The sequence below is a fragment of the Glycine soja genome, chromosome 3 (assembly GCF_004193775.1).
Source record: "Glycine soja cultivar W05 chromosome 3, ASM419377v2, whole genome shotgun sequence".
NCBI lineage: Eukaryota > Viridiplantae > Streptophyta > Magnoliopsida > Fabales > Fabaceae > Glycine > Glycine soja.
The window spans coordinates 47,517,800-47,573,009 of record NC_041004.1 but is presented as its reverse complement, the minus strand read 5'-3'; the positions used below and the strand labels follow the sequence as shown (position 1 = coordinate 47,573,009).

The following is a 55,210-nucleotide window of genomic DNA, read 5'->3' as shown; positions in this document are numbered from 1 at the left end:
AGAACCAGAGAAAGCTTGGATCTTCAGGTCATTATCAACAGGATAAAAAAAGACCTAAGCCTGGAGCACCCTTCAAATATCTTAGAATTCTTAAGGCAGCTTGTAAGTGAGGAGGTCTAGGCTTGGAAACGAACTGACTGACTTGTTGCACAGCAAAAGAAATGTCTGGTCGGGTATTGGTTAAGTAAAGAAGTCTTCCAATAAACCTCATGAAAGAAATGACATCCTCTAGAAGATCTCCCTCATCAGAGTTCAATCTAATAGAAGCATTGGCAGGAGAATTGGCTGGTTTGCAACTAGTAAAGGCCAAATTCAGAAAGTATTTTAAGTAATACTTTCTCTGATTCAAAATCAAGCCAGTCTTAGATCGTGCAACCTCAAAGCCCAAGAGAAACTTTAAATCACCCAAATCTTTGATGTGAAACTAATCATGAAGTTGCTGTTTGACTACATTGATTTCAACTAGACTATTTCCAGTAAAGACAACATCATCAACATAAACTAATAATGCTGTAAAAGAAGAAGGAGTTTGCTTGACAAACAAGGAATAATTTGAAGTGCTTTGAACATAGCAAAGTTTAAAAAGTGCAGAAGTCAACTTCTGATTCCATTGTCTACTAGCTTGTTTGAGGCCATACAATGATTTCTGCAGCTTACATACAAGACTAGGATCAGAAATGGGCATACCAGGGGAGGCTTCATGTAAACCTCCTCATGAAGGTCTCCATGTAAAAAGGCATTATCCACATCAAGCTGCTGAAGAAACCAATTATTTGCAACAGCAACAGATAAAAGAAATCATACAGTGGTCAATTTGGCAACTCGGGAAAAAGTTTCAAAGAAATCAACCCCTTCTATTTGAGTGAAACCCTGAGCTACCAACCTAGCTTTATATCTTTCCAAGGTACCATCTGCTTTGTACTTAACTTTGTAAACCCATCTACAACCCACAATAGGTTTGCCTAAAAGAAGTTGAACCAAAGACCAAGTGTTGTTAGCCTGAAGAGCATGTAGTTTTGCCATCATAGCTTTTTTCTTGCAATCAAGTTTGTTGGCCTCTTTGAAGGAATGAGGCTCAGAATGAGCAGATATAGACATGCAAAAAGAAGTATGATTAGCAGAACATTTAGAATAAGAAAGAACAGATTGCAAAGGGTAAGGAGTTGTAGAATGAGAAGAAATATTGTCACAGTGGTAATCAAACAAATAATTAGGAGGTTTCTTGAGTCTAGTAGAAAATCTTACAGGACCTACAGTGATTGGAAGTGTATCATTGTGAGAAACAGATTCAATAGAAGAAATGGACAAAGGGTCTATTACATGATTCTGATTAGATAAATGTTGATGAAAATCTAGAGTTTGAGTAGAAATATCAACATTAACAAGAGAATCAAAATTAGACAAATCAGTAGAAACACCATTGAAAGTTCCATGATCAGTGTTGTCAACAACAAAAGGAAAAACTTTCTCATAGAAAATCACATTTCTTGAAACAAGAAAGGAATGAGAATGATGATTAAAGAGAAGATAACATTTTGTACCAGCCTTGTACCCAATGAAAATGCATTTGGAAGCCCTTTTATCAAACTTAGTTCTGCCTGAATCCAAAGTGTGGGCAAAAGCCAAGCAACCAAAAGTTCTAAGGTTTGAGAAATAAGGTTTAGAACCAAAAACAAGTTCAAAATGAGTTTTATTATGAAGTAAAAAAAAGGATGGTAACCGGTTGATAATATAGACAACATGTCTAATAGCATAAGACCAAAAATGAATAGGGAGTTTAGATTGAAATAACAAAGCACGACCAACATTTAAAAGATGTTGGTGTTTTCTCTAAGCAATACCATTTTGCTGAGGAGTCTCAGGGCAAGAGGTCTCATGAAAGATGTCATGGGAGTTGAGAAAATCTGTTAAGAAAAATTCCCTACCATTATTTGATCTCAATTTCTTCAATTTAACTGCAAACTGATTTTGAATGAAAAGTATAAAATTTGGAAGAACAGTTTTAACCTCAACTCTAGTCTTTAATAAATAGATTGTTCGACTGATTGACAAGTGCACCAATTTATCCAAGTAATAATTAAAATGGTAAGACCGAATATCGTATCCATAAGGAATTTGTTTCACTTAGAAACAGTACATTCAGTATGTAAACATTGGTATATGACTAAAAGCAAGATAAATATCAGGTTGAATTTTTGTGCTAAAATCTAGTTAAATATAAACTGAATATCTAAAATTTGAGAAGTAAAAACAGTTCAGTAAAAAGCGTTGGATCGTTCTATTGAATTTTCCTTGATGTTGTTATGTATTTTTCTCTATTTAATGCTACCCTAGTTTTCTTATGCTGAGAAATTACCCAAACCAAGATCCCTTTAGTGAATGAGCCTAACTCTTTTTAAACCTCGTCATTGATCCCTCAACAAACTCAGCCTAAAAGAGTTGCATTAAGTCTACAACATAATATGGACTAGATCACTGCACTCCATTCCTAGACATACAATTTTCTAGCTTGCTCCACCAAGTTCTAAGGCTTTAAAACACTTTCCAATGCTAAAAATCCTAACTATACATACAAATGAGTGATCAAGCCACAAGCATGTAAAAATAAGCTAGATAAAAGCAATGAACACATAAAAACAACATTAAATAGATAATAAAAAAGTATTACATCAAGGGTTCAGCAAAACTTTCCAACCAAGAGGCTTAGCCTTCCATTACAATAAATAGACTCTCAATACAAGGAAGACCAGAGTTTAAAGAAAAAAAATGGCAAAGAAGGGTTGAGAATATCTCCTTCAACCTATAAAACCCTAATCTCACTCACTTTTCTAACCTAAGCTCTCTTAACAGCTTGATTTCTGTTGCTTTGGCTTCTCCCCAGGCTCTGTTTTTCGACTCGTCTTTTTTCTTGTTTACACCAACTTAGTGTTTTAAAGGCTCCTTGGATGTTTTAGCTTCTGAAGACTCGCTAAACGAGAGTAAGTCAATTTTGGCTTAGCGAGCTGGCCGCGCTAAGCGCGAGAAGAGACAACCAACTCGTTGGGCGAGCTGGCGGCGCGTTGGGCAAACACATTTCTAACTGATCATCTTCTAAGGTTTCCCAACCCACTAAGCGAGTTGTATGTCTCGCTTAGCGGATACCACTCGCTAAGCAGATTTGCCTCGCTTAGCGAGACATCAGCTACTTGAACTTTCTCTTCTTTTGGCCTGAAACTGAAGTGGTTTCAATATTAATTCACAAAATGGGAGTATCTACTATATAAAATCACACTAAACATGAAAATATGTACAATTCCTACAAAAAGAACTATAGGTAAAACGCTAATTTCGTGCAAATATTCAATACAAAACTTAATCGTGAATAACGACTAACATAGATCCAAGTGAATATATTGAAGTCATCAACAACAGTCAAAAAATATCTATGACCTTCAAAGGAAGGAACATAATAGGGACCCCAAATATCAACATGAATTAAGTAAAAAAACTTTGAACTAACAGTAGTACTAAGTGAAAAAGGCAACTTCTTTTGTTTAGCATAATGGCAAGTATCACAAGGCTTAATAGAATCAAATGAAATTTCATTGTATTGCGAACATAGCCGTTGCAAAACTTTATTTGAGGTATGGCCTAGCCTAGAATGTCATAACATGGAACTGTCAGTAGCATTTACAATAGAATCTGTAGTAGAATTTTTGTCCAAAACAATACAAAAATCTCTAAAAAAAGAAAAAGACTTCAAATCACTGGGATCCTACAGATGAAAAAGACCATGGTGATCTCGGGTTGAACTATCCTCCAGAGCCTCATTTATATATTTTAATCTGGCTTTATTTTTAGTCGATGTGGGACTTGGGTTTTTCCCAGCACACCCCTTCACGCCCAACACTTCTTGGGCTTGGTGCGTGAACAACAATGGTGGATGACCCTTTTTTTTATTAATCTTGAACATGAGACTTGGGTTTTTTCCAATGCAACCTCTCACGCCCACCACTTCTTGGACTTTTTGGTGCGTGAATAACAAATGGTAGGTGGTCCTTTGGATTAATTTTTAATATGCTCTGATACCATGAAAAAACATGAATAGAATTTGGAGAAAAAATAGTTTCTGGAAAATTCTCCTTATGCAATATTGTGTATTGATCAATCAATCAAAACAGATTACAAGAGTTGCTATATATACAAGCAAAACTATGGTTAGGAAGATAACTAACTAACTAACTAAGAAAGTAAGTCAATAACTAACTAACAGAATTAGTTATTAACTAAAAGAAGATAACTAACTAGGGGTGGGAATAGGCCAGGCCAGACCAGACTTTAAAAGGCCTGAGTCTAGCCTACGATGAATTTTTGAGGCCTGAGCCTGGTCTATAGCCTATCAAAATCAAAGGCTTTTATTTTGGCTCGGCCTGACTTTTTTAAAAGTCTAGCCTGATAGCCTTTTTATATTTGTTTGCTTTGGGGTAGGAATGTAATAGGAAAATTAATGAAAAAAGAAACGTTAATAAGCCAGAATAGGAAAGCCAATAAAAATAATAAGTAATATAAAGGACATATGACTCACACCTAAATTATAATTAAAGTCTTACTTGATTATAGGGATGAAAGTTATAGAGCAGTAATGTGTAATCAACTGCTGGTTTTAAAAAAAAATTAATTGTAGCCAAAAAATAATATAAATATAAATTGGTACCAAAAAATAATATAAATATACATATATAGGCCGACCTATCAAGCTTATAAGACTTTTTAACAAGTCTAAGTCTGATCTATTTAATTTAATAGACTTTTAAAAAAGCCTGAGTCTAACCTTTTAATTAAATAGGTCAGTTCAGGTCAGACTTTATGTTGTCAGGTCGTAGGTCCCTGTAGGCCGGTCTGACCTATTCCCACCCTTATAACTAACTAACTAAGAAGGTAAATAACTCACTAACACAATTAGTTATTAACTAAAACACTAAAAAAAATACAAATGACAAAGAAATAATCTAATTCTAATCGAATAATAAATTAATAATGTTGTACACATTCATTTGTCGTTTATTATTCTCTCCCTGCCCAATTTCAAAATGAAATCAAGCACTTTATGAGGAAGTGTATTATATTTGGGGGAGGTAAAGAACGCAACATAACATGTTGTCATCAACTTAACCTTAGCATAGTCAAGAAATGAGTTCAATCTAGTCCAGTCCATGTGGATGGTGAAATGTTTAGTTGTTTATTAGTTTTTTGAAATTCAATTCTGCAAATGATTTTTTAGTTAACTCAGGAAGGTCACATAGCCGCCAATGTAATGTAAGAAAGTCTTCCTATAGTTTTTTTTAAGATTATTTATATTTTTTTCTTTAATCAAAAGTCATGCACGGCTGATAGTCTTCAAATCTAATTTGAGTGTGGCCTTTGCATATTATCAACAACATTCAAATTACTACTGCGTATTTCCAATGCAACTACTATATTCAAATTTCTGCTGGCAAATAGCGGTGAGACAAAATCCCATATTATATCATTTTCACTTCACAAGGAACTAAAATTGTTTGGTCATGCTGATTGCAAATAAAGGTCCAATTAAAACATCTCCAATAAAAAAGAAAGAGGATCATTCTATTGCATTACTTGAAAGAAACCTATACTTTATACAACAAAGACAATGAAACAATGAATCTGCTAAGGCATTATATGCACAAGTATCGGAAAGACAATAATAGCACATCTATGAGAGCTGGAGGAGCTCTGACCTCTGAAGAACAGAAAAATTAAACACCCTCATGGTGTACTTGCAAACATTAGATACAATCTTCAGTCACCTGAATGCGCAATATGTGCACATGAAAGAAAAGAAAAAAAGAAAAAATAATGAATATGATTGGGAAATAATTCCTAACTCAGCTCCCTGATCCTGGTTGTTGTACATCTGGAGAAGAAGTAGGACTGGAAGGATTAAACCTTTTGTCCCTGCTCAAAAGCCTCTTCAATGACCTGAGTCTTCCCGTCATAGGCGATTTGACGTCATCTTCAGGCGACAGAGAGGTTGAAGTCATCTCACTTGGTATATCAATCACCAACATTCCATGATCATCACAAGTAGAAGCGGAAGAGGATGAGGATGAACCTTCCTCCAAAGAAGCACCACCACCACCAGTAGAACTTATTTGAGCTTGATTCCCCCAAACCAAGACGTTTGTGGGAAAAGTGGGAGATTCTGAAGATTCTTCTGAGGATGCAACAGGGTTCCTGCAAAGAGGGCAAGTAGAATGGGATTGGAACCACATGTCAATACAAGCAACGTGAAACCCATGATTGCATTTAGGCAAAAGCCTGGCCTTTTCTCCTTCGACAACCTCGGAGAGGCAAACCGCACATTCCAAACCATCCTTAAACTCTTGGGCATGGCCTTCGAATACCAACACCGGTAGGGAGCTCAGCACCGCGGGATCCAGTCCGCTTCCACCGTCTGGACCGGACGAGAAAACAAAGCGGCGGCGGCGGTGGCTGCGAGATTGGGGAGCAGGGCTGCGCCACCAGAAGTTTCTGGCGAAGAGATGAAGGCAGAGAGCAATTACAATAACGAAGAACATGATAATAATAACCACAATCATTATCTTTCCGGTTAACTCAACGGCCGGGGATTCACCCAAATGGTCATTAGCCGCGGAAGAGTCACCCATGATGATGCTATGAATATTGAAAGAAAGGGTCTTTTGGGTTGGATTGATTGAAGAATGAGAGTGGGAAGGTTGTATAAAAAGAAACCAAGTTGGAGAGGACTAGTCTGGTTGGAGAACCTCCAGAATGGACTGGTCTAACTTGGCCTTGACCCATAATAGTAACAGAGTATTCAACAACATCTTTTGCTTTGCTTTCCCTTCCTTCCACGTCTCCGGGATCCAATCTTTCTTCTTTATTCATAAATTTCAATTACCCGCAGCCTCTCTATCTCTACTATTCACTGTCAACTAGCCTTTTACTTTTCACCCTTCTAATCATTTAGATTTAACACAACACGCTCCAGTTCAACGAACAAAATGTTAGAAAATGATATATAAACTCCTACTTTTCAACTAAGCTCTTTTTTTTTTTTTAAAGTCCAACAAGTAAGAAATTTAGACTGAATTGCCCACAAGTTGCTTGTAAATTGCTATTCGAGGCCCTCTCAAAATCAACTCCCAACTTCCAACCAATTTCCTGTGATTATCATGTGTTCATAAGTCTTTTAATGTAATATATAAGAGATGTTAATTTATGCTATAGGAACCGTGTCTCTAAGGCTTTTAGTAAAAAAAAAAAAATGTTTGTTTCCATTTAATATAATCATGTTATATTATTTAATAATACGAGAGTATTTAAATTTCTAAAATATAAATATGTATTTTTGGCAATATTAATCATAATTTATTAGAAGAAAATGAGTGAAAAGTCATTCGCGAAATTTGGATTGGTTGTAACCAATGAATGATGGAATTTGGACTAGAAAAGTCTACAAGCACGAACCCGTCAAAGTATATAACTGACGAGAGAGACGACAAAGCTTTTTGGTTATGGTCTCTTCCAGTGGGAGGGGGGTTGACAATGATTCCTTACCTTGTTAACTTTTGTGAGTCTGGTATGCCAAAAACCACTACATATATGATTTTATAGGCAGATAATCATCCAGTACTTTTCTTTTAGGATAAAATAGTATTTTAGCCTCTGTATAAATATTTACGTTCTATAATTAAATTTTATAATGTTATAATAAATAGATATTATTAAATATATAAATTATATTATAATTAAAAATACGATTTCTGACAATAAAAAACTGTAAAAAATAAGTAAAATAAAAAATCATATAGTTTTGTTTATTAATAGGATTTTAATCTTTTTTTGTTTATTTATTCGGGTAAATTTTGACCGTCGAAAATAATATTTAAAAATTTAAAATTAAAAAAATTGAAAACTAAAATATACCATATTTATTTTTCACATGGCACATACTTATGTGAGAGATTAAAAAACAATTTCAAAATTCAAGTATTAAAATAATAAATTTAATAATTTACGCCTTAAGTAAATTATTTTATTCGTTATTTTCATCACTTGATAATTGATTATTAATTATAATAATTAGATAAAATCCCTATTTTTTTAAATAGTAATTTATGAGAAAAGATTTTTAACTGACCTAGGCAGAACAAAAAGAGATGGATGTTGCTATTCTTACCTCATCTTTTGCTATTAACACCCCTGATGCGCTTTAAAAATTTGTTATTTAAAAATTTTTCTTTTCATGAAAACACGATTTCATTGTTAAAATATCCAAAAAAATCATTTAAAAAAAGAATGTGTATATTAAATAAAAAGGCAACGTGTATCATCATTAAGATGATTTGTATCATAATTAATTTAATAATAATTAAAAAATAATTTTTTATACTTAATAACAATTTTTTTCAAAAAGAATTAACAATACCTACAAATACGTATTTCTGTTAAATAATATTGGATGAAAAAATACACAAATGAAAACGTTATGTAAATTACAGAATGAAAATATATTTATGTTGTGTATTATTTCACACCACTTCTTAGGCACCAGAAACGTGTTTTAAAAATGGTATTTTGCGAACAATTTTTTTTTTAGCGCATGAGGATGTAAACAGAAAAATTAGAGATAAGAATGGTGACTCCCTAATAGAAAGAAGAAAAAGAAGAAGATTGCTTGAAGAACACGAAACAAAACGAAACTCCCTCTGGTAAAGTTAGAATATATGAAAAATATGATATATATATATATATATAATAACTATAACAAGCAAATTATAATTTTATATAGAAGTAATTCACGGGCTTTATCCTCAGTCTTTCTTCCCTCTGGTAAAATCTCATTCTCTAAAAGAAAAAATAATTTTTTTTTACAAGTCTTGTATTTTAGTCTTAGATTTTCCTTGAAATCTAAGCAGGCAGGCATCAAAGTGGTGGGACATCAGGTGCTCGAACGATTTCCATGGATGACTCCGCCTGATGCAATTCTGGAACTTTCCAGGAAGGATCTCCCCCTTTGCTTAGTGCTTTAGTTGTCTTTTTTATTTATTCCAATGTACCAAAAACTAAAACGAAGATAATTAAAGGAAAATATGGTAATGGTCACAACCAATGTCTCGGTAATTAGTTGAAATCGTTTATTTTTTTTTTGGAGAATAAAACATAAGTTTTTTTTTTATGTTTTTTCTTCAAAAAAATTAGAAGATAAGTTATATATTTCAGAAAATTACAATTCCCGAATGTAAAAATTTATATTTCAGAAAATTATTCTAGAATATAATTTTATATTTCAGATTAAGTGTTCTGAAAGTTAAAAAAGATATCGGAGGTGCAGGAAGCAACTGAGCCACAAGCAAGATTTTCTACCGCGAGACATTTTGCTTTCAGAATAACTTATAACGCCGATCAATGAAGGGAGGTTACAGAAAATTGTAAAGAACCTTGAAAGAAATGATTGCTAATCGTTGACGTCAAATTTCAACAACCATGAGTGTTAAGTGTACTGCGTTCGGTATTAACCATGAGTAAAACAAAATAATAAGAAGTAAACCTAAAAAAAGAATTTTACAAGAAATATAAAATTTGATGAAGACGAGAAATAATTAATAACAAATTTTACTTGTGATGGTGGGTGATTGGCCTGGGCAAGCGATGAGCTGACAGGAAAAAGCAAAAGCAATGGGAGGTACAGATAACAAAAATATGTTTATAGCGTCCATTCAAAAGGAGGAGGGCTTATAAGTAAAAAGGATGTGAGGCCCAATAAGAAGGATGAAACTGGTTACATTATCCTATTTGCTTCGGCTTTGTGGTGTGCGTGCGAACAAGCAGCAAGCTTCCTTCTTCCGATGCACTTGACGTTTTGCTGAATTGCACCCACTCTCTTACCTGAGCTGACCTGAGCTCCCATGCCTTTGTTTGGTAACTACTCTCTCTCTCTCTCTCTCTCTCTCTCTCTCTCTGCTCCTAATTTTATCTTCTACTCATTCTCATTCATTCTGTTGTGAGCAGAGATAACAAATGCGCAACTATCCTTCCGATATTCTCTGACTCTGAGGAGCCCAATCCCAATGCCATATCATGCTAAAGGAGGACCTTCTTGGATTTCATTCCACACCCTTAAAATTAGAAACTTGAATGTCATTAAGGCTGTTGCAGCCACTTTGGATGCAAAACCGCACTTGGATGTTCCTCACCCTCCCGGTTTTCTGCTCGAATTCTCCGAGCCTCCTGATGATAGGGAGAAGTTGAGAAGAATGCGGATTTCCAAAGCTAATAAAGGAAACATCCCTTGGAACAAAGGAAGAAAGCACACTCCCGGTACTATTACTATTTACCATCCTTTCTTTTCTTTTCTTTTCTTTTTTCTCTTCTAATTTTCAGTATCTATCTATCCATCCAGAGACTTTGCAGAAAATCAAAGAAAGAACAAGGCTCGCAATGCAGAATCCTAAGGTGATGTCATGTAAGAATATTCTTATGTCTTTGTTCAACAACATCCTATCCATCTTAATTCAATACCATTTTCACCTTTTCCTTCTCACTATTTCGAAACACTCTATATCTCTTCGAAATTTATTCTCCCTTTCTTATAACTCAGCATGTATCTATGATTAATTAGTTGTAAATGAGGACATGGACTGGTTCTTGGGTTTTTCAATTTTGGTTTCTATAGATTTCTTAACAACATTTGGTAATTCAGGTCAAAATGAAGCTCGTTAATCTTGGGCATGCACAAACGTAAGTATATGCCTTTCCATGTTACTACTAAATACTGCTCCTTTGTTGCTGATAAGTATATGCCTTCTTTATTGATTGCACAGTTCAGAAACAAGAAAGAAGATTGGCGCTGGAGTGAGAAGACGATGGGAAAAGAGGCGTGGAAAGAAGATGGTGCAGGAATCTTGCTGCTTTGAGTGGCAGAATTTAATTGCAGAAGCTTCTAGGCAAGGCTATGTTGGTCAGGAAGAGCTGCAGTGGAATTCTTATGAGACATTGGATGAACAGCTGAAGCAGGACTGGTTGATGAGTGTTGAACAAAGGAAACAAGTGGCAAGGACACCATCTAGCAAAAGAGCACCCAAGTCCCCTGAACAGAGAAGGAAAATTGCAGAAGCCATTGCTGCCAAATGGGCTGATCCTGTAAGTCTATATGTTATATACATTCAACACTTGAAATTTGGTGATTTATGGCTTTACTGCTACTAAGTGTTTCCTAGATTTTTCTACATAATTTTTTTACTTTTAATGCTCAACTTTGTCCCTTCCATGTATTAACTAGAAAACATGGTATTTCTGGTATCAAATTTTTTAGACTTGTATGCTCAATGAATTTGTCATGTATTCGATTGTTTGATACCAGTACACCAATCTTTTCGTATAAGCTCCTTAAGTCTTAAGCAGTTGCTTGTTGTAAGACAAAGCTCTAGTAACTGATTTCTGTAAGCTACCTGGATTAATTAGAATATGAGGCTTAGTGGTAGAGGTGTTATTCTCCTGTTGGAAACTTTAAATTTACTTTTGTTTCAGCTGTAAAACCTGTCTATGTTGAGCTGTTTCACAAATTGTCTTCCAAATTTCAATAAATGCTGATTATTGCTAAAAAGTTAGGTCAAAGGCTGCCCATGGTGCAAATTCTCTATTATACAAAAGTTGGAAGGGGAAGGAAGAACTGTAGTCAGAATAGTCAAAGGTCCAAATCATAAGCTCCGTGTTTTAGATGGAGATGTTGTTGCTTAATTACTCATTATTTTTGTGTCTATCATTGTTAACCTATCTAAAGTGGATGTTGATATGTATATGTTTGGCCCATCCTTGCTGTGGAATTTGACTTGCAGTCTTACATGTGTTGAAACAACTTGTTACACCAAATGTGGTAGATAAGTTTTGTCAAAATAGTGTACCCTAACAAATAAAGTTTTGTCAAAGTACTCCTATTAAGAACCATAGCAGATTTGGTGGCAAAATCTTTCTGTTACTATTTTTCACTCTTGAAGACCAATTTATTTTTCTGCTAAATCAGGAATACCGCGAAAGAGTTTGTTCTGCATTGGCCAAGTATCATGGCAGTGAAGTTGGAGCTGAAAGGAAACCTAGAAGAAGGCCAAGTGATGGTACCCAACCTACCAAGAAGAAACCTGCAAAAAAAAGAGATACTGATACTAGCACTCATTTTAAGAGTGACTCCAAAACCTGTAAGCCTATCCTGTTGAAAAAAAGCAAATCCCCAGCCTATAAGGATCCTTTGGTGAATTCTAAACTTGAAATGATAAAGAATATCAGAGCACAGAGAGCTTCCGCGGAAACCACACAGACTCATGCCATTGAACGAGCAAGGTAAACCCATTTTCTACTGACAAACAGGGATTAGTGCAGAACATTATACTATTTTATTTCAATTATAAGTATATACCCCCACCCCGACTGTTTTTTCCTTTTCTGAAGTTATTGGCCTCTTTGTTTCTATGGTCATGGTGGATGCACTAAACATTGGGTAATTGTGTTTGGTTTGGGAGATTAGGTCATAAAAAAATACAGGTTTTGATTTATTTGATCTCTATTGTAGTAGTTATCCTGTATACATTCATGAAATGATATGTTATGCGCAGAGTATTGATTGCTGAAGCTGAGAAAGCTGCCAAGGCACTTGAGGTTGCTGCGACAAAGAGTCCTATTGCACAATTTTCTTTGATAGAAACCAGAAAGCTAATAGCTGAAGCTATTCAATCACTTGAATCCATTGATACACAAGCTATAACTGACAGTAATGTTCCTTTGGTTGGTTTGAACGATGTCAATGAGGAAAAAGGATCAGCTTTTGAAGTTCTAAACCAATTACAAATGGCCCAAGTAAATGGACACACAACGTTATCATCAAGTGACTACAAGTTCACTGAAGATTTTGGCAAATTTTCCTTGGAGAAGCCAGTAAATGGTAATCCTGAATTTCTGCTAAGCAATGGTTGCACATCTTTACCTTTTAGTTTGAATAGTCAGATAAATGAATCTAATCCATCAAATCAGCAAAGGGAAGCAGAGCAGGATCAGAGAAGTGAATACGAAACAGATCCTTCTCCAACAGTGATGGAAATTCACTCCCTTGAAAATGAGACAATGTCTAGTTCACCTGTATCAACTAAAAAGTGGGTTCGCGGAAGGCTCGTTGAAGTGGCTGAAGAGAAACAATAAAAGGGGTAAAGCTTAGCTCAGATTTCAAACATTAATACAAAGCAATGTCATATTGTTTGTTGCATGTTATATAGATCATAAATGCACGAATATTTTCTGCTTTAAGAGTGTGGTCATCACCCATTCAGTCCTTGAAATCAAGAGGTTAGTTGTACCGGCCCCGCAACAGCCAACTACGTGTAGTAGACAGATCGAGGAAGACTAAGGAAAGGTTGCACTTCTATTAGTTCACAGGATACTTGTACTTGTTTTAGTCATGTTACATTAAATTGAGTTAATCGTATAATTATTGTTACATTACAGCGTATGAGTTGATTTTATGAGTAGTTTATGTTGTAGTTTTGTAGTCACTTCACCCAAGCAGTCAGCTTGGAGAATCTACTATACTCTTGATCGCACCCGAATTATGAAGAGTAGGGTAGTGTTGATCAAGGGTCTACGAATTTTTGGTCAAATATCTGGATCTGGACTTCTTAATTGGCCCTTCAAATACTGTATGACAATTGATCAAACTTTTTGGCTTCTTTCTCTTGTATGGCTTTTTGAAGCTCCTTTTTCTACTTGTTCTTTCTGCAAAATGACATAGCAAAACAGAATATTCTATTAAAAAAAGGTATGTAAATGAAAGCCTTAGTTAGATGTGAGAGGCTTCCAATAGCCAGGAATGCACCTCCCAATCATCAATACAACTCTTGTCTTCTCCATATGAACTCTACACTCTCAAATTCAACCCACTCAGCCAGCAATTATATTATGTTTCAATCATGTATTGGTGTAACACGTGGCAGCAATGTGTCCTAACCACGCGTTTACGTGTTAGAAGCATCGTTTCACTCTTGAACCATATATACTCAACGTAAATATACCAGCAAACTTCTACGCTTTGACTCAGACTTGCTTGCAGGTGTAAAAATAAAATATAACAACTAACAAGGATTCGAAAAGAAAATTAATTGTTAATGTAGATCGAAATGCATCAATGTCGTTGTCAAGTTTAAAATAACGCGTGTACAAAGTGCAAACTTTAATTAGCTGTAGACTGTACTAGGGTTATTTTGTTTGTGTTCGTTACTAGATGGTGAAAGCTATAGAATATTGCAAAATGTTATAGTGAAAATGAGAACCTCCGGTGACTATATTTGCACCTTGCCCTGGCTGGGGTTCTGACATTTCACATTCATGAGAATGCCCCTACATCTCGCGAATCAGTTCCAATCGGTTGATTTAGTGTATATATGTTTATGACTATATCAAATTATGTCAATAAAACTTTGTTATTTTTTTATTCGGATATCCGTTGTATAATTTAGATATTCCATTCCATACTCAAACTAATCAACCTAAACTCCCCCTCCCTCCTCTCTTTGCATGTAGCCATGTAGGCACAATATAACTTCGTGTCAACAAAAAGTGGATGGTTCTTGAAATTTCTCTTTAATTTTACTTTATCCTTACTTACACGTATAATACAATGTTGTTCTCGTTTTCACGATTAAAATGGATGATTGTCTAAACTAATTAGCCCAAATTTTCTCTTTATATATATTATTTTAAAATGTAAGAATTACAAATTCAAATTATACAATTATTTAAAATTTTAAAATGTTAAATACTCAAAAAAAATTATTGTTTATAAAATTTTTATTCAAATTGAGCACGAATCTCTCCCATGAAATGGGTATTTAAACTAAATTAATTTAACTAGTTTTAGATTTTGTTTTTCGTAAAAATTAAATTAAACCAAACAAATCATAAATACTAGGGTAGTATTTTGAACACTCTTATTTGATCTAAAGAATTGAATAAATAATGGCTAAGGAGTATTATTTGATTAATAAAAAAGAATTGACTCTTATGTTGGGAAGAAACAGACAGAAAATAGTGAAAGATTAGATAGAAAAGAAAGGAAAAAAGAGGTTGTGAAGGTGGAGCATTTCACTGCGTTATATAAAAAGGCGTGGCTTTGGTCGGAAGTAAAGGGCAGAAAGGTGTATATATAATATCATATCAAAGCATCAATCAAATAAATGGCAACTGAACATGAAGACGATTTCAAGGATGAGAAGAATCCCCGCCCCCTCGACGAGGATGACATCGCCCTTCTCAAAACCTATGTATGTATCCTCCCTTTCATTCCATTACCAAATTAGGGTTTCTTTTCACCACTCTATTATTGGCTTTCAGCTCTGAATTATATGTAATTGAGGTTCTGTTGCTGCCTGCCTAGTTATTCAAATTCCAATCACACATTGACCTTTTTCTGCCATCACTTCTCCTTGTACTTGATGGATCAAAATATACACTTTTTTTTATGACTGCTCATCTGTACTGTCTGTTTAATTAACAAAATCCTTTTATGATAGACTTAGACTTTGGTTTATGCAATGCAGGGTTTGGGGCCTTATTCCACCAGCATAAAAAAAGCCGAGAAGGAAATCAAAGAAATGGCAAAAAAGGTCAATGATTTATGTGGTATGTGTGAAATTGCCGTTCTGTCTCTCTCTCTCTCTAATCCCAACCGTAACATCTGATACAATTGTATTCACTTATTGAAATCCTGTTGGAAGTTTTTCTGGCTTCGTCTGCCATAAGTGGTTCTGCTTTGCCTTGCTTCTCACTTCTGTTCTTTATTTCAAGCATATTCTTCTGCGGTCTTGCCTCTCATTCTCTGTAATAAAGAAAATCTCTATTTTGGACTTTGATTTGTCAAGTTTTAGCTCATGTATGAGCTAGTTATAAAATACTAGCCTTGTTTCTAAAATATAAGCCAACTTTCCTAGATAATATGTTATGTACACTAATTTGACTTATATTAAAATACTTGGATTATGTAATTTAATATCATATATTTATGGCTTCTAGAATTAATGTATAGTTATCAACAATTCCTAAAAATGTAGTTATCATATATCCTATGCAGTATTTATTTTAACTTATAATAACAAAATATCTATAATAACTTATCATGTGTAAATTTTTCAGTTTAAGTTTAGTTCAATGTTATCATTTAGAAGATATTTTTCTTATCCGTCATATTTATCACATGTATATCTTTTGTGTATAATTTTGCATTTTTGTAGGATCTTACGATCCATGTTATGATCCTTCAATTTGTGATCTTTCATCCCTCTCCTGATCCTGTGTAACATCTCAATTTTTTACGACATTGGCCATTATTACTGATATTGTCAAATGATATTAATAATTCTCCATTTATTCCTTTTCTGTGTTAGATTTATTCTTGGTAGCTTTAGTTTATTGTCGTCAATCATCAACCATGACAAATGACCAAATAACTTGATAATTGGTATTTTGGGGATTTGCTGATTATCTTAATTGTATAAACTGCATACTGTCTTGTGTACTTTTGTAAATGTTAGATTTCTTTTGTTGTTGTAGGTATCAAGGAGTCTGATACTGGTTTGGCTGCACCAAGCCAGTGGGATCTTGTTTCTGATAAACAAATGATGCAGGAGGAGCAGCCTCTTCAGGTCATATTTTTGTAGATTTTGTTTGAATTGCTTTTAATATTTATGGATGTTGCTAATGATGATTTTAACAGGTAGCAAGGTGCACAAAGATCATAAACCCGAACTCAGAAGATGCCAAATATGTAATCAACGTGAAGCAGATTGCAAAGGTAATCTATATTTTCAACAATGTGAAGATGCCAAACTGTCCCATTGTTTTTCACCACATCTATCCCGTGTTCTTGTTTTGAAGATGTTAGACTTCACTTACTGTTATGAAATTATCAATGGGTTGGCAAAGCTGTTGATTCTTTGATTATGCTGTCAGGACTAGTAATCCTTCTGCTTTTTTTTAATGACAGTTTGTCGTTGGGCTGGGCGACAAAGTTTCACCCACCGACATTGAGGAAGGGATGCGTGTTGGGTATGTTCCAATCAGTAACTTTTGATGTTAAAATATTCCATGTTGAGAGAAGAAGGGGTATTCTAGTGTTATGTTGTCTGCTTGTCTGACTGAACTTCATTCCATCATTTCAGGGTTGATAGAAACAAATATCAGATTCAAATTCCACTGCCTCCAAAAATTGACCCAAGTGTTACCATGATGACAGTTGAAGAGAAGCCTGATGTGACATATAATGATGTTGGTGGTTGTAAGGAGCAGATTGAAAAGATGCGAGAAGTTAGTGATTGGAAGTTCCCTTGATTTTTAATCTGTTATAATTGCGGATGTAAGTTACATGGTGCTAATTTTATTTATTTATATTTTATCTGCTAGGTTGTTGAGCTTCCCATGCTCCACCCTGAGAAATTCGTTAAGCTAGGAATTGATCCTCCAAAGGGTGTTCTTTGCTATGGTCCACCAGGGACTGGCAAAACACTTTTAGCTAGGGCTGTGGCTAATAGGACTGATGCTTGTTTTATAAGAGTTATTGGAAGTGAGCTAGTTCAGAAATATGTTGGTGAGGGTGCTCGAATGGTTCGTGAACTATTTCAGGTGAATGGCTAAGATGCACCTTCTATTTATTTTATATTTTTCGTTGTTTCCATGACATGATTTCATCTGACTAAAATTTGATGTCCTCTAGATGGCCCGCTCTAAGAAGGCATGCATTGTGTTTTTTGATGAAGTTGATGCAATTGGGGGTGCACGGTTTGATGATGGTGTTGGTGGTGATAATGAGGTTCAGCGCACTATGCTTGAAATTGTGAATCAGCTTGATGGGTTTGATGCTCGTGGAAACATCAAAGTCTTGATGGCAACTAACAGGTTTTCTGATTTGGCTATTATATGATTTTCACTTTAGTTCATACTCAGTTTTACTGCAGATGTTAAGTCAAGAAAGTATCTCACTTTAGTTCATCAAGTGTGCACTGTGCCATTATAGTCATTAATTAGAATGCAGTTAAAATGATGTTTGTAGCAGACACCATTTATGACATTCACTTTAGGTGCTATAATTTGTTTACTTTGGGGTGTTATGCTTTATATAACAAATTTTAGCTTTGGAATTTTACACAAAAAAATTTGTTTATATATCAAATTTACTGTTTGTAAGAAGTATCTTACAAAATACAAATCTAGTTTTGTTTTTATTTTATGGCTAAGGTTTCCCCCCCCCCCTCCCCATATGGAATTTATTGCTGCTGGAGGGGCTGATCATTTATGGTATTTTGTTCACAATTTCCAGGCCTGACACTCTGGATCCAGCACTACTACGACCTGGACGATTGGACCGTAAAGTTGAATTTGGCCTTCCTGATTTAGAGAGTAGGACTCAGATATTCAAGATACACACAAGAACCATGAACTGTGAAAGGGATATCCGCTTTGAACTTTTAGCTCGGCTTTGCCCAAATTCTACCGGTAAGAACACCTAAACTTGGCATTTTGTACTTTTCCTTGATATATTCGTGTACTTTGTATGTTGCTTTATATTTTGACCATCAAATTTTTTAGTTTCTTTTAGCATTTGGTGTAGTATGCTTTCTGCCGAAATCTTGGTTCTTATTTTGTGGGATTTCTGCCACTCCCTTTCTTCCCTATGACCCACGATTGAACATTGGGTAGTTTATAGAGATTGGTTTTTTTGACTTAGATACTTTTTGGTTCTCTCCAGGAGCCGATATAAGGAGCGTTTGCACTGAAGCTGGTATGTATGCTATTCGAGCCAGAAGGAAGACCGTGACAGAGAAAGACTTCCTTGACGCAGTTAATAAAGTCATCAAAGGATACCAGAAGTTCAGTGCAACTCCCAAGTATATGGTTTATAACTGAGTAATTCTTTCCTCTATTTCCCAGAAACTATATTAGCGGTTACCAGTGAAAATTTAAGGGCGCATGTTTCTTTCAATTAGCAGTTTCTGAAATTCGTTTGTTTGAATGTTGACCCCAAAATATCTACCAAACGTCTTCAAATTGTTACATCCAAAGTGTGTCTCATTGCTTTTATTAACAATACCAAGAGTAACGTTTAAGCAGTTGCGTTCTTTGAAAGAAAAAAAAAAGTGTCGTAGGGTTCTGTTGATATTAACGTCCGACAAATGGCGAACACGAGCAACATATCTCCCACCGTGGGTAGCATGATTTAAACTGCTAGATTTCTTAAATTTTAAATTAATGGCTAGGAATTATTTTTTTTCCCTCTCTTCCCATGTACCTCTCCTTTTTCCTCTATGCACACCATCATAGAAGGCGAAGCCTCTATACCTTACTCTCACCGAACGATTTGTGACGAATTCCATGTTGCAATAGAAGCGTGAATTTGATGTTGATGCCTTCGAGAATGGCAGCACAAAGGCTGTTGGGTGGGGGCTTGGTTGGATGTAGTTGTGGTGAGTAGATAGCCAGATACGATGCAATATTGTAGTAGCATTCAACAACTTATGGTTTGAGGGTGCCTGTGGGTGGTTTGGTTAACGGTGGTGGGTTACTATTTCGTGTGAGATGCGACTGGGCAGAGAGCGAGAAGGTGGAAAAGAAAAAAAGAATGTCAAAAACAAAACACCTAAATCCTTTGCTTTCAAATTTAAGCCTAGCCGAAACCATCTGAATACGAGATGAAACGAACTTGTGAGATCATATGAAACTAACAGAGATGATATGACGTCATCTATCGTTGAGAATTAAACAATCTACATTTGGACCCGTTTACACAGTAGGCATCAACAGAATATGAATTTAAACCGAGCTTCAAATTTGCAACTATTGGAAATTATATTACAAATATAACTACATTTGCTTTGGGATTTAGATGTCTCGTAGAACTGGCTCATCACTCCCTCGTTGGGATCCTCCATGATCACTACTACTAAATGTTCGCTTGCTCATGTTAGCTCGCTGCACTAATCGCACCAGTGCTTGAACCACTTCTGACATTGGTGGTCGGAATTCTGGCTCCGGCTGCCCCCAAAAATAAAAACACATGAATGCACAAACATTTTCCATCCATATTTACAAAATAATTTTTTGGGAACGTGGCTGACAGTACCTGAACGCAAAGAGCAATAACATCGGCAAATCGAGAAAGAGACTTAACAGGATATAGCCCTTTCATTGCAGGATCAACCATTTTAGCCAATGCATCAATATCATGGAGTTGAGGTGTTGCCCATCGAACCAAAGACTGCTCAGATCTTGGCCTTGAGCTGTTACAGAATGTTTCGCAATCAGGAGACAACATTATTATATCTACATAATTTCAATTTCTGCAGAATATTGCTCAAAAACGTGAGAGCAGACCAAAAAAAAAACCATTAATTCACCTATCAAATGGTTTCCGTCCGCTGAGAAGTTCCAACATGACAACTCCAAAGCTGTAGACATCACTTTTCAAAGTATACTGACCAGACAAGGCAACTTCAGGTGCATCATATCCAGATCCAACATTATGGTTCAATATCTGAATGTGCGACCAAGAGTTAGAACAATAATTTTATAGGGCTTAGAGTCACTGGGTAAAAGGAAAAGCTGCATTTGTTAAGAACATGATCAATATTCCTGCCCAATAAGAAAATAACTACAATATACATCCAAATCCAACGAAATATGTCAGACAGAATACAGATATTCTCTTCCATATAGGTAAACTACACAGTATATTGTAGGTTTGAACCCTTTGACACATCGCACATGGTTTACCTTGTTAGACTGAGAAAGTTGTACAAAGAACACTTCCTAATAAATTAAACCAAAGAGCCAACTGTACTCTTTTATTATTCTGTGATAAATAATAGCTGAACTGATTCAAGGCATTCATAATATGAAAATTATTTGTGAAGTTATGTTCATATGGTCATGAAGACCACTAAAATATTATAACCCCAAGCTTGTCTAAGCTAGTCATAACTTGAAAGAGCAACTAGTGCTATTGGTAATTCATCAAATACATTACAAACCATTTGCTTTCTTAAAAGTCATAAACTATACATATTTGGAAGCATCCATGACAAACGGGAAATTCAAATTGACAACGATCAGTGTAGCCTAAATATATGTAGAAAAAGAGCAACAGAAACAGTAAAACAACGTTGGCCAAACATAATCACGATCAATTATGAAAACATAAGTTCACAACATTAAGTTCCAAAATTTTGTAAAATCACCTGGTCCGCATTTGGAATATAACTTGCCAATCCACTATCTGAAAGATGAGGATTAAGCTCTGTATCCAGTAATATGTTGGCTGACTTAATATTCTTATGAACAACTGATGGCGAACTAACTTCATGTAGGTACCTAGCAAAAAAAAATTGTGGATAAAGTCTGGTCATTTTAGTCTCAAGGATAACATTTAAAAATCAGGAAAAAAAATCAGTAAGTCAGTCATTTGAGTCATTTGTGGCAAACTTAACTCCAACCACATATTTCCACATTAAAAATCAGGAAAAATAATTCTATTGTAAGTTAAATGTTTAATTACTTCCGTAAATTGGTGCTTTCCTATATAGTGTTAGTGTATGATTTTCAAGGTGACAGTGGATCAAATTTAAACTCAGTTACTGTTTTCTAGTCCAAACTATTTCTTCTTGATTTCATATTTCCAAATTTGAACATTAGATAAAGTAACTATCTAGAGTCCAGACAATTTTTTTAATTAGGTAAAAAAAAAAAAGAGCAAGTTAGAAACTTATTTTTTAAATCAGTCAAGCCCATACAGGTCAGCATGCAAGTTAGGCAGGACGCCAAGCAAAATACATTAAACCGAAAGATAGTTGAGGAAGGAGAGCTAATAAATCTGGGGGAAAATGATTTATAAGATTAAAATATTGATCATGAATTAATGACAAAAATGTAGTGTAAGGATCTTCTAACCCCATTAGCCCACAACTAACTTACTCTAGAGCACGTGCAGTCCCCAAAGCAATCTTGACACGCGAATTCCATATCAATGGTTTACTATATTCATCTGGTAGGTGAAGGAAGTCATGCAGTGATCCGTTTTTATGAAACTCATAGACCAAGAGGTGTTGTCCATACTCTGAGCAATAACCTACAAGCTCTGTCACATTTGGATGATGTAAATTGGAGATGTTTGAAATTATTTCTATAAAATCATCTGTCAAATCATTGGGAAGGACAGATGAATCTATCTTCTTCACAGCAAGAACCTACAAAAAAACAAGGTCAAAATCATTAATAATTTTAGGTCAATTGAAGAAAAACTCATGGTATTTAATGAGATATTAGCTATATCTGTAGTGTTCACACTTTACATGCAAATGATTTTCCAGAAATCTTTGCTTCTTTTTCTTTTTTTGGTTAGGGAAGGGAATGTTGGAGATGAAGATACTGGAGACACTAAAATTAACACGAACTTATTTCATATCATCAATGCATGCATCCATACGCTAGCATATAGATACTATTCAAATTTGATCCACTTCCAGGGAAATTTAAATAATAACAAGACACTAATCTGGGTATACTAATACTTGTCGTTGGAATCAGACAGTGAAATAACAGGAATAGTGGTTAAGAAATACCTGTCCATCAAATTGAGCATGGTATACACGCCCAAAAGACCCCTCACCAACAAGGTGATCCACACTGAAGCTGCCAGTAGCAATCTGCAGTTCAGCAATAGAATATGATTTCACATTTGCAGGAGCTGTTACAGTCTTCTTCACAATTGTGGGCTTCTTGGAGAATTCTTCCTCATCAAATGATTTATGATGATCAATAGGTGGGGGTTTAAGATTTATTGAGCCAGAAGTATCAAACGTCTTCCAGTCTGTTACAGAGGAAGTTTGCATGGACTTTTCTTCTGCATTATGGCACATATGTCAATTTGGATACTGAAGTTGAAAAGCAAAATAATATGCCAAATTTTGAATTGCAAACTTTAATTTGGTGAGAATCATATTACTAAAGAAAAAAAGACAGGCTGATCATGATCCTAAAGAAAAAAAATTTGGCAATTTTATAACAGAATTCTCTAGTCTAGCAGCTATAAAGATGTCTGCCATGTCAAGCATGCACCCATTCCAGGAAAAGTGTGTTAAGTAAACAGCTACTATCTACGGAACAAATTATCCTAGCTCCTGAACACAGAGGAAGACCTCCGAAAATACAGAAAACTGACAACAAGTTCACAAAGGAACCAGAAAAGCTTAATAATAGGATCCCAAATACCAGAGCACCGCCAAACCCAAACGTTCCAGATGCACTCAATTCTTACCTAACCACTGGCACCCCGCAATTGCAAAATGATGATGCAATTGCAGAACTCATTTATCAAAAGCAGATCAAGAATGAGAATAACCAATACAGTAGGTGGCTTCTGCAAATGTAACTAACCTATAACGTGCAAAACTAATAAAATGAAATATGAAAAATGCTACAAATATAACAATTAAGCAACATAAAAATAAGGATGACCTCATCTTTGAAAATATAAAAAAATCTTTAAATAGCATGCAAGATGCAGACCATGCACTTCATTTGAAGGAAGTGGAGCAAAGGACTGATTATCCTGCTTTTCTAAATCAGAAGATGACTTCTTGGATTTTCTCTTCACCAGAAAGAATGCTACTATTGCCCCCAAAACTATGACCGAGATCACAATTCCAGCTATGGCACCACCTCCGATACCAGATTTTTTGCCCTCTTCAATTGAGCTGCTGCCACTGCCAGTATCTGAGGGGGTGGTACTTCCACCACCAGACTTGTGGTGCTGGTTGCTTTTAGGTGCTGGAGGCGTCCCTGGAGGAGGTGGGGGTGCAGGACCTGAGCTCCATGCATTACCACCGGTCCTATTGTTAAATTTGTCCAATATTAAAGTTTTACAGAAATTTATGATGAAAATTTGATTCCTAGTTACCAAATTGCTTATAATGGGAAAAGCTTACTGTAGGTTTATGTTCTTCAACTGTTCCGGTATCCATCCAGTAAAATTATTGTTTTCCACATTCCTGAGAATAATTTAAGATAGTAAATAAAATTGGCTTTAGTTTTTCTTTATGAAAATAGGATATTCCAGCTATGTTATATGATACAACAGAGACACACAGATTATCCAGAGGCAGATTAGCAAGGACATCAATAGTGCCTGTAAACTGGTTATTTTGCAGATACCTGCACAATTTTAAACATATCAACTTAGAATGCAATTAACAACGTAAAGTATTAACAGAAAACATCAACAGTTAGTAAATTTACATGGTGGTTATGCGTGAAAGTGAGCTCATAGTCTGAGGGAGGTCACCTGTTAGAGAATTGAAGGAGAGATCCCTGCAAGAAAAGAATTTTAGCCCACTTGTCCGTGATTTGTTACCAAGAACCAAAAATAGCCTCAGTAGTAAAGAGTGTGTAAATTAGGAAATTACCAAAACCATATGACATGAGATAATGCAAATCACAGGCAAAAATGTCCTAAAATGCAATAAAAAAAATAGTGAAACTATTACACTGCACATACAAAAATGCTACTTAGTCCAGAGAAACATCATTAAAACATACATGGTGAAAAGGATCATGACTTTATTGTCAAGGTAACAATAACTTGACAGCCATTTAGACTACTTTTTAATGCAGCTGAAGGGTAGGAGGAAATCTCACAATGTGGAGAGAGTAGAAAGATTATGAAAGTCGACACCCAGTCCTTGCTGGAGCTGATTGTGACCAAGATTCCTGCATAAAAAACAAATCAAAAAATTACTCCGGGTGCTTGTCATGGTGATTGATACAAACGATAAATTTACAAGAAGAAAATTACACACAGGTCTGTAAGAGCGGTCAAGTTAGAAATAGAGTAAGGGACTGTCCCTGTGATGTTATTATAAGCAAGATTTCTGCAAACAAAGAACTAAGAATGTTACAAAATTATAATATCATAAACAAAATACACTGAAGACTGAAGAGTAGCAACCCTATATATATATAAATATCAACATACAAGCGCTGCAAATATGGAGGAAGTTGGTAAGGTATGCTTCCACCAAGACGGTTGCTACTCATGTCTCTGCAAAAATTTACAAGGTCACAACAATAGTAGCAATGCATATAAGTAAAGAGATCATTAATCTTACAGGTCATTCAAAGATGTCAAGACTTGTAATCCGTAAGGAACCGATCCAGTTAGTCCAAGATTAGATAGCTTACTGAGAAGTAACAAACAATATTCATAAAAAAATCAGCATTAAAGCCTAAAATGTACTCAGGATCAAGTGATATAAAGTGAAGAGGAGAGTGGGACTATACATCTCTGTAACACGGTTGCCTGAGCAAGTGATGCCTTTCCAAGATTGTCCACATGGATCATCACCATTAGGAGGCCAACCTAGCTGGGGTGGTGAGTTCATATTTTGAAACAAAAATCTCACAGCAGCAGCTGCATTAAACACTTGGAAAATAAAATAAAATAAAAAAATGCCCAGCAACCCCAAGACATGAATTACATAAATTCGTTATCTAATAGGTTATAGCCTCACCATCATCCATTTTACATATTTCAAGGTCTAGATTACTCTTTAGGCAAAATTAATCCATTATGATAGAATCCCTGAATATACTACTTCAGGCATAAGTCAAAGAATTGGAGCTTAGTCTTCAATACAAATTCAAAAAGGTTTGCTGACAATGAATTGGTCATATTCATGTTATTGACTATAAAAGTTGCACATTTATAAGCATCAAAGGGTGAAAAAAAAAATAAGGAAACCCAACTTTTACCAAGGATTCTAAAAATGATAATCATAATTTCTTGGGTGGAAGTAGTATGGCTAGGAGATTATTAAATTTTTCTGTGTGCATAGATGTAAGTTAAAATAGCATGAGTGAATACTAGGGCACCAGAAGAAAAATCATTCAAAATTATATACCTGAGCCAGTAGCCCAGTACCAAAACAGAAATTTCAAGGATCAAGATGCATACCACATACAAGTTCATATTTGGGGATGCCAATGGGAATTTTAAATGTTCACCAAGCAAACATCTTAGACTTTCTGAAGGGTCACAAAAGTAAAACAATTAGGACGTGTACATGATTAAATTAGGCATGAACTACATGATACAAAAAAAGAAGGAAAACAAGCTTATTTAAGCCCTGCAAGTGTACTCACACCTTAGATAGATAGCTAAAACCTGCAAGATTATATAGGCTAGTGATTTGCAAATCAGAAGTTAGAATAGTCGGCAGGCCTAGAAGTCTAGTGCATTAGTTATTTTAATCACTTCATATGAATTACTTCAAATCCTAAATTTGAAATATGGCAGCTCAAAATGTGCTATTATGGGATTAAAGTCATCCATGACCATGAATAACATCCATTTGAATACTGGAATTAGGCACAAGTGAAGCTAACAAATTTCCATGTTACCGTTCATGATATTAAGCATTTAATCTCACGATACAAGGGAATGCTGAGAGGAGAGATACTATAAAGGATGGTTCGAAAGTCCAGGAGGGCCAGCTGCAGCAGAGGGCTCATGCTCTAGTGCTTCGTTCAGATTACTATTTAGTCCCTTTGGGGAACATGAGGCAGTGTTTAAGTACCTTTTCACTGCTTATCTCTTAGAATTTCTAGTTGTATTTAATTTAATTGCGTAACATAACAATTGCAAGTCAAACAGAAGACAAAAATATTGAAGAAAGTCAACGGAAGGGGATGAAAGAGAAAGACCAAGAGTGTCGGCAAACTATAAAACAGACACACACACACACACCAGAAAAAAAAAATTAAAAAAAAGCATCTCCTTTTTCTCTGACTCTGAATGTGTGTGCATTATTACATAAAATTCTTGACATTTGATCCATAGTTGGTAAAAGTTAACGGGGGAGGTGGAGGAAGAGGCATTGAATATTTCCCTGATCAAAAGTAGATGGAGAGGAGCTTTATACACGGAAAGGGAAAAGCCATGGAAAGAAGTGAGACCTCCATCAACAACCGAATAATGCAAAAGACTAGATATAAGGATTGATTATGATTTATTTAGCACTTAGCAGAACTTAAATAACTTAAAAATGACGCAAGGGAATGTAACCAATTCCAAAATAGTAAGAACCGACAATCAAGACACAGAACATAGCTCAAACTGGAAAGGAGAAAAAAGTCATTCATTTGTTGAGATCAGTGGCATGCAAAGCAAGAGGCACCATACTGAGAAAGCCAACAAACTGTCTAAAATCAGGGTAATAGAACTGATATGAGCCACTCAATAGATCAGCCACAAAGCTTCTCATTATGTCAGAATAAAATAAAATAAAAAATAAAAACTGCAAACAGATTGTCAGAATAGTTCAAAGCAGATACATGAAATTGAAAACCAAACAAAACAAAACCCATTGGAATGAAGAAGAGAGCAAGAAAAGCACAATGCAAAAGGCAACAATAAGTGAGAGTGAAAGAAGACACTAACCATCGTTTGGATCTGTGGCGGCAGTGGCACTATTGGGTATCCAACAAAGAATGCAGGTGGTGATGCACAGCAACAGCAAAAACCTTTGAAACTCCACCATCTCACAAAATTCTTCCTACCCGGAAAAAAAAAGCTGAAACTGAAAGTGAAAGGGATTTGCAGTCACCCCTTTTTGCCAAGTTTCAATTTTTATTTTATGGGTCTATGCTATTGCTGCCCCCATAGCCAAGTAAAGCTGGCCAGCACGAATTGCCAGAAGAATCCAAAGCCACAGAAATTTTATTTACTTTATCACAGTCACAGTGTCTCCCTCAGTATGTGTATATGCATATAAAAATAAATTTCTAATTTAATAGTAGTACATTACATTACTATAAATAATAGTAATGATTTTACTTTTGGAGTTCTATTAATTGAGAAAGAAAGAAAGAAAAATTGTGTGAAGCTTGGTTCTTCTGTTCTGGATTTTTCTTTTGCTAATTGAATAAGCCAATTTAAGTAGCTTTCACAAATACAATACACGGACATGAACGAAAGACACGTTTCTAAAAAATTATTATAAAATAACATTTATTTACTTAATGTTAATAAGCGAGAACTGGTATACGTGGCTTTCATGCCAACGGCCAAGCGAAACCTGAAGGGGAGTCAAAGATATCAATTACTTAAAATGACCGTCAAGGAAAAATTAATAAATTTCGAAAAGGAAGTGATGCAAAACTTTTATCTTTGTCTAATTTTAATGATGCAATTGAAGTATTTTTTTTATAGTTATTATGGAAAGAGACGTTTGAACTAATGCCACCATTTTTAATGGCCTTTGTTTCTGGTTCAATAATTTTATATAGATTCTGGGATCATAATAATTAATAATGTGTTCGTCTATAATCAAACTCTTTATAGACCAAATAAGTAAGTTCTTGTTGTACGAGTAAAATTAACTATAATGCACTCACACCGTAAAATTTTGTCATGTTATCTTTTAATAAAAATATCAAATATAATAAAATTTGTCAAAGAATCTAATTACATTAACTAAACAAAATACATGAGTTATTATAAATTTTATCATATTATTTTTTATTCTCACTGGTAAAATAAAATAATCAAATTGTTACTCCCTTCATTTTTATATAAAAGACTCAATTGTGCAATTCATCAAAATTTAAAAAATAATTAATTTAATTGATAATAATAAATTTATAACTTTTTCTAAAATTATATTTCTCATTAATATTTTTCTCTTTTATAATAATTTGTCAATATATTTTTTCTTCTTTTAATACAAAATATTTATAGTTTAAAAATAATTAATATAAAAAACATTATAAATTATATCTTATAAAAAATATTATTTTAAAGATGGTTCTTATAAATAGAAACTAACTTTCTATCGTAGGCTGGCATTATTATGCAAGAACGCAGAAATTTATCATCACTAAATCTAAACTTCCAGGTTCGTAGTGCTATCATTCTATTCTTAGTTGTATTCATGTCTTGATTATGAATGAGACTGCTTAAGTTTTGTCACATAAAAAATAGTTATTGAACTAAATCATAAATGTAAAATAATACTACGTATAAAGTTACCTGTTTATATGATTTTTTTATATAATTCTTTATTTTGTAGATGATAAATATATTTTCATGTGCTTATAATATCGAATTGTTTATTTAATTTTAAACTTATTATTTTTGTTTAAAAATCAACATGTTATTAAAAAATATATAATAGTGTAATAGTTAAAATAAATAATTTAACATTAAAGAAGATAGTAAATGAAGAAGTTTATTGGGGTATTAAAAAGAAATTAAGATAAATTATAAACTCAAACCATGGTGTAAATAATATCCAAGAAAAAAACACTTTAAATTAGTAAGATACATTTATTAGGGTAGTAACAAGTCAATATTGTCCTTAATTTGAAAATAACGTTGTTAGGGTATTATATTTTGTAGCGGTTATAAATGGTATTTTATGAGATTTTTTAAGAGTTAAAGGATTAAAAATATATTTTAGTTATTAAATTTTAAAATGACTTGTTCTTCTTTTTCTTCTCTTTTTTAAGTTTATTTCTGGCATGTGCCGTATATTTCAACCAAAAGTATAAATTTTAAAAATATATTATAATTTTGATTTCCTATAATTTTAAATATGGGATTTTAATTTTTTTGTTTTTAAATCATGAATTATAATAAAAAATTAAATTTATAACCATTTATTCATATAAACAAGAACATAAACTATTAATATATTTGTTTTGTTTAATTAACCATATTAACATTATTATGTATCATCGAGTAAGAGTTATTAATTTTTTAAAAATTATGAAAAATTATAAATTAAAAAATATTTAATATACAAATATTTTTAATTTAATTTTATATCATTTTATATTTTTTATTTTGAATAGTTTATATATTTTTATTTTACCAATTTATAATTAAATTTCATAAACTAATATGTAAAATGTTTAATAGAAATTTAATATTAAATATTGGACATGAAATTATATTATGTAAGAAAATATTATATTGTATTATATCACATAATAAGAGAATATTATGTATGCCATTTTCATAGTAAATTATATAATATTGAATGAGAAAAAGTATTTAACCCAAAAGAGGAAGAGAAGAAGCTAGCTAGCAACACCAATATATAGCAGTCCATGAATGACCCTTCTCTAATCACTCAATATATATGCATGGCAGCAACAACCACAAAATGCATGCTCCCTTCGTAACAACATGGATATATGCAACTTTGTTTTTTACGACAACTTGTCCGAATACGATCTTAAAAATAATAAAAATAAAACATTTCCAGCTTTACTTTATTAATTTATATAACAATATAATTATAAATGAGCTTTTATTTAAATTCTATAAAATATATGGTGCAATTTTAATATAAATGAGATGTTGGAATTAAGTCATGTCAAAATTTATTTTTTTTACTCTCTTTTTTCCTTCTCTTTCTTTCCTTTCCATTTATTTTATTTGACTTTCTTTTCTCGACTAAACATACCAATAAATCAATGACAGTGTCTGTCTAGTTTATCTTCTGCTAAACATGATGTAAAGTATTTTCTTTATTTTTATCTGTCATTTTTTAATTTCTTTGTTTATCTATTATTTTAAAATTTTAAGATAGTATTAACTATTATTTTCCCAAGTGGATCTTATAAAAAAAAAGGAAAAAGAATAGCGTATAAAATGTTGAAATAATAAATGAAAGAGATAATTAATCACATATTAAGAAATTATAAATAAATTTAATATGGATAACAAAAATTAATTGTTTTGTAATCTATATTATAATCTTAAACGAAAAATAATAAACAAAATAAAGGGAATACGAGATATAAAATTAACGAGTGATATTTTCTCTGACACAAATCTTAGAACCCTTTTATCACAAGGACAAAAAACAGACTATGTCAGAAGAACGAAGTTTGGAAACAGAACAACGAGAATCAAGCCCATACTTAAAACAGCTTTTTTAATTATAATCTTTTGCTTAAATAACATCTGGTGTTATTATTTGGAATTTGGACTATTGACAAGTACAACAAAGTTAGATAATCTATTAAATTAGAATATGTACCATATCTCGTGTGCCTTTAATTAATTATGCATCTACTTCGAAGTTGGAACAAAAAAATTTATTTTGGAGAAAATATTAAATGCCACTCGATCGTTTGGTTGGATTATAAGTGTTAAAGCATCTTCAATGCCAGTATTCATAGGAACTGTTTAATTTTAAACAATTTTCTTCAATTTTTTTTATTGGAGCTAATGTTATGGTGTTACTTATATAAGTAAATATTGTTTAATAAATTTATATCATAAATATAATACTTTTCAAATATTGTAAGATTCATTCACTTCAACAATTTTAATATCATAAAGAATTTTTATATAAAGTGTTTAAATCTATATGAAATTATAATATATAAAATTATGATAAATAATTCATTTAAATAACTATGCATTAAATCATGATAAGTAATTCATCAATAACTATGCATTAAAGATGTTGTTAGTTGTCACATAATTATGTTTTAGATTTAATTAATAGTTTGATTCCCACGCTAATTTGTAAGTTAGCGTTAGGTTCAACTAGTTTTAGTATTAGTATATATTTTTTTAACTGGTAGGAATTAATTCCATAAAAAATTATTGATAAACTGCTATCACTTATATGAATCATTGTTGATTTTAGTATTGGTATATGTATATAAGATAAATTTTGATTCATGCCATTAATTTTGTCACTAACGTGGATGATGATGTTATTGTTAATACTATTATAATTTTGTTTGAGTGGTATAAAATAATAAACTTCTTACAAATTTTTTTGGTAGGTATAAAACTGCCAAAAAAATTATTTTTTATGGAAATAGGTTTCCACAAATCATAATTTCTCTATTTTTTTTGTTATAGAAGAAAAATATGTCAATTTTAGACTCATGAGAAAATTATGAAATAATTTTACACCGAAAAAAATAACTATAGATATGTCAACCATGTTAGTAATAACCAAAATATGAGTGTTGAATTAAAATTTACAATTTTCTGTAAAAGAAAAAATAAAATTAAAATAATATAGAGACCAAAATATTATTTTAATTAATGTTAAACTTCTCACTTATTTGTAATTCTTAATTTAATAATAATTAATTAAAATCAAATTATTAAATATACTAATATCAATGAGCATAATCTTACGTGGTAATGAAAGAAGATATTATTATATAATCCTGAATCAACATATTTATAATATAAGTTAATTTTTACAAAATATTATTGTAATTAAGTTTTATTAATCTTTTATAAATAAATTTTTTATGACGTATCATATTTAATCGATCCCAATTGATTAGAGAGAAAAACCATGAGTTGAATCCTTTCTAAGACAAGTAGCGAAAACTCTAGCTATGCATGCCAACCAAAACAACCTCAGATCATATGTGTTTGGTGAAGAAATTTGTCGATGACATAGTAAGAAATTATCATCTTTAATTTTACATTGTCTAATTGCTCATCATCAATTTCCTCTTAAACATATTTACATAATTAATTAAGAGTATTTTGAAAGAAATTTTTTTAAGTTTTGAGTTTCAAAGTATCATGTCATTATAAAAAAAATGTATATAATTTTACTCTTATGATAAAAAACTTTAGAAAACTCATATTTTTATATTTTTTATTTTAACTTAATTATGATATTATTATGTATGAGATACATATTATTTTTTATTACTAAAAAATAATTTCTTACAGAAAATAAATATCTTATTTTTGAGAAACTATTCATATGACATAAATTTACTCCAAAACATTGGAGATGCTGGTATCTGGATGGATGTTTTGGATATTCGTTGATGGGTACTAGAAAAAAGAAGAAGAATCTATATGATCATTATGTTTGTTGTTAACATGGCCGAGAGCCATATTCTGCATCATTAAAATAGTTCCAACGCAAGCGCTTATTAAGAAAACAATTTAAGTACGGGTATTTGTTTGACCTGGTTGGATTCTTACAAATATAAAAATGAAATTATTTATTAGAATGTAATAAAAAAAATGAATGAAGAGAAATTTATTTAATAGGTAAAAATGTATCCATGGTTTCCTTAGACTGTATGAGCGGATTGGATGAGATTCTGGTCAAAGTTTTTGAGTCTGAGAACAGATTGAACATGTCCTCTGAGACTGTGTATTTCTCCCAGCCTGGCTATTTCAGCACGTCTTCTGGCCTTTTCAGCTATCAAAGAAGACCCCCTTCCATTCTCCTCCTTTGCTGCCCTTTCTTCTTTTCCGTAGTCTTTCTTATATGTAAACGCTGTCTGTTCAAATTCACCACACAACTACTTGTATGTATATCATTCTCCTTATTTAATTAAATAACTCTTAATAAACACTAACCTTTCTTTCAAATATCAGTTTCCAGGCTTCTCCACTCAAGCCATACCGCACTGTGAACTTGATTATGTCCAACGGCACATAGAAGATTATACTGTACAGCCATATCACTCCAGCCCATCTCCATCCAATTCCTCTTATTTTCCCAAAGCTGATATATGCATACACAGCAATTATGGTCGCCACCTATCCATTTCACACACAACACTTTATTATTCACCTTCTTTATGGATTTCCTATATAACCACAACTACATCTGTTTAACATTACCAGTTGAGCTATTACAAATGCACACATCAGTAGAACCCCTGGTCTCTCTAGAAATGACCAACCTCGGCTACGAGTAACAAAAATTAGAGCCTGGCTAATGATGCTCACTTGCAGATATACTGCAGATGATACTTTCTCGCTGTCACTGGATATGGAACTTACATGGAAGTGGCTCTGCATAAACACTTTCTTCCTATTAAACAACTTTTTTTTTGCCTTTGAGGTCTTAAAACAAACAAAAGCAGAAGGAGAAACAAAGACTTTTGTACCTCAAAGAAAGTGGTCTCAACTATTGCCCAGTAGAACAGGACAGTAACCAAAGCAAGATAAGTGCCAATCACGATTCCTGTTGCAAATATCTCAGGCAGCTTCCAACTGTCAGGTGTTGGGGATGGCTTCACTCTGTCTTTAGATATGGTCATTATGGTACCTAATTCAAATTTAAACAATTATGAGTTCAAATCTTACATATCACTATATCATATTTGGTCAACCTTTTTGTCTATCCTATTCTGTAAAAACTTCCCTTTAAGTTATAGATGTGACAAAGTAAAACTCTCTGTTAAAGAACTTCTGCTGTTTACTCAAATGATGAAGAATATTTATATTCCAAGATTTTATACCCTTTTTATATTGATTCTGAAGCTAAAATTGTACACCTTTGCAAAATTTACACTCTTGAATGAACCAAAAATTTAGTTGGATGCTTTGAAACCAAGAGAAAAGAAGTATTATGTATTTTGATTTTTCTCATAACTTTATTATCAGAGAAACTATATGAAAGAACTTTTACAAATTAGTTTATGTATAAACTAATTTTAGCTTATAGAGAAGCTTTTTTTTTTTCTTCTTATTTTCTTCTCCTAGAAGTGCTTCCAGATAAACTTACACAAACAGGCCAATGAATATAATCTCTTTCTATTATATTGTCATAAAGTCACATAAAATTGGTGAGTATAGTTTCCATCTATCATTTAAGCATGTATGTACAGAAGATTAGGAAAATGGAAGTTTTATGGTTCATGTCCATAGTCTTAGGGATGGAAAAATTGTCTGATGTATTACCATCATTTAGTATCGCAATGATCAGGACCATGAAGGGTGGAAAATCATATTCCCAAATCAATGCTAGGAGAGCAAAACCAAGCTGCAAAAGGGTTTGGTTTGACAAGTTAGATGCAAGTCTCAGGGGGCTTTAATATTTAAATATAAGTCCAAGATAAGAGAAAAACAGAAGCTACAAAAAAGGACTTCGAAATTGGAGATAGGAACTTCTCTTACCACTATCCTTATGGTGATGGAGACTGCGTATATCTGCATTAAAAAGACCAATAAAATTGAGTTATTATAAGTTTATTACAGGTTAATACATTTATAATGACTGGTGGTCTGAACAATAAAGATTTTAACTGACGCTGTTTTTGGTTTGACACTTTGACTATGTTATAGGACTGACTAGTCATGCTTTCATATCGAGGCTATAAAATGTATAAAAGTGGAAAGGCTAACTTTTCTATGATAATACGGAGAAGACAAAGATTGCACACTCAACTGTATAATTTTTCATTCTCTGGAATATAGCTCTGCTAGTTAACACAGCACTAATAATAACACTTAAGCCAGGCTCGGTTAGGACCAGATCAGCAGCACTTCTTGCAGCATCCGTTGCATCTGACACAGCTATTCCGATATCTGCTTTCTTCAATGCTGGGGCATCATTTACTCCATCCCCAGTCATTCCGACAACATGCTGCTTTTCTTGTAAAATTTTCACTATTTCATACTTGTGTTCTGAAAATATGCATTGATAAAACAATCGTTAAACAGATTTGGTGAAATAGCAACATTTACGAAAATGATAGGTAACCACATATAGGAAAATTCATCCGAAAGTTTTGAATAGGACGACATAACTGGTGTTAGTTAAGCACTCCAGACTAGGGTCTTGGAATTCTTTCCACGCTTAAATCACTCATATTTGGATGGTAAACATGAAATAGTGCAAGCAATGGGTAATTTGCATAACTCATCATATCTCATTAGAAAATTATCAGGCATTATATAGTTTAGAGGAAGCTGAAAGGTGCAATAAAAGGGATCAACCATGTAAGATTTTGTACAGACAGGATATCATGTCGACCATCTATTACTATTACAACAATATTGCATCATTCTTTTTATTTGTTATCTGAGATAGTGAGATGTCTTAAAAGCATATTTTCCTATTTGAGGTTATTTATTCTACTGACAGAAAGGAAATGAAATGAAACAAGAGAATGAAATATATGATCTGAGAGAAACAACTAATTTTCTTAAATATCAAATCAATATACCAGGATATACACCAGCAAAGCCATCTGCCATTTCAACGAGCTCGTCAATAGGGAGAGCTTCATGCTCTTCTTTTTCGCGACCCAACAAAGATGAAGAAGGGTACATGTTTGTTCCCATGCCAAGTCTTCGGCCTGTCTCCTTTGCAATTGCTAATTGATCACCTGCATTGAGTCATTGACATGTAAACAACATCAAGACTTCAACATTTCAAATTTGACTATTAGAGAAAAGCATTTTGCATTGAATACGTCAATAGGATATGCTACTTTGGGTGTGTTGAAGGTAAGGTTCCAGTACAGAGAAAATATAATGAGTTAAATTGGAACATCACATGACTTGAACCAAACTATGGCCTTTTGTTTATTATACTCTATGCTTTCATTGGAATTTGGTGGTTACCTGTAATCATCTTAACACAGACTCCAAGGTTAAGTGCTCTTCGGATGGTCTCAGCACTATCATGTCTTGGAGGATCAAACAAAGGCAACAAACCACAAAAAGTCCAAGGACCTCCAGGGCTATCCTTGGATTTTTCAGGAATTTCCTGAAAGAGTAAAGACTTGTCTAAGTAAGACAAATTAATATTTGACATTCTAAAATTGTTCAAGTCTTGATCATATCTTCTAGTTTTGAAAATTTATATTTGTAAGTGTTGAAAAACAACCTAAATTATGGTCACCGCTAGGTAGAGAGGGGTGTTGAAAGTTCAACATTGTGGCAGGTAGCCGTGGGCAAGAAGGGGAACATAATGAAGTTTCATATTGACTAGAGATAGTGTCTGAGATAGAGTTTATAAGTGGGAGCAATTCTTAACTTAAAAGTCGGTTTTGTAAGGCTAAGTTATGCTCATAACCCATGTTCTTACAGTAAGCAATAAATTGACATTTTTTTGTTCATTTAATCACCCTTTTAGCAGGAAAGAAAACAATAGCTGCTATACCTGATAAGCAACTGCAAGAGATCGCAATCCCCTTTCAGCAAATTTGTCTATTATAGTGTGCACTTTCTTGGCAATCTGATCTTTCTCTTGACACAAATCTAGAATCTGGTATTCAGCAAACAGTGTAAAGAACAGTGTGAAGTTCTGGTACAAAAATAAAGGACATTGAAGAAAAACTTTGTATTAGATTTGAAGAAAAACTAGGAGACATTAGGCATTAAGAAAAAGCAATATAATGGCCATCTTTCATGAGTTTTGATACCTGTTCTGGAGCTCCTTTACTGGCCCTATGAAAATTGCCATCAAAATCGATATATGTTATAGCTGTACGCTTATCTACAGGATTGAATGGTAAAAAATGAACTTCAGTGATGTTTGCACGTGCCTGTAGAGAAAAAGAAGGAATTGTTTATCTTTTATTAGTACGCTGGAGAACTTCAAAGTTACATGGGTGATCTGATGGGTATCTTTACCTCCTTTGGATCAGCTAGCATATTAACTACGGCAGTGTCAATAGCATCCTGGTTTTCCAGTCTAGCTGCTCTGGCTGCAAGTAGAACAACCGTATCCTTGTCCATATTTCTGTTAAACACCTGTTCAACATAACATAACATGTAAGGTGAAACTCTAAGTACAGCAACCGTATCCTTGTCCATATTCCATTACCTACCTCAATAAGGTTTCGATCAACAGTTAGGCGATTCAGTGTAAGAGTTCCAGTTTTGTCACTGCATAGGACATCCATGCCTGCCATTTCTTCAATTGCTGTCATTCTTTTTGTGATAGCTCCCTTACGAATGATTTAAAAACACAGAAAGAACATAGTCAGCACTCAGCAGCACAAAGATCTGTTACAATGTTTTGAACTTTAAGGGTAGCACTACGGTGCCCCTATCCCTATGCATTAACTATGCTTCAAGTGATGCGATATAAAGTATGCGGGCGGGGTATGGTTACCCCAAAGTGATACTATAGGATTTGCCAGACTTTAAACTATGATTACCAATAATGCAGACAAAAGCTTAATTTCTTTGAATCCGAGTCCCAAACATAAGAAGAGAGGGAATGGTCCTAGTTCTACTGTATTGAATTGAATGCTAAGAGCTCAAAAGTTGAACCTGCTGAGAAAGACGATGAGAGCCAATTGCAAGTGTTACAGATAATACTGTTGGCATGGCGATGGGTATTCCTCCAATTAGGAGAACAAGAAGGTTGTTTATTCCATCCCTGTATGATCGATGCTCCACTGGGAACATTATAATTATTTCAAAAATCATCCCTATAGCTATAGAGCAAATGCAGAAGTTACCAATTGAGGTAAGGACCTGAAAAAAAGTAAGCAAATAACACAGATATCAGAGTTTGAAATTTGGCTGATTGATCAAAAACATGCAAAAGTTATTTTGCATTGTGATGAGTTTCCATATAAAACCAATGCTATAATCTGTGTATACTTCATTGCTCCTTTGTGCTGGTTTTTATCACAGGTAAAACATCATGGCAATCCTTAAAACACTGTACCTTTTATGTAATCATTCAAACTTCTAGCTCTTTGTAAACATCTTGGCTTGGTTATATTTCTTATTATTGCATGAAACCATGTCAAAAGATGTTGAAAGTTTTCCCAAGTTACCTTCTGAAAATGCCCAACAACTTCGGTACTGTCAACCAGGTATGCTGCCTTACCAAAAAATGAGTGAACTCCTGTTGCTATCACTACAGCTTCAATCTCTCCATGTTTACATGTTGAACCTGAAAAGACCTCGTTACCAGTTCTCTTTGTGACAGGTAGAGATTCTCCAGTAAGGGCTGACTGCATAAAACAAAACCAGGACATCTCCATTCTTGATCGATTGTAACAGTTTACGTCGTGAGAAAATATATAGTGAATCCACTAAATAGAAAAGTTATATAGCAGAGTTAGAATATTTATTTATTTCATAACAAAGGCTTGCCTGATCAATTTTTAGAGGGTCCCCTTCTAGCAAGCGAGCATCAGCTGGAATTATATCTCCCAGCTTTATGCTAATTATATCTCCAGGTACTAAAATAGCTGCATCTTGCTCTTGCCACTGCCCATCTCTGAGAACCTGTGAACAAAGATATTAGAGACTTTTGCTCATTAATGGTGTGTATGCAAGGAATCTTAAACACAAGGTATTGTAGCATAACAAGAATTAAGCAACATAGTATAGTAATATACTACTAAAACAATTTCTATTTTTTAAGGAGATTTGTCCACTCTGCATCTCATAGGTGATGAATTCCTAAGATGGATCATGGATGTCATCAACAAAGAAACATACCTTTGTTTTAGGAGCTAAACGAGCCATCAATGCTGCAGCAGCATTTCCTGCATTATTTTCTTCTATAAAACTTATAGTTGAGTTTATTACCAGTAGGCATATAATGCCTATAAAGTCTTGCCAATCAGGACCTTCCCCCTGAAAATTTATCTCAAAATAAGGAATCAAGAAATGAAATACAAACCAAAAAGTAAATGTTGAATGAAAACACAGGAGCATATAATATATTCGAAGAACAATTATTGTGTTCTCTACTCACTCCACCATTAGCAAGGATAATCGCCATCAATGCTGCTGCTTCCATAACCCATGACAAAGGATTCCACATAAAACTAAGAAATTTCAATATTTTATTCTCCTGCAGAAACATTTGAGGACAGTGTTTTTGGTTAGAACTTCTTTAGTGAGATGCAATATGCTAACCATGGACAAGGGCCACAACTCCAGCTTGCCCAACTCTTCTACTTTCAACTGATTCACATAGGATGTGTTAGGTAAGCAACTTACTGAAGTGCTAATTCAATAAGTTTTTGTCATGTAAGAGCTTTCGTTACAAATTTAATTAAGAAACTCATTGAAATAAACTAAAAAGTACTTATTTTGATAAGTTTTACCAAGAAGTGTGGCGAAATAAGCTATAAAGAACTTATAGTTTATAAGTCCGAATGTACTCCAAAGAGGTTATATGGTTGTAACTCGGTGAACAGGGTACTTTAACATCTATCTTGGTATGATGAACAAAATACTATAACTAGGTACTTGAATGGCCAAATTTTATCTTGGTTCACGTATTCTATATGATGAATTTATGAAAATCGGATATTTATAAGAAGTGTGCGTTCTTACTTTCTTCTCTTCAAGTTTGTTTGGGCCAAATATCTCTATCCGGGCTTCAGCATCATCAGATGAAAGTCCTCTTCGTGATGTTCTCAACTGTTCAAATACTTCTTCTAATGGTATACGTTCCTGATCAAAATAACAATGTTATTTATTTGCAATAAATATTGAAGTTGAAATTAAAACAATAATAGTTTATTTGATTCCAGAAAATATTTTGTATTTTGTAATAATTTTCACTTTTAATTACAAAAATGTTTTTTTATAGGAAACAAAAATAACATTTTATTATTGTCACGGCTTTCTATACAAATTTTAATTTTTTTATAAAAAAATGTCATTAAAAGTAAAAACAAGAATGAAAATAGAAAACGTTAAAGTCTAAGATATTCATTTATTGAATTATATTGAGTCCTGCCTTTGTTGGAGGACTTACCAAATCAATGCCCTCTCGGTTGAAATTCTCAGGATCAAGCAAAGGTTTATCCAGTTCCTCAGCCATGTTATATCTACATATCATGTAGTAGAGTAGTTAACAAGTGGTAATTGCAACAATTGGTCTAAATCACAATTATATATCTCCGAGAAAAACATATGCACCATCAAACTATATAAGTGAAAAATATATTTCAATAAATTTGACTGTATTAATGACATCGTTGTTTAAGCACTTGTTACGTCACTTCCAAAGTTGACAAATTAACTATGAATTTGTCAGGCTTACACTGCCCATTCCAGTTCACAGATTGAAACAAATGCCATATATATGATGTAGTAGGATCACACATTAGGTAATAATGGCTGATCTCAAAAACTTGAAAGAACTATTTAACCGTCAAATAGTACTTACTTGGAGGGAAAGTGAAAGTAGTGCCCAGATGGCCAGGAAAGAAGATGAGGAGTTGCCAACAAGTAGCTAAAGCTGAGAGGAAGTAAGATAGAGCCACATTAATTTAAATAACAATAAAAGGCAGTAGTAACAATGTTACGTTATGTTAGTTGCATGCATGCTGATTTCTGACTGTTTGTTGCCGATCTTGGAAGAGTGGGTAATTGTAACATTTATGCATCCTTATATTTTTGGAATAGGAAACAAACAATGACCGAAGGCTTTCAACTAACTTTCTAAACTTGCCTCTTCAACCTAACTTTCTCTCCTCCCCCATAATTAAACTCTTGTTTTAAGTACTTCCCCCTAATTTCTAGTACTAGTATCGGTGTCATCTGCATAAATTCATTTAATTATGACCAAATCCTTAACCCCCTGGAAAGTATGTAGTATAGCTGGTGAGGATTATGTTGAGTTTCCCAATTCTTTGAATGGTTTCATATCATACTATTTTCACTAAAGAAAATTATTAGAAATATAAAATCTTTATTTTTTTCATATTAAGAAAATCATTATACCTATTTGTAGATATCCATAACTTGTGATTCCCCCAATTTACCTATTCACTCGATTTCAATTTACAAATCATCTTTGCAATTCGTTGTGAGGATTTTTAGCAACCCGTCCCTAATTAATGGTGACGTCTGTGGTGGACCATTTGAGCATATGGTCTAGCCGTGGACAAGCAAATTGATCCGGTATAGTAGGTAAACGCGGTAAGTAATTGGTAATGAACAATGCATTTTGAATTTTTTAAAAATATATGTAATACTTATACTTGGTTCAAAATAAGGTTTAACTATAACTGAGTGAACAAGTGTGTGTACGGGTGCTTCGTGTTGGGACTTGGGACCTCTGCATATCTCCATCCCCACCTCCTTGTTGTTCTGGACGAGCTGCAATTAGTTCAACATGAATGACGATTTTTTATAAGTTGTTTCGAAATCGTATTGTTTGTGCATTTGTCATCTTCGTACATTTAAATAAACAATTCCATCCGACAATAAAATTTTCATAAGGCAAAAAGAAAACCCAATTTTAGCACAAGAAGTGCATAAATCAAGCCAGAGTACAAATATCACAGTACAAAAACATGCAGCTTAAAAAGTGAGTAAACAAAGAAACGACCAATACGTAAGAAAATGTATACGTGAAGTGCAGACTTCTCTTGAAGCTTCCTATTTTAGCATATTTCAGCACTTCAAACCATTCAATGTTCTAAGAATTTCTGTACCAGGAAAATGTATATAATCAAAGCCATTATTAACCAAAACAAAACGAAACCCAGATCAATATTCTTTTTATTACATATTCTGCTTGTGACGATTAAGATAAAAAAATTAAGCACATGGTAGTTGCAAACTTGTGTGTCCACTATCTGTTCGAGCATATTCTCTTGCTGGTTGTTGATATAAAAACTTGCTCCTTAACTTTATCTTTTCTATAAATCATCGAAGCTGTCAACAAACTCCATTGGATTTAAAATCCAATCTAATAAAGAATGTGAGAACTTACCGGCAACCATGAAAGACTGGTCCATCACAGAATTACCCTAATTAATATCACGTTAGCTTCAATTTCGTACAGTCTATTTAAGGGAAAGTTAGAGATTCGCAACCAGGCAACTGCTTCAGTAAACATAGAAATATCAAATTCGCAACTGGTCTAGTGCTTATGTAAATATCAAATCAAAGGTGTTTTATTTTTTATAACTAAACTTAAAGGCTAAAACTAAAACCGAATATTTAATTTATTACAATTTTATTTATTTGAGTAATGGTCCTTGTTACTTGCACTCCACGGCTTTATCTTTCCACTTCTCAACTTTTTTTTTTACAAAAACACCCTTAACAAATACAAGTTTTATTTTTGTTCAGCAACAAATATAACTTTATGTTAGGTACATAGAAAAATTGTGTAAGAGAAACTTATTTTTTATTAAGTATTATTAGCTATATTTTTTGATAAAATATTTTAATTAAGTTTTAATTTTGCTTACAAGCTTTCAGTAAATAAACTTTTATTTAGTAGCTTATAATGTTTTTTAAAAAACTACTTGAACTAACGTCTTTTAAAATAATAATTTCTAGTTTTATATATTTTTTTATTTTTATCCTTAATATATTTATCAAGTTTTTTACTTATTCTTTTAAAATAAATCATAATTTTTTTTTAGTTATTTTATATTTTTCACCTGATAAAAAAAAGTCAAAAACTAATTAAAATATCATGTTAAACTTTATCTTAATAAGTTAATTTTTCAGCTTTCAACTATAATCTTCTTTTAACTTTTGACTAATTTTTCAGTTATTTTTGTTAAATATAATCTTGCTCCATTGATCCTATAAATATACCGTATCATTAATCAGTAATTAATATGTATCGTTCTTGCACATGGACTACATATTTGCTTTAACAATTATAACGAATTAATTAGGATTAAAAAAGTGAAAAGATTGAGAAAAATTGCATATTTTAAAGATTGAGAGATTAAACTAAAGATAAAAAAAATATTTTAAACGAACGAAATTAATAATAATAAGGTTTTTGGGATTGGGAGTTCGCATAATGATTTTTTAATTGATTAATTGTCTTATATTTAATACTTTATTATTTGATTCACATTGAAGGTAAATTAATCTAAGATAATTTTGTTCTCTCAAGATAAAGAAGTGTATCTAATTTAATTAACCATGTTCAAATAGATCCTTTACACGCTAGCTTTTTGCTAATTCATTTGATACTTGAATAATTAAAGGGGTAAGTCATTTTCATATAATTTCAACTATTAGGTTTAACTCTTAATTCTTCTGTAGACGTTTAGAACTATGTAAAATGGTGATTAGTGTCTCACATAGATAAGATTAATAAGAAAAGAATCAATAGGAGATTTCAAATAAGAACAAACGCAATGCAATTAATTCAAATAGTCTCCTCAAGGGCTATGCCATAATTAATTCAGACAGTGTATATTTTTTAAAGTTAAAGTTTTTTAATAACATGACAATGTACATCAATATCAAATAAAAACATAAAATAAAATGAAAGTTAAGCAGTGAGAGCAGAAGCCGCCAATAAGCTATATACGGTTGATTGATTCAGCATACATATGGACATATTGTTCTTTTCTTGTACTGAAACTGAGCAATTCACAGCTCATGCTGAGATGTGAGAGAGAGAGAGAATGAAAAAATCTCTTCAATGAAACACCTAAGCAAGAATAAGAATTAAAAAAAGAAAAAAACATAATAAAAAATTGGAAAGTAGAGGCACAACAGATGAGATAATTAATAATGTTGCTGCGTGCCCTTGTGTTATTATTTGCCAACTAAGCTTTTCTGAGACAACCCTTTTGAGTTTTGAAGCATTCACCTGTGTTATGTTAGGACTTATTAGGAGTGATAGATGGGGGCAGTGTGTGCAGTGGCAGGGACATGACCCAGCCTGGCTTTGGTACACATGCTTATTCATGTAGCCCCCACCGTAGAGGGAAGATGGAAATAGGCGTAAAAAGGAAAGGGGTGGTGATGGAATGGGGAATGGGGAATGGGGAAGTGGGATTATACCCTGATTCATTCCTCCGGCCGGAAGCCGTACGTGCACCCAAGCTTCTTTGAACGTTACCTTCATTATTTTATATAATGAATGAATATACTTACAAATCCGTATCCTTTGGATCTGCCTGCAACTTTTCAAAGTGGTCTCTCAGCGTCTCCTTTGGAGTTTCCCAGGCTAATTTTCCTCAGCCTCGTCTCTCCAACGTTCATCATCCTCATACGCCAATTTAATAATAACAATAAGGGAAGGACTACAATGCTATACACGACAGGGAGGCAGACAGATAGACTATGATTAAGCATTAGTCGTTGATAATTATAAAATTTAAGTTAATAATCAATTTTAACTAATGATAATAATTTTATTATTTTATTATTGTCTTTATTTAAATAATGAACAAATTAACATCGTTATAAATTTTTATTAGTATAGAGGAAAATTGTGGAAGAAAAAGTCTTGAGTGTAGTTCAGGTTTAGTGTGTATTCTCACTTAGTGAGTAAATTCATGCTTATCCCATAGTCCAAGCTCAGTGCGAGAACATCCAAAGTACGCTGAGAACGAAGTCAGCGTAAAAAGTAAGCTACCTCAAATCTATAAAAAAAAAGAGTATTGAGTTTCAAAGTTTTCCCGTGAAGAAATCCAAAGTTGAGTTTCTCCCTTAGGGAAAATCCTCTTTTTTTAATCATTCCTCTCTTTCTTGCTATCAATCATTCATTCCCTTGTTCTATTAACGCTGTTGTGTAAAGTTTCTCATAATTATGAAAGGATAAATTCCTTTTGTTGGAAGCGTATCTAAAAAATTGGAGAAGAGTATCTGAATAAATTCATTATTAGAAATAGAAATAGATTGACATTTGTTTTGTCCTAAAGAATTTTTGCATTTCTTATCTTGATGTGATTTGTTATCTTTGTCTCTGAAAAAAATTGGGGAAAAAGGATAAATAAATTAGACCTTAGCACTGAGAATCAAAGATAGGATAATTCAGTAATCGAAACAGGGATTTCATTAAATAGAAAAAATCTTTTGCATTATATTATAAGTAGTTTTGACATGTTAAACCCCAATATTATTACATTCTGATTTCATTTTTTCGCATTTGAACTATTGTTTATTTTTTTTTTGTTATCTTTTTTCTTTTCTTTTACCCTTAATTTTCACACTCAGAATTCTTTATCTCTTTCTTCTTCTATTTATTCTCATTGCTTGATAATTGGATTTGTCTCACTTAAGTACAACCAAATTCCTCATGAATTCAATTTTTATTATTTGTGATAAAATTAATACACTTATCAATAAGTTAACAACATTCATCAACGTCATCACACACGTGAGTAGCACACCCTGTCTCTCTCATCTTTTACTCAATGTACCAACTCAACTACAGGGTAGAAATTAGAATACAAGAGGAGCTAACTAGCTAGCCGTAAAAACGCCCCTTGTTTCGGCTCTAGCTTGATTATACTATATTATTACATTAAAATGGAGTGTCAAGAAATATCAAGGTCCGTGCATTGATACAAAGAACATCATCACTTTATAATATGGGCCACCATGAAATGTCTCCCGTTACATGAAGAAGGCCCATTAGCAATAGCAAACAAATAACTATGATTATGAACAAGGAGAGTCAAATGCTTAGCCTTTAATTTGTCCCTCTCAAGCCCAATATCTTCGGACTCTGCGGTCCATTAATGAACAAAGTCGCTCCTGTGTATTGTTACGCTTCTCCTTCATTTACAGTGAGATGGCCCATTAGTTTATTCTTATTCACTTAAAAAAGGCATATCATAGGATGTTCACCGTCAACTTGAAATCCAATCCATGGTTTTAAAAATATTTTAATCAAATATGACTAGGGGTGAGTAAACATTTCCATAGACGGGCTCATGGAACTCGTGATTCGTACGGGTTATAGATTAATTTTTTTAAAAAAATTCATGGTTATATAAGATTTCAGGTCTGTCCTGCATAATCTGTGAGTTTGACCACCAGCTAAGCATAATTCAAACTTAACTAATCTTTAAAATCCAGTCCAAAATTCTTTATATCTATGTTGAAAATTTATTTGATTGTGTTAAAACTTTTGTAATTGAATATTTGTTAGAGATTTATTAAAAAAAATCTAATACACACACACCCACATATATATATATATATAATTGAGTGTAATTGACTATTTTTAAGAAAAAAATATATATTTATTTTGAAATTGTATTTTTTTTTTAAAAAAAAAACAAGGCATACAAACTAGTCTATTTGGCCCGTGAGATCTGTCAGACACGGACAGGCCAATATATTAAATAAATCCGTGTAAGGGTATGCGATGGACTGACTCGATCCACTATAATGAGGACTTACCTGGACGAACCAACTTGTTTACCTACCCCTAAATATGATCTAATCTAATTAAAACTCAATCATATACGAATTAAATAACAGGTTTTATTTTTCTTGGCCCAACTCAATCCATGACATATAATTAAATTTATTATTATATAAAGGATTAAGAAATGGATCCTTGTTGTCTTGCGATAGACGAAAGGCATGTCAGTCCTTATTTTCTCCTCGTGTTCAGTTCAGCCGCAGTGGGAGGGCACCAAAGACAGCTAGCTATGCTTTCACTTGGGTTTTCACCATAAAAAAGGATCTGTACTGAGTGTACTTTTATGAAATAAAAGAGCAAAATGGTCAAACTGATGAGAAGATTAATAGGACTAACTAGTTAAATTGAGAAGCAGATGATGTGTAACTTGATATGATAATAATGTCAAATGTAGAATAGCTTACATGCCGTTGAAAATAAAAACTTCCTTACATTCAGGAGTACAAGTATGCATGTAGAAATGGAACCATATCTCCTACATTTGACCCAGCACAAATTAATCCTAAATTAAAAGAAAGATAATCTTGATCTCAGCACCAGATCAAATATATATATCTATTCAAGGTAAAATTTAGCCTCCTAAAAAGATCCTACTCAATATTATGCTTATAATCCAAAGTTTTGAATGTCATGAAAAGCTGGAAGCCAGGCATCAAACATCCACCAATATATATAATTAATTTAACTATTTACCAATGAGTCCGAGTAGCTTGCATCTACTGATTTGCATAATATCCTTCTCCCTCAGTTTCTGTAAGTAAATGTGGCATTCTTGGCAAGGCAGCAAGTTCCAACTACAATTAACTATTTATATTTAGATAAACTTGCCAACAAAAATTTATAGAAGAAAAAAACAAGTAAAAAATAAAAGTTAAATGCAATTTTAATTCATGAGAAAACTTAAATTTATTTGACTATTTTTAAGAGTAGAGGTGCTTATGAAAAAAATGATCAAACACTACATATCCACCGCAGAGTAAACAGTACACCTCCGTGCCTTTGCCAGTTTTCTAATAAACCTTGCTCGTTTTTGCACGCTAAACATTGGTAACGCAAGGAAGCAAGGCCACATTCATTCCCCCTCCCCTCCCTGCAAATCCATCCTTGAGGCCTCAGTTTTGGAGCCCACGTTCACTTCTCCATTCAGTGAGTCAACCTTTGCCTATGTATATATAAATAACTCCCTCAAGCTCTGTTTTTATTTTGGGGGTGCGTAACGAACACTGTAATATAATAGATGGTTGAGGTTGAAGGAAAGAGAAAGGGACATGATGATGGGTTTTGCAACAAGTGTGCTTCTTTGGTTAAGGAGCAACGTGCTCGTCTCTACATCCTGCGCCGCTGTGCCACCATGCTTCTCTGTTGGTATATCCAAGGAGATCATGACTGAACTCAAACTCAATTAGTTAAGTTTTAACTCTATCTATCTTCAATCCTCCAACAAAGAATGTAATTAGGTTGCTTGTTCAATTGGGAGCCAACGCCACCTTCCTCGTATTTTCTCTTTTTGACCCAACACAAATACAATGGGTTTTACGTGGACAGGACACCCTCACTCAGTGCTGCTTTTTCCGCAATCTTCAACACTACTGTCTATATATGGAGCTGCATGCTGCTTGGAGAGACAATATATAATCCACTCATTAGTCCTTCTCAATCTCATGGACTCTACTCTTTTTCTTTTACAAACCCCCTTATGTAAGGCCTTTTCTCTTTTGCCAATTCGCATTATATATAGCTTCTAAACTACTAGGACTGAGAAAATATTTTCTTTCCTTATTGTTCATTTTCATTATCTAAAAAGAAGAATTTGTTGCATAATTGCTGGAATTTCACTTCACATACAGAAACATTTTTTATTAAATAAAATGATCTCGAGATGAAGAAATTGTTGTCATCTGGAGAGATCAAAGAATGTTAGCCCAAAGGTTGATAGGCCAACACGTCTTAAATTTTATGATATTATTACCTGGCTAAGGCTTTCCGCAATGCTGCCTGAAAGTACCCCCTGTTGTGTGTTTGCCACTGTAACCCAAAATTTCATGCATGGTTAACACTAACATTCTGCCACAAGCGAACCAAGCGAAAGAACGCGGCTTTGTAGCAGATCATTGACGCTTATATATAATATATACGTAAGCACCCTTGTTAATGAAATCCTGTTGTGCTACTGTATCTTCACACCCAAAAATTTCATTCTATCACTATGCCTTTGTGTACCAAGTCAATTGTCAAATATATACTATCGATAGCTATGCACAATCTAGCCAGCCAAAATGACAAGTAGAAAACTTTGGTTTAGGATTTAACCTCTAGACATAACATGCACCATCTTGCCGGAGATATGTAGAGCTTTGCCCGTAAATAATTTAATATCCATGCACCCATATATCTTGAATCTTTTGTTTGTGAGTTGACTATCATTCATAGCTCGTATAGTCGTAATAATGGGACTACAAGGGCTTAATTTTCCACCACTTACAACTTTATGAACTAAGGTTTCAATTTCTACTGAAGATATTTAATAATCGAATCATGATGGTCTTTATGAGTTATAAGCAATCACGTCAAGCAATCTCACACCATGTTTTAATCCAAAACCTTAAGAGGTTCATCGTCGTATGCCCCCATCTCCGTCTAGATCCAAAACCACCACACATCATCACAATCGTGCAACCATCATTACTGTTGCATGACCCCCTCACATAACACATCCCACCCCGGCCTGATCTGAACGCCGTGACCCCCAACGTCACGCACACCACCACCACGATCCTAATAACATCGTGCGTCGCTCCCAACTCCAGATCCGCAGGCGCACAACCCCCTTTGCCCAGTCACCACTGTGCGTCCTCACCACCATTGTTTCAAACACCACTGTGCCGCTGCAACTTGTTCCGCATATGGGTATTGATATTTGGCTGCACGGAAGCATGTTTCCATTAAATTAAGTGGTGGTAATATATATATATATATATAATATGGAAGTGTGATGTCATACTACATTATATAACATAATCCAATTTTTGTTGTATATATTTTTTTCACCTCTATTTAATTCAACGAAAACACGATTTGATGAAAAATATACAATCAAATTTTGTTTCCATTTTGTATTTTTTTCATCCTCTGTTACATAACATTTGTTGTGAACTTTTTTAACTGAATCATATTTCTATGAAAAGGATATTTTTGAAAAAAAAAATAAAGCAACTCGATAGGGGGCAATAGCAATGTGATTCGGGTTAAAGCAACTCCCTACTTAATATTTTATTATCTACTTTGGCCTCATTTAGTAGGAGTGTTTAAAACCGAACCAATCCTAGCATAAAACAAAAAATCGACCCAACAAATAGAAAACTACATAAAAACCAATAATCATTGATTTGGTTTGATTCTTTTATTTTTCAAACCACGTGGTTCGGTGTGGTTCGGTTTGGTTTGGGGTTTGACATACAAAAATCGAACTAAACCAAATTGCACCGGAAATACCACTAAAAATTATTGTTATAATTAGTGTTTTCTTGTTAGATATCTACTTTCTTAATTTTTATGTTTGAAAGCAAGTATGATAAATGTTATCTTATTATTTTTTTAAAGTCTAATTGTTGGAACTTGAAAACAAGTATTATGTGTTTTTTTTTTTTTTTTACTTTTATGTGGAATGTTAAGTTTAATTGTTGAAACTTTTATTGTCCATTTATACCGTTGATTGTTGAACTAGTTATTATTCAAGTTTTATCTAATTAATAATAAAAATTTTAAGCATTTTTATTAATACTTGCTAGCAAAAATTTTAAATCGCAAAGTCAAAATAAATCAAACCACAAAAAATTAATTTGATTTTGTTCGGATATCATAAATCATTTAAGCCAAACTAAACTACACCACAATTGATTTTTTGTTTGGTTTAAACTAATTTTAAGCCAAAATCACATCACAACAACCCGTTATCATTCAATTCAGTTCCTCTTTAATATGTAGTGTTAAGTGTAAACAATATAATTTTTCCAAAAAAATTAAACAAATGCTCTTGTACTGAATGGCCTGAGATATAAATTTAAATTGGCATGATTTTCCTGATTAACTAAAATTACACTATTCTGTGTCAAATAAAAAAGCTTCTGGCATTTTATAAAGTGAATGATAATAACTAAATTCAGTAAGTTGTAGTGCTGCAATATTAAGATTGAAAAGTAAAACAAGAATGACATAAGTCACATAACAAAGGCTAGCAGAGTTCAGGATGCTCTATTCATTGGAAAGAGTTAAGAGAAACAATTAGTAGCATGAAGGTATACTTTCTGCATAAGCAATTATGCTAGTTCCTAGGATAGAAAGGTTTTTCGAGTATTATGGACAGGCACATAAAATAATTATTAAAATCTTGCTACCAACTTAGTGTGATAGGGAGAGTCATCATTTACGGTGGTAAAAATGATTCTGTATATATTGAAATGCAAAATTCTTTGCACAAGTATACATATCTATTGTCAAGATTTGTCAAGGACAAACATTTATCTCTAGTCTTTATTCATTTGCGGTTTGGATGACCCCACATTCTTCAGCCATTCAACAACTTCTCTGATGCTTGGTCTCTTGAAAGGATTCTGGTTGACACACATGCATGCTGCATCAAGAACCTGCTGCATCTCTTCTTCGAAGCCCTTCCCTCTCAGAAGAGGATCAAAGACTTGATCTTGTTTTCCTTCACTCCTCATTTGTTGAACCCAGGCAACCAACTCCCTTGACATTTTAGGCTTGCTTACATCGACGGGCCTCCTCCCACTGAGCAGCTCAAGCATGACAACCCCAAAGCTGTAGACATCTCCTCTCAGAGTTGCTACCCATGCTTGTCCATACTCTGGGGGTATGTAACCTAATGTACCTACAAGTTCAGTTGTAACATGAGTTTGATAAGGAAGAATCAATCTGGCCAGCCCAAAATCTGCAACATGTGCTTCAAACTTTTCATCAAGGAGTATATTACTTGACTTTATATCACGATGCACTATATGTGGTTCACATATCTGATGCATGTAAGCCAATCCACAACTTGCACCTTGTGCAATCTTCAGTCGAGTAGGCCAATCAAGTTGAGATGGACCATCAGCCTTTTCATGCAACCAGTAATCCAGACTTCCATTTTCCATGTAAGTATATATGAGAAGCCGAACACCCTCATGCACACAATAGCCTTGCAATGCAACCAGATTTTCATGCTGTGCTGTGGACAAAGCCTCCACCTCTGCTTTAAATTCCCTTTCCATAAGACCCAAATCTCCTGAAAGTTTCTTGATGGCCACTGTAGTTCCATTTGGTAACGTTGCTTTATAAACCAAACCAAAACCCCCACATCCTATTATGTTTGCCTGACTGAAATTTTCAGTGGCCTTTAATATTTCAAATATGGTAAGGTCCTTGATTTCATTTGTTTTATTTGGGAACAATACCACTAGGCTAGCCTCTTTGTCAACCTCAGGATGAACTCCACTGTAAGAGCTGACAGAAATAGACTCCAGTTCAACCTTGTCAGTGTCTCCACCTGGATTGATCCTTCTCTTGGATATTATCCACACTATCAACACTGAAATGAAGGAAACAGTGCCAAAACAGGCTGCAATGGAAAATCCAATTATCAATTTTTTGTTTGATCTGTGACCACGTGCAGTAGTACCCTGTTGAGGAAGACAAGAACGCTGAACAACTGAACCACACAACTGTAGGTTTCCTTCAAAGCTGGAAGAGGAGAAAGTATCAAATTGACCACCAGTTGGTATCGGTCCTTGAAGATTATTGTATGCTACACTGAAAGCAGACAAAAAATGCAAGCTTTTGAGTGAAACAGGAATCTCACCAGAAAGTTGGTTTCCTGAGAGGTATAGTTTCTCTAAGTTAATCAAGTTAGAAATTTCTGCTGGGATATTGCCAGAGAATTTGTTGTTACTAAGGTCCAGCTGATGAAGGACTTTCAGTTTGCCAATCTCTATAGGGATACTGCCATTGAGGCTATTGTTTCCCAGATATATTGCTGGTGGTAGGTTGGAAATCTGATTATATTGCATTTGGGAAACATTGTTGGCATTAGCAAAGAGGGGTAACTCCAGGTAAGTCCTTTCTACTTCATCATATGCCTGTTGTGATGTTAGTGCTGGAAGCCTTGTGAGCTCAGTTGGAAATATTCCTGTGAGGCGGTTAAAAGACAAGTCTATGTAGAAAAGCTCAGGAAGTGTGTTCAACCAAGGAGGAATTGAACCACTAATTTGATTATAAGACAAATCCAAGACCTCAAGCTTCTTCAGATTAACAAGCCAGCGTGGTATTTGGCCTGTGAAATTACAACCACCCAATGCTAGAACTTGGATCTTTTGGAATCCATCTGGATTTGTTATGTTTGCATCATCTGGCATCATTTCATTGAAAAAATTCTGGGAGAGCATAAGGGTACTGAGGTTCTTGAGTTCCATGAGTAACTTCAGAGCCCCAGTGACATTACTCAGGTGGTTGGTAGAAATTGAAAGGAAAGCCAGAGACTGAAGTCCAAGTATGTCAGGTGAGATCTGTCCCTCAAAATGATTAGATGCTAGCCTTACTGCTTTAAGTGACTTACAAGCATAAAGGGTTGGTGGTAAAATACCAGTGAAACTATTGTTGCCAAGGTCAAGTGCTGTGAGTCTGAGGAGTCCGGAGAAATTTAATGCTGAGAGGTCTCCCTCCAACAAGTTAAGCCTTACATCCAACATGACAAGATTGGCACAGTCCATCAGAGATGTGGGCAAAGTACCAGTTATATTGTTGGCATGAAGGAGTAAACGTTCCAATTTGGAGAGCTTACCAATATCCGAGGGAATGGGCCCGGTGAAATTATTGGAGTAGAGCTCCAAAACTGTGAGGTTGGCAAGGTTAACAATGCCCTCACCAATGGTTCCATTGAGTTTATTGAGGGGCAAGGAGATTTCTGTGAGAGCAACAGCATTAAAAATATCACCAGGAAGGGGCCCAGATAGTGAATTGGAACCTGCTCGAAATCTCTCCAGATTGGAACATGCTCCTAGTCCAGGCTGAATCGTGCCTATGAAATCATTGGAGGAATAATCCAAGAATCTGAGAGAAGACGAGCTACTGTGGTTACTGCAGAGAGAAGTGGGAATATGACCTGTGAAGCTATTGTTACTAACATTAAAAGAAGTCAAACTCCCTCCAGCACCGGCATCTGCCAGGTGCTGAAGGAGAGAAGGTGGGAGTGTTCCGTGGAATAAATTACTAGACATATCCAGCTCCTGGATAGTATTGACACTGATATTAGCAACAAAGGGTGGCAATTCGCCAGAGAAAAGATTGAAGCTCAAATCAAGAATCTGCAGGTGATTAAGAAGTGAGAAAAAATGGTTGGGAAGATTACCAGATAAGCGATTATGGGAGAGATTAAGGCGGGAGAGAGCAGTGAGGTTTGTGAGGGATGGGGAGAGGAAGCCAGAGAGAGCCCTGGATGGTAGCAATAGATGTATGACTCTGAGATCCTCATCACACACAATGCCTTCCCAAGAACAGCAATCAACAGAAGAAGCAGACCAATTGAGAGGGGACGGAGAGGATATATTCCTGGAGAAGGAGAGGAGCGAGTCTCTATCCAGTTGGTTACACGAGGAGGCTTGAACAAGAACAAGGAATCCAGACAGAAGGAACAGTATTAAGACAAAGACCATTAACTTGGAAACCATGAAGATGGAAAAGGGTCGAGTTCCCTGTGTCATTAGAACGAATCCCCAGAAGGGAAAAAGGGAGTCTTTAGGATACTTCCTCAATGTTAGCATATGGGTTTGAGATGTTGGGGATTGCAAAGCATATAGCATATAGCATATAGCAGCGACCATTGATTGACCATGTCGCAGGAAAGGGAAAGCCAAGGTAAGAAGCAAGAGAGTGGCGTGATGTTGACAACTAACATATAAAAAAGACAAGTATGCTAATGCCATTATAAATAATTCAGCGTTTACTTTTCTGTTGGGAGGGGCGGCCGGTAGTGGCTGAGTGGAATTTGTCTATGATATGATGATGATCATCGTCATGATTGACAAGTATGCCAAACATAACGTGTGAAAGTGGAACTGATAATCATAATCTATACTATACTTATGAGGAGAGGGGATATTCTGTTCTGTCTCAAGATGCATTTCCAAACCACTTCCATTCTCACCCTCTCCTTTTGTAATGGAACG

General features: G+C 33.9%; 7 protein-coding genes and 1 long non-coding RNA gene across 12 annotated transcripts; 4 read left to right on the top strand and 4 right to left on the bottom strand.

Annotated features, from left to right (window-relative positions):
* Positions 1 to 5,583: 5,583 nt before the first annotated feature.
* Positions 5,584 to 6,876, bottom strand: LOC114407860 (RING-H2 finger protein ATL3-like). The gene has a single exon (XM_028371135.1). It carries the CDS (start codon positions 6,666 to 6,668, stop codon positions 5,886 to 5,888), a length of 783 nt encoding a protein of 260 aa, XP_028226936.1. The 5' UTR covers positions 6,669 to 6,876; the 3' UTR covers positions 5,584 to 5,885.
* Positions 6,877 to 9,762: 2,886 nt separating this feature from the next.
* Positions 9,763 to 13,743, top strand: LOC114407857. Its single transcript, XM_028371133.1, has 7 exons — positions 9,763 to 9,945; positions 10,036 to 10,344; positions 10,427 to 10,479; positions 10,727 to 10,764; positions 10,848 to 11,166; positions 12,047 to 12,360; positions 12,633 to 13,743. Exons 1-7 carry the CDS (start codon positions 9,933 to 9,935, stop codon positions 13,210 to 13,212), a joined length of 1,626 nt encoding a protein of 541 aa, XP_028226934.1. The 5' UTR covers positions 9,763 to 9,932; the 3' UTR covers positions 13,213 to 13,743.
* Positions 13,744 to 15,115: 1,372 nt separating this feature from the next.
* On the top strand, positions 15,116 to 19,163 carry LOC114407859 (26S proteasome regulatory subunit 7-like). Its single transcript, XM_028371134.1, has 10 exons — positions 15,116 to 15,326; positions 15,603 to 15,684; positions 16,612 to 16,703; positions 16,775 to 16,852; positions 17,045 to 17,106; positions 17,220 to 17,364; positions 17,461 to 17,679; positions 17,771 to 17,952; positions 18,374 to 18,549; positions 18,803 to 19,163. The coding sequence occupies exons 1-10, from the start codon at positions 15,240 to 15,242 to the stop codon at positions 18,958 to 18,960; spliced, it is 1,281 nt and encodes a 426-aa protein (XP_028226935.1). The 5' UTR covers positions 15,116 to 15,239; the 3' UTR covers positions 18,961 to 19,163.
* A 573-nt stretch (positions 19,164 to 19,736) lies between these two features.
* Positions 19,737 to 27,928, bottom strand: LOC114407856 (protein STRUBBELIG-RECEPTOR FAMILY 6-like). Of its 4 annotated transcripts, none has more exons than XM_028371132.1 (17): positions 27,542 to 27,925; positions 26,057 to 26,127; positions 25,384 to 25,525; positions 25,212 to 25,283; positions 25,079 to 25,144; positions 24,903 to 24,974; positions 24,742 to 24,813; positions 24,343 to 24,414; positions 24,193 to 24,258; positions 24,033 to 24,095; positions 23,614 to 23,936; positions 22,668 to 22,948; positions 22,021 to 22,292; positions 21,288 to 21,420; positions 20,448 to 20,584; positions 20,174 to 20,330; positions 19,737 to 20,085 (listed from the first exon to the last, which is right to left on the bottom strand). In XM_028371132.1, the coding sequence occupies exons 3-17, from the start codon at positions 25,482 to 25,484 to the stop codon at positions 19,933 to 19,935; spliced, it is 2,040 nt and encodes a 679-aa protein (XP_028226933.1). In that variant the 5' UTR covers positions 25,485 to 25,525; positions 26,057 to 26,127; positions 27,542 to 27,925; the 3' UTR covers positions 19,737 to 19,932. The 4 variants fall into 4 exon arrangements, with proteins under 4 accessions (XP_028226933.1, XP_028226932.1, XP_028226930.1 ...); XM_028371131.1 differs by having other exon boundaries at positions 25,384 to 25,513; XM_028371129.1 differs by lacking the exon at positions 26,057 to 26,127 and having other exon boundaries at positions 27,542 to 27,928.
* Positions 27,929 to 33,065: 5,137 nt separating this feature from the next.
* On the bottom strand, positions 33,066 to 41,121 carry LOC114407854 (ATPase 10, plasma membrane-type). Its single transcript, XM_028371128.1, has 21 exons — positions 41,010 to 41,121; positions 40,596 to 40,668; positions 40,169 to 40,288; positions 39,582 to 39,680; positions 39,323 to 39,460; positions 38,972 to 39,106; positions 38,650 to 38,829; positions 38,135 to 38,341; positions 37,687 to 37,806; positions 37,490 to 37,609; positions 37,279 to 37,401; positions 37,017 to 37,121; positions 36,476 to 36,620; positions 36,076 to 36,237; positions 35,295 to 35,533; positions 35,024 to 35,056; positions 34,808 to 34,889; positions 34,012 to 34,172; positions 33,743 to 33,916; positions 33,476 to 33,658; positions 33,066 to 33,396 (listed from the first exon to the last, which is right to left on the bottom strand). Exons 2-21 carry the CDS (start codon positions 40,659 to 40,661, stop codon positions 33,184 to 33,186), a joined length of 2,805 nt encoding a protein of 934 aa, XP_028226929.1. The 5' UTR covers positions 40,662 to 40,668; positions 41,010 to 41,121; the 3' UTR covers positions 33,066 to 33,183.
* LOC114407855 lies at positions 33,287 to 34,440 on the top strand. The gene is made up of 2 exons (XR_003665687.1): positions 33,287 to 33,423; positions 33,494 to 34,440. It is a non-coding gene; the product is annotated as an uncharacterized LOC114407855 (long non-coding RNA).
* Positions 41,122 to 48,202: 7,081 nt separating the features above from the next.
* On the top strand, positions 48,203 to 48,832 carry LOC114405582. Its single transcript, XM_028368047.1, has one exon. The coding sequence runs from the start codon at positions 48,229 to 48,231 to the stop codon at positions 48,379 to 48,381; it is 153 nt and encodes a 50-aa protein (XP_028223848.1). The 5' UTR covers positions 48,203 to 48,228; the 3' UTR covers positions 48,382 to 48,832.
* A 2,329-nt stretch (positions 48,833 to 51,161) lies between these two features.
* LOC114407853 (tyrosine-sulfated glycopeptide receptor 1-like) lies at positions 51,162 to 54,995 on the bottom strand. 2 transcript variants are annotated; one of them, XM_028371127.1, is made up of 2 exons: positions 54,394 to 54,995; positions 51,162 to 54,147 (listed from the first exon to the last, which is right to left on the bottom strand). In XM_028371127.1, exons 1-2 carry the CDS (start codon positions 54,965 to 54,967, stop codon positions 51,515 to 51,517), a joined length of 3,207 nt encoding a protein of 1,068 aa, XP_028226928.1. In that variant the 5' UTR covers positions 54,968 to 54,995; the 3' UTR covers positions 51,162 to 51,514. The 2 variants fall into 2 exon arrangements, with proteins under 2 accessions (XP_028226928.1, XP_028226927.1); XM_028371126.1 differs by having other exon boundaries at positions 51,162 to 54,994.
* Positions 54,996 to 55,210: the final 215 nt, after the last annotated feature.

Excerpts from the sequence above, each read along its gene's own strand:
- LOC114407853 (XM_028371126.1), bottom strand. The coding sequence starts at position 54,967 with ATGGCATTAGCATACTTGTCTTTTTTATATGTTAGTTGTCAACATCAC.
- LOC114407856 (XM_028371129.1), bottom strand. The coding sequence starts at position 27,641 with ATGGTGGAGTTTCAAAGGTTTTTGCTGTTGCTGTGCATCACCACCTGC. Across the intron at positions 24,975-25,078 it reads CCTCCATATTTGCAGCGCTT|AAATCTTGCTTATAATAACA; the intron begins GTATGTTGATAT and ends CTTTGTTTGCAG. Across the intron at positions 24,096-24,192 it reads AATCTGCCTCTGGATAATCT|GAATGTGGAAAACAATAATT; the intron begins GTGTGTCTCTGT and ends AATTATTCTCAG.
- LOC114407859 (XM_028371134.1), top strand. The coding sequence starts at position 15,240 with ATGGCAACTGAACATGAAGACGATTTCAAGGATGAGAAGAATCCCCGC. Across the intron at positions 16,704-16,774 it reads AGGAGGAGCAGCCTCTTCAG|GTAGCAAGGTGCACAAAGAT; the intron begins GTCATATTTTTG and ends TGATTTTAACAG. Across the intron at positions 18,550-18,802 it reads GCTTTGCCCAAATTCTACCG|GAGCCGATATAAGGAGCGTT; the intron begins GTAAGAACACCT and ends GGTTCTCTCCAG.
- LOC114407860 (XM_028371135.1), bottom strand. The coding sequence starts at position 6,668 with ATGGGTGACTCTTCCGCGGCTAATGACCATTTGGGTGAATCCCCGGCC.
- LOC114407857 (XM_028371133.1), top strand. Across the intron at positions 10,480-10,726 it reads TCGCAATGCAGAATCCTAAG|GTCAAAATGAAGCTCGTTAA; the intron begins GTGATGTCATGT and ends TTGGTAATTCAG. Across the intron at positions 12,361-12,632 it reads CATGCCATTGAACGAGCAAG|AGTATTGATTGCTGAAGCTG; the intron begins GTAAACCCATTT and ends TGTTATGCGCAG.
- LOC114405582 (XM_028368047.1), top strand. The coding sequence starts at position 48,229 with ATGGTTGAGGTTGAAGGAAAGAGAAAGGGACATGATGATGGGTTTTGC.
- LOC114407854 (XM_028371128.1), bottom strand. The coding sequence starts at position 40,661 with ATGGCTGAGGAACTGGATAAACCTTTGCTTGATCCTGAGAATTTCAAC. Across the intron at positions 40,289-40,595 it reads ACCGAGAGGGCATTGATTTG|GAACGTATACCATTAGAAGA; the intron begins GTAAGTCCTCCA and ends TATTTTGATCAG. Across the intron at positions 39,681-40,168 it reads ACAAACTTGAAGAGAAGAAA|GAGAATAAAATATTGAAATT; the intron begins GTAAGAACGCAC and ends ATGTTTCTGCAG.